The sequence below is a fragment of the Panicum virgatum genome, chromosome 1K (assembly GCF_016808335.1).
Source record: "Panicum virgatum strain AP13 chromosome 1K, P.virgatum_v5, whole genome shotgun sequence".
NCBI lineage: Eukaryota > Viridiplantae > Streptophyta > Magnoliopsida > Poales > Poaceae > Panicum > Panicum virgatum.
The window spans coordinates 47438946-47505624 of record NC_053136.1 but is presented as its reverse complement, the minus strand read 5'-3'; the positions used below and the strand labels follow the sequence as shown (position 1 = coordinate 47505624).

Genomic DNA, 66679 nt, shown 5'->3' with positions numbered 1-66679 from the left:
CTGCGCCCCTGCTCGAGTGCTGGCACTCCGCGACGATGGCTTCGCGACGAGCCGACGGCCGCCAGTGCCGCCCGTCCATAACTCCCCCTTCTGCCGAGCTCCCTCTCCCCGTTTCACTTCGCCACCTCGCGTTCCAGTTCCTCCCCTCTCCATTCCACCCCAAACCAGGCTCCCACTCGTAGAAAAATCGGAAAAATTCAAACTCAACTGTTCTGAGTTCCTTGTGACTAGATCTACGACTTTAGTTACATGCACTTTTTTATTTGCTCAATAGTTTTTGCTTTAATTAAAATACAAAGAAAATATACCTTTGGTTAGATCTCAAGTTACAAGCATGAGCTGTAAGCCATTTTTGGTTAGTGGGTTACATGTTAGATGAATAGCCTTGTGTAAAAGTTTCGTGGACAGTTGACATGTCTAGCTATCAGTTTATTTAAATCTTGATGTATGCCTAGGATAGATAGTTTTATTTATCCATGTTGTTATATTACGTTTCATGGGTTCAAACTTTTACATTACTTGTATTTTAGTTCCCAGAGTCTACAGAAAAAGTTTGAGAATTTTTAGTTAAGTCAATCTGGGCCAAATGATTTATGGAGAGGATAGATACATTAAATCATTAAAAATAGTTTATGTACATGAAAAATTCTGAAAATTTTTCTAGGGGTTAACTTTGAGTATGTAACCATGCTGGTAAAAGATGAGGCTCTGGAATTTGCTATAACAGTCTATAGAATTTAATTTTGATCCATGCAGATATGCATTGTACTATTTTTCATGCCATGTACAATGCTTTTTTAATTGTGAAAAATTTATGGCAAATTCATATTTAGGTAGAAGACACTCAGTTAAAATTTCATTACCAGTACTTGCATAGTTTGACCTGTAAAATTCATTTTTGTTTCTAGCAGTAGCTGTTTGTTTTATTTTTCATGGTTAATAGGCTGCATGAAGTGGGCCGAAAATTTCACAGTAGGCAAGTTACTCAGATATGTACCTTACATAAAAATTCCAAACCCAGAATCTCTGTGTAACTTTAATTATGATAAGGACATGCTTAACCTAGTCATAAATGAGAAGAATCATTTCTTTTGATGCATAGGGAGAAAAGGTAAAATCCACCCTAATTACTTTGTGAAGTCAGATATAATGATTATTACTCTATAAATGATTGCCCAAAATGATGTAACAGAATATTTTGCAAATCATCTTGAGTTGCGTTGGATTACAACTCTATAGTGAAGAATTGAATAAATCGTTATCACTAAAGTAACTCACGCATATACATTTCATATAGATTCGACTACTCTCCCAGACGGTACATACGAGCTGGTGCCAGAGCCCGAGAGTGAGCAGCGTGAAGCTCAAGTGAATCTAACTGAAGTCACTGAAGACCTGAACCAGAGTTCAGAAGAGCCCAAGGCTAGCTCCGCTCAGGAAGGCAAGCCCCGGAGCATGTCCTACCTATTTTTAATTTATGCAACTATTTATATTCCTATATATTTGTGCATTTAAGTTGCAGGAGTTGTTTGGAACCTTAGTTGCATGATCCTAGGTACCTATGCTTGAACACTAGTATGTGTAAGTCGCTAGTTGGCTATGCTAATGGTTCGGTAGAAGTCGAGTGATTTCCTGTCACTCGCGAGCCCATAGGAGTTGAATGCTTACTACACACTGCAATATCAGGTTTATGGGCGGGGTTGTTGTACTTGTGATACCCCGTATGTTTAGTGAAAATGGATAAGGTTGCGGTGTGTGGTAGTGGTGGTTAAGCGTTTGAACGTACTAACCACATGCCGAGAATATGTTAATCGGTAAGCTTAAGTACCTGATGGAACCAGCCGTGGAACATACTCCCCACTGTCTGGTCTATGGTCACGCACGGGTGCAGGGCACCCTAGGGCGGTGGGCCTGTTTCATGCCCGGGGAAAAAGGGGAAAAGTCGCGTGGGTGATTGCATTCCTCATGCGTGTGTTTAGGTCTGCCTGGCCAGGTTAACAAATTCGATTCGAATCGTCCGTCTCTCACAGATATTGAGACTGCTTAACCCTTTTGCCACATAGAGTAAGAAGTGGAACCATGATGATGAGAAATATGGTTGAATGATGAAAAATAATTGCTTTCCACCATGTATGCTTTAGGATAGATGCTAATGTAGAATAGTTAATCAAACTAGAACTTGCAAGCTAAAATCAAAAAATAAGGACTTACTCTTTATTGCTTTGCGGCAAAGACAAACCCCTCAAGCCAAAAGCCTTGCATGTCTAGTTAGAGGGCTAATTATATCCTAGTCGGGTAAGCCTGGCTGAGTATTAGTATACTCAGCCTTGCTTGTGGCTCCACTTTGTTTTCAGGTGATTCGTTTGAAGATCAGATAGCTAGTTTGACTTGGCCGTGTGTGTTACCTCCTGGTTGGTTGGTGGAGTGGGATACAACTCCGACTAACGATGGCAATGCCGAGTGATGTCATGTACGGGCTTTATCATGACATCTTATATCGTCGTTTAGTACTCGTTTTATTTCCGCTGCAGTGAACTCTGAACTACTTTCAAGTTGAACTTCAAGTACCTTTCGGAGATTTCGAACTTGGTTTGTAATAATTAAATTAAGACTCTATAATGTAATGTATCTGTGAATTGTTGTACTCTCTGGACTCACCTTCGCGTGGGTTACATGTAAGCTTTGGGTTCGAACGACGCTCAGGTGGATTCTTCGGGACTTTACCCGACAGCCATGCCGGATTACTCCGTTTGAAGTGCGTGTTAGCCGGGATTGCCTTTAAGGTGATGATTAGCGCACTTGAGCCGGATTAATTTGGGCGGTACTGCCACATATATACGGCGCAGTGGTGTTCGGTGGGCCCTGCTGGCCAGGGTCCTGCGTGCACCAACGGTAGCGGTAGCGGGGCGCGCGGCGGCCCCGGACCCCCTGGTCGGAGTGCGGGCGTGCACTCTAGGAGGTCCCGGGGACACGTGGAGGTCCCGGACCCCTCGAGGGGGGAGGTCCGGGACTCCGTCCGTGTGTGCTAAGCGCCCCTCTCTGGAGGGACACGTGACGTCGCCGGACCCCTTCCCAAGCGGGAGGTGGGTCCGGACGGTCGGTGTAGGCAGAATAGTAACGGGAGCAGTGCCGAGCCTGTCTTGTCCCGTGTCGCGGGTCCCACAGTGCTGCTACAGCATCCGGGATGGCGGAGTGGTGACCGGAGTCAGCGGATGGGACCCCGATCACATCCACTGTGGCAATGGCGGCCCGACGCCGCCTGTCCTGGGAGCCGTGGAGGAGTGGCTGGCCTTTAATGCCTTCGTACGACGGGCGGTAGAGCGGCAGGGCCGTTTGTCCCTTATGCCGAGAGGTGGCCTCGAGCAAGGCGGAGGTGAGTTACTCCCTCGAGGGTAGGTTTGCTACCCTCGAGCGAGGCGGAGATGTTTTGCCCACTCGAGGGTAGGTGCGCTACCCTCGAGCGAGTCGGAAATACGGGGCGCAGTCGAGGGGTCTCGATGGGAGCCCTCGAGCGAGGCGGAAACCACCCCGCAGTCCGAGAGGAGCGTGGATGGGCCGCACCACGTCAGTGGCCGCGTGTTGGGCTTCTTTGAGTCCTTTCCTTTCTTCCAGATTGGAAGGAGGCTGTGGGCCTTCGTGGGCTCAGTCGCTTAACATGTGTTTGCGTTTTTCAGAGTGATCTTAGTACCCCGATTGGGGTGTCCCTGGTCGTGGTACCCGACAGAGATACAATAATTCCATAATATTTTACATCACATAGATAAGGAGTATAATTACTTCAAAGTTTCGAAGCTAGCAAGACGAAGCTTTAGCTTTTGCAGTTTTATTCCGAAAGAAACTAGAGAAGTTTCACAGAAACAAACTATAAGAAAAGAGTTCTGCAGCGGAAAATAAAACACAACTATGTATAAACGTCGTAGGGTGATGTCATGGTAAGCCCGAACATGACATCATTCATCCGAACCATGGCTGGTGGATGGTTCCCATTCCATCGTCCAGCCAACAGGTAAAGCATTAGGCCAAGTTGAACTAGTGTTTTGGTCATCAGAAAGCATTTCTGAAAACATTATCAAAAGCAAGTATGAGTATACTAATACTCAGTAAGACTGACCCGTCTAAGGGTATAACATAGCCCTTTAATTAGACATGAAAGGTTTGTGAAGGCTCTGGAGTTTTTTTTGCTGAAAAGCAACAAAGAGTAAATCTTTAAGGTTAAATTTTAGCTTTCAGATTCTAGTTGTATTAACCATTCTAGGTATTCACCTATCTACACAAACATGGTAGAAGATATATTTGCATTCAACCATATTATGAATCATAAATATTCAACTTCTTACTCTATGTGGCAAAGGGATCAAGCAGTCTCAATTTCTGCAAGAAATGGACGATTCTAAATCGAATTTCCAATCCTTGCAAGGATAAACCTAACACACACGCTTGGAGCAATGTTGAGTCACTCCCAAGCAACCGTTTGCCTTTCATTCCGGTTCATGGACAGGGCCACTCTACCCGGTTACAGCGAGCCCGACCCTCTCTGTAGCCGTGGATTGTTGCAACATATAATATATAACTTCCTATCTCTACAAGAGAGTGAGGTAATGTCCACTTGCCGGGCCGATCAGTTACTAGGCTTGCCGCGTACCATATTTACGGCATGTGGCTAGTACTTTCAAACGCTTAACCACCGCTACCACACACTGCGGCCTTATCAAGTTCATCAACATAGACGGACTTCAACAAATCTGTCCATGATCCTTATAGTAATTGCAAGAAGGTAAACAATCAACTCCTATAAACTCGCGAGTGATAGGTAATCACTTGACTTTTACCGGTCCTATTAGCATAGCATCTAACTCGGACTCATAAACACTAGATATGAGTCCGAGTTAGATGCTATGCTAGATATTGACCCTACAGATACCTCTGCTGGCAAGCCCCGGTCCTAAGATTATGCAACTAGGGTTTTCAATCAACTCCAACAACTTAAATGCACAAGTAAATAATAACGATAAGTTGCATAATTTTGAAATAATAGGATTATGCTCCGGGGCTTGCCAGCAGAGGTATCTGTAGGGTCAATAATTTCTGGCTCTTCCGAACCAAAGTTCGAGGCTTCAGTTAAATCGACCACGTTGGCCTGAGCTTCAGAAGAAAAATCTCTGTCTGGCTCTTGGGTGAGCTCGTAGGTGCCGTCTGCTAGCGGGGTAACTTCTATATGAAATGCAAAAGTTGGAAATTAGTGAAGTGCTTGAGTATAGCTTTCCTTCACTAAAGAGTTGAAAACCAATAAAGTAAATATTAAGATAAATCTTAATAATTTTTATTTTACTGGGCAATTGTTTATAGAGTGGGAGTAAATATGGTGAAACTTCATAAAATAACATGGAAAAGGAATTTTTATTTCAATAAAATAATCCACAACAAATTATGTAAATAATTTCTTATAGACTCAAATTATAATATAGGAAGAAAATTTTGAAAGCATATGCTATAGCTCTCTCATGGGTTTAGAAATTTTTTTGGAAAGTTAGACATGCTTTGAGGAGCATATAGTTCAAAGCTCATAGGAAAAAAATATTTTGAACATTGGATACAATTCAAAAGGGCTATTAACTAATCCTATTTTTTTAGAATTAAATACACAAAGTTTCATCAAAACTTCATAACACCAAACTTGTAGATCTATTTACAAGGAACATAACAAAATTAATTTCATATTTTTCTGATTTTTCTATATTTTTCTAGGATTTATCAAAGCTCACTAGAAAAATAAATAAAAGGAACTGAGCTTTTTGCAGAAAGGACCTCGAAATGTTTTGAATGATTTGCAATCGGGTCCCTGGACCAAGAAAGAAGAAGCAGGGAAGGGGGCCGGCCAAATTTCGGCGAGGTGGCTCGCCGGCGGCGAGGGCCAGGGGGCCAGGGAGCTTCAGGAGGTCGTGGCGCACCTGCAGGATGACTTGGGTGTGACGCGGGGTGGCCGGAGGAGGTCGACGGCGATGAGCAGAATGCGGCGGCGGAGGCACACGACGGCGAAGGGGATCCGGTGACGGATTGGCAGAGGAAAGAGGCCGAGGAGCTCCACGGGGTGGAGGCAAAGCTTGCTAGAGGGTCGTGGAGGTTGGGGAAGGTCGGGAGCGGCGGGTTCGCGGTGGAGCAGAGCTCGCCGGGGAGGAAGATAGGTGGCGGCGGGTGTATGCCGGCGAGGGGGCTCATTTGGGCCTTTTATAGGTCTAATAGGGAGTGGATAAGCGAGAGGTGAAGCCTGGGAATGAACTTGGCAGGAGAGATGGGCGAAATCGGCCATGGCGGCGCTTACCCGCGGGCGGCCAGCGAGGTGTCGCGGGTGGGCGGCGTGGTGCGAGCGCGGATGGCCAGCAGGGGTGAGGGAAAAAGGCGGAGGGAGCTTGCTTGCGACGCGTGGAGGTAGCAAGGCGGTGCTTCGAGGCGGTGCGGCTACTCAGGGGCGGAAACAGCGGCGGCGCGCTTGTCGGAGATGAGAAACAGGGGCGGAGCTCGATAGCGCGGCGTGGCGAGGAAAGAGAGCGCCAGTAGAGGGATGGGGTGGGGCCAGGGAAGGCCGGGGAAGTCGGTTGTAAGCCAAACCGGCGGCGAGGGCGGCCGGTGGGCGGGGGATCCCGTGGCGGCGGCACCTGCACAGTTCCGGTAGGTCGGGAGGTTGAAGAAGAGTAGATAGGGACCATTTTGTAAATACAGAATAGTTCAAGGGTCTAACTGCAAACTAAAATTTTCCGTTGATTTAGGGCTCAAATGAAAAAGTGCCCAAAATGAAAGTTGTGCAGTTTTTCAAGATCTACAACTTTCATGTTGTGCAAATTTTCACTAGACCAAGGAATTTTGAAATATTTAGAAAAGTTTGGAAGAACTTGAATTAAATAAGGAAAATACCTTTTTGATAGCAAAATTCAATGAATTTAGGGCTTATTTGCAACAAAGCTGCCAAAGTAATGATTACTAGCATATTTGCAAGAAAGCCCTTCATAAATTTGAAAATACTTCCTATGTTAAAACTTTTTGTAAAAAGGGGCTAGTAATTTTGTATAATTACATATATGCCCTTAATTTGCATCGAAAATTTTTGACTATCACACAAGGGTAAGCACACAAAACTTAGGTTCTAATAGCTAGACACCTGAAGTGTCACAATCTGTACTGTCGATATTTACCTGCCACCCTTGTTCTTGCTGTTCTGTACTTGTGCTTATGCTTCAAATTCTGCGCATACTTTTTTCGCATGCCTATTGCTTGCACTGGCGTTCATTATTCCAACCACTGAAAATTATAACATCAAGGTCGGATCAGACTCGTGTACCCTCACGCCTCGTTGGCATGTTCATCACTTCATAGTTCATACGGCTTGCGTCCGGTATCGTCAGCCATTTCTCGTTGGCAAATGGCAATGCACCCCCCCCCCCCCCCCTCACTCCAGCTAAACTCTCCTGTAGACGGGGCAGCCAGTCAGTCAGCCATTGATGCTGTGACGCACACACCTTGTGATCCTCCGACGCAGCTCTTCCTGTAGCTGCTCAACCAATGGCGACGTGGGCAAGCGTCAGCCTCTTCCCTCGAGCTCCCTGTTGAACTGGAGGGGGAGAGAGAGAGAGAGAGAGAGAGAGAGAGAGAGAGAGAGCAACCGTTATTCGAGAAGTCGGCGATTTGGCCGGAACCCGTCGCCGTCTTATCGCGTTTAGTTGGGAGCCGCTGTTGCGTCCATGCATCACGGCGACCGGATCATGCAATGCAATAGTAGTCGAAAACGGGAGAACTGAAAAGCCTCCATCGAGGTAATCCTCTTGGCTGCTGTAGAACTGAAAACCGGATCATGCACGGGCGCCAACCGCCGCAGCAGACCGCGCAGCCGACTGTAGAAGAAAGCGACCACGGTATGGGTGGGACAGGGATGCGATGCTACTGCGAACTCATCTTCGTGACCCGCGACCAAAAATCCGCCTCCCAACCATGCATATTAATGTTGCAAAATCGCAGAGTAAAGCATGCATTTAGCGCACGGCCTCCTCATCAAAAGACATAGTATCCGGTTAAGTGGAGCTATAAACGCTTAATTGCTACTAATTGCACACGTGGGTAAGTAGCTGCGCTATTCTCATTACTCTGTAGCCGGAGATAGCATAGCAGTAGCACTGATTATACATGGCCGGCTATTTTATATTTTTGCACCACTTTAGAGCAAGTATTATAATATGCTATAAAAAAGCTACATACTAATATGGAGGAGAGAGTAGATGAGAGAGAAGAATTGAGCTGCAAACTTGCAGCCAGTTTCGACATAATAATCAAAAAAATCTTATGAGAGAGACAAATAAATTTTATATTAATGATGAAGGACTAACTACTATACGAATGAGCTGAGAGATAGACTGCAAAGATTTTTATAGCCAGCCGCTGAGTGTATTATTAACCTTGCTCCTATCTGCGTCTGTGGAATTCTTCTCCCTCGCACAGGCGTAAAGCGTGTCTGGAGAAAATACAGCAAGGAGGATCCGCGAAGCATACCCGGCCGGAAACTGCACCTCTGCACTGGCACCACGCCCCCATCTTTTTGCAGAAAAGGGTGCCGGCCGGTCGACCTGAATCGCGCGTCGTGGCCTCTCTCCGGGGAAGTTGGGCGGCGCGTCGCCGGAACCAGCGGGTGATCGTCGGCGAGCCCACCCCGGCCGGCACCACCTGTCCCAGCGTGCGAGCGGTGAGGCAGCGACCTGTGTCATCACGCTGCCTCACCAATCCCGTCGCCCAACGCCCCAACTGTATTTTCCTTCCGCATTCAATTTCTCCCTTCCCTTTTCTCCTCCGTGGCGTCCTCGACGTCCTCCATGGCCATCATGAAACTTTAGCGACCTCTGCCTTTGCTCTGCTGTCAAAATCAAACGGCAGAAGACCTTTTTCCGGCGTTGCCCTTCGTGCGAACATACCCCTAGTACGTAGTGTATATGCTACTGATGTGGTGCTCGTGTGTACAGTGTACTAGTAGTAGATTACTATAGGCTTTACGGTTCAGAACACCCTTGTCTACCTTCATAAACACTCAAGCTGAGGCTACACGTTTTGCTAATTCGACTCCTAATCTGAGTCTGAAGTTTGTAGGTTAGACCAACTGCACAGCTACTCCAATCGTATAAGGGGAATGAAACACGAGCACTACCACGGTCCACGGGTACAGTGGTGCACTGTGCATCCTTCATTGCGTATCTGTACATGTGCTTCCATCAATTTTCTGGTGTGTTTCTGAGCAGTGCCTGCAATCATTCGTTGACGACGATCAGCAACTTTGTTCTTTCTTTGTTTATATATTTATAAGAAAAAATGAAAGGGTGTAATAAGCTGTCAAAGTAAAGCGGCAGCAGTTATTTGACAAATATTATCCAATTATAGACTAATTAGACTTAAAAAATTCATCTCATATTAATCAGTTAGACTGTGTAATTAGTTATTTTTTAACTATATTTAATTCTCAATGTATATGTCCGAACATTCGATGTGACGGGTACTGTAAAAACCTTTTAGGAACTAAACAGGTTGTGCCCTGGACAATCAAAATTCAGCCAAATCCACTCCTACACCCACTTGTTGCCCACGCAGCCAAGCAGCCGTGGCCAGCAGACGCCCTGACCCTACCCGAGTCATACCTGTCGCCTCCTCCGATCGCCATTAACGAGTCGGTTGCTCTGCTCCACTAGAAATGCTGGCAAGTTCACCGCTCCAGCAGCCGACGGCCTGACTACCGCGGGCGAGCACGGCAGCTAAGCAGGCTAGCACGCACCAAACGAAGGCCCTTTCAAAATCTTTTAAAGCCCCACCAGCAGGCTCAGAGACCCGCCATCACTCCCGGACGCGAGGGCAGCGCGGCACAGTGGGGGACCCCTCCACGCCGCGATCTCCTGCCTGGTCGATCGAGCAGGGCGGGCGCGGCGCGGCCCGGGACGACGCGAGCATGAGCTCGCCGGCGAACGGCGCCGCCCAGGAGGGCGGCGGCGGCGGGAAGAAGAAGGAGGCGGAGGAGGCGGCCAAGGTGCCGTTCCTGAAGCTGTTCTCGTTCGCGGACCGGTGGGACTGCGTGCTGATGGCCGTGGGGTCGCTGGGCGCCTGCGCGCACGGCGCCTCCGTGCCCGTCTTCTTCATCTTCTTCGGCAAGCTCATCAACATCATCGGCCTCGCCTACCTCTTCCCCACCACCGTCTCCGGCCGCGTCGCCAAGGTAATCGACCGCGCTCTCGTCCAGGACGGCGCGCGCACGCGCATCTCCGGCCGTTCCGGAGATCTCAGCCTCAGCTCACACCGCCTCGGCGTCGTGTGCATGAGCACTAGCTAGCTAGTAGCTGGCAGCAACCAACAACGACGTGGGCTGATTTTTTTTTTGTTCTGTTTCGCGTGCACAGTACTCGCTGGACTTCGTCTACCTCGGCATCGTCATCCTCTTCTCGTCGTGGACCGGTGCGTGCAACGAGCCACCCCGCCCGCTGCTCCGCTCCCATGGCAATGCGACCACCAGCAGCAGAGCAAGCAGCTAAAGATAATGACACGCATGCGTCGTGTGGTGTTACATGCAGAGGTGGCGTGCTGGATGCACACGGGCGAGCGGCAGGCGGCGAAGATGCGGCTGGCCTACCTGCGCGCGATGCTGGACCAGGACATCGCCGTCTTCGACACCGAGGCGTCCACCGGCGAGGTCATCAACGCCATCACCAGCGACATCCTCGTCGTCCAGGACGCCATCTCCGAGAAGGTACGCGCCCTTTACCTTACCTTCGCGCGTTGCCATTCTCGCCGCGGCCGACCGGCGGCGCTCAGCTCAGGCGGAATTAACGGCCGGGCAGCGGGCGCCCGGCGCGCTGATCCGATCGGGGGGGGGGGGGGGGGGGGGGGGGCAGCCGAGGGGCCGGCGCGGAGTTACGAGGGAGGGTTTGGTGAGGGGCATTCATGGCGTGCGCGGGGGCAGCAGTACGCCGCAGGAAGCAGTTGCTGTTCTCGAGCTGTTTGAAATTCATTTCTGCGGGAACAGGACGATTTTACTGGCAGTTTAAAATCGAACCAGGTGGATTTCTTCACCCCGGTGGATCGAGTGTAGGTTTGGTACCTTGAATTCGTGGGTTCGTGTAGCACGTGAAAAATAACGTTTATTTAAGTTCGTTCACGCATATATTTGAATTGGTGTGCATGTTTTCTAATAAAAAGTAGTACAATTCAGTCACCGATAAATTGAGCTTTGTTTCGGGGCATATATATAGGTGTGGTTTCGTTTCAGGGACTTTTTTTAAGTCCCTGAAACTTTTTAGTATTTAGAAGTATTAAATAAAAGTTAATTATAAAACTAACTAGAGAACTCTGGGGCTAAATTGCGAGACGAATCTAATGAGTTATATTAATCTATAATTAGCGGATGGTTACTGTAGCATCACTGTAGCAAATTATGAATTAATTAGGCTCATTAGATTCGTCTCGCGAATTAGCACTCAGCTGTCAAAAAATATTTATAAACAGATTTTATTTAATACTATAAAATAGTAAGATTCCTTTTGATGTGATAGGGACTTTTGAAAAAAAGTTTGGAACCAAACAGGGCCATAGTTGCCTTATAGTGAATTATTTTTTTAAGAATACGAATGAGTTCCGACCTTTGATCACACACAAGCCATAGTGAATTATAATTCTTCTACTATGAAGTAGCCTTCTCCGTGATACTACTCCTATCCATACGACCATACCAACCATCGCGTCCATGTGCTCATTTTTCCGAAAAATCAACCGCCGGTGTTTAAAAACTTTTCCATTTTTAAGTAGCAAGCGAGCATTAATGACCGCATCTCCCCTCAAGATTGGCATAACGCACAATCAATGGCTATCATCATGATGCACCGTCTGTTTGGATGGATCGTGTGCACCGATCCTGTTGCACATTGTTCCCATACCATATATGTGGCTCAAGGAGTCAAGGGCCATCTATCCTAGCACAGCTCATATATGCCGATCATGAACATGTGGTACATTCCAACAGTCCTCCAAAACTCTTTTTTTTTTTCTCTGCGAAAGAACAGCCCTCCATAACATGGGTTATACCTATTACTTTCACAAGATTCTTGGTCCACCAAATTGAGTTTGAAGGGAGTCAGGGCTTGTTTAGGTAAAAATGTTATATGTAGATTGGAGTGGAATGAACTAAGGCCTCTACCAGCTAGTTCGATGTGTCTGTTTTTGGCTTATTTTGGATTAAGCCAGCTTATTCTCTCCCACATAATACTACTGAATCAGCCGAAATCGGACTACTGAAAATTATCTCGGCATAAATAAAATTAGTACATTCAGCAGTTTTTTTTGCCTTGTTGAAAATGCTTGCCCATCCTGCTTTTAAAATCGGTAACCGTTCTCAGCAGTGGCAGTACGGAAAGCTTCTAAACGTCTCGGCGCATGTCAAGGGTGGGTCCCAGGCTCCTAGCAAAGTCAGTCACCCTTTAATTTTTCACACGTGGAATCTGCCCCCTACTGGTTACACGACCAGCGGGCCTCTGTTTTACATGACCAGCGGCCCATAAATTCGGCGTACCCGGCTGCCCACCGTCAGATCTTGGTCGTTCGACTTCTTGGCATTGACTGTTGAGCTAGAGCCCTATTCGATCGGTTTGTTTCAGTGACCTCCAATTTACAAATGGGAGCCCCCTACATTGGAAACCACTAGGTGAACAGTAGCGTAATTCATGACACTAGCAGTCCATACTTTGTACGTACTAGTTTGTACACAAATCAGTGCGCTGCAAAAACTTCAGATAAACTTGTAGGCGTCACACCGCACACGTGCCCGGCTCTTCATTAGACTGACGGGCGCTGTCCCTTCCCATGCCGGTTAGGTGTCGACTTGCGATCCTCTTGCGTTACTTGGTTCTATCTTGCGTGCCTCCCAGTCCCAGCGTTCACGCCCAAGCCATGGCCCAATCTATATAAAGCAATGATTCTTCAGCTCCCAACTCCTTCAATTCGCAGACCTTTCATGGTTTTTTTTTTGCGATCAGAACTTTCATGATTTGACACCCTAACCCACATGTTAATGATGTAGATTGATCCTACGTGTTATTGCGGTACGGGTGTCAAATTATGAACGGCTCACGGATTTGGACACAAATTCCGAACCCTTTGATCTCGCTACTAGCTGCATCGTCAGTTATGGGCCGCCGCCCTAGGTGGTTGCCGATCGCCAATCCGGGATTCCTTCCCTTCCCAAATGGCCGGGGACAGCCTCGCTTTACTTGCTGCCGGCAGGGGTCACTCTGTTCTCCATTCCGGACGCGGATCGCGTGGCGTCCAGATCTGTGCCGCCGGCTGCGTCCCTTGCTCGGGTCGGGTACGCCCCCGCTCAAGTCAGCTGAGCAATTTTTTTTTTTTGAGCATCAGTCAGCTGAGCAATTGAGCATAACTGGTGGCAGCGACCGAGGTCTCGTGCCTCCACGGGGTTGGTTGCTCCAAATCGTAAAAGCTCTTCTGGTTCTGCCATGCTGGGTACTAGTAGTACAACAAAGGCAACCAACTGGTACGGCTATGGTTTTCACAACTTTGGAGTTGGAACTTGGAAGTTTTTACAGCTGTTTGGATAGAAAAAAAAAGATCAGCATGTACGCTTTCCAGTAAAATTTATTGTACCATGACTTTTTGTCGACGTCGAAATAAAGTTTTTTTTTCCTGTTGGAGGAAAACAAGCGGTTGATGTACAATTTCTACTCTGGCTTCAACGGGCCTCGCCTGGCCCATAGTTAACTTCAATCCGGCCCACATAACTTGAGCCCGCTATTTCGGCTAGTCAGTTTCTCGTCAAAGAAAGAACAAACGATTGCAGAGCGCCGCCGCGCCGGCGAGCTCACGCATGCCGTACCTGAGTTTAAGAGTACTCTGAGTTTAATTGTGTTCAAAAACTAATGGATGTTGTTGGCATGGTGGCATCGCGTCTCGCTGCAGGTGGGCAACTTCATGCACTACATCAGCCGGTTCGTGGCCGGCTTCGCCATCGGCTTCTCGCAGGTGTGGCAGATCAGCCTCGTGACGCTCGCCATCGTCCCGCTCATCGCCATCGCCGGCGGCACCTACGCCTACGTCACCATCGGCCTCATGGCCCGCGTCCGCAAGTCCTACGTAAAGGCCGGCGAGATCGCCGAGGAGGTGATCGGCAACGTGCGCACGGTGCAGGCGTTCGTCGGCGAGGAGAAGGCAGTGAGGTCCTACCGGGAGGCGCTGCTGCGGACGTACAAGTACGGCAAGAGGGGCGGCCTCGCCAAGGGCCTCGGCCTCGGCTCCATGCACTCTGTGCTCTTCCTCTCCTGGGCGCTGCTCATCTGGTTCACCAGCGTCGTCGTCCACAAGCGCATCTCCAACGGCGGCGAGTCCTTCACCACCATGCTTAACGTCGTCATCGCCGGCCTGTGAGCGCACGAATCTTGAGTCCATGTGTTCGTCGTGCCGGTCGCCGTCGGCAAGCAATTACTTAATTGGGAACTCGAATGATGCGCGTGCGTGCGAATGAATGGCAGGTCGCTCGGCCAGGCGGCGCCGAACATTTCGACGTTCCTGCGGGCGAGGACGGCGGCGTACCCCATCTTCCAGATGATCGAGAGGAGCTCCGTGAACAAGTCGAGCTCCAAGACCGGCCGCACTCTGCCGGCGGTCGACGGGCACATCCAGTTCCGCAACGTGCACTTCAGCTACCCGTCGCGGCCGGACGTCGTCATCCTCAACCGGTTCAGCCTGGACTTCCCGGCCGGCAAGATCGTCGCCCTCGTCGGCGGCAGCGGGTCCGGCAAGAGCACCGTGGTCTCGCTCATCGAGCGCTTCTACGAGCCGCTGTCCGGCTCGATCCTGCTGGACGGGCACGACATCAGGGAGCTCGACGTCAAGTGGCTGCGCCGGCAGGTCGGGCTGGTGAACCAGGAGCCGGCCCTGTTCGCGACGAGCATCCGGGAGAACATCCTCTACGGCAAGGAGGACGCCACCATGGAGGAGATCGACCACGCGGCGAGGCTGTCGGAGGCCATCACGTTCATCAACCACCTCCCCGGCCGGTACGAGACGCAGGTCGGCGAGCGCGGGATCCAGCTCTCCGGCGGGCAGAAGCAGCGCATCGCCATCTCGAGGGCCATCCTGAAGAACCCGTCGGTGCTGCTGCTCGACGAGGCGACCAGCGCGCTGGACGCCGAGTCCGAGAAGAGCGTCCAGGAGGCGCTGGACCGCGTCATGGTCGGCCGCACCACCGTGGTGATTGCGCACCGCCTGTCCACCATCCGGAACGCCGACACGATCGCCGTCGTGGACGGTGGCCGGATCGTCGAGACGGGCACGCACGAGCAGCTCATGGCGAACCCGTGCGGCGCCTACTCCTCGCTGATCCAGCTGCAGGAGGCTGCCCAGCTTCAGCAGAAGCCGTCTTTGTCTGACAGCGCAAGCATCACCAGGCCACTAAGGTATCACTCTGCTCTCCACTGGATGGATCGTCAAATGGCGAACACTGTCCAAGATTTCAAATGTGTCATTGTGATCTGATGAACTGAGCTTGTTTTTTCGTAGTTTCAAGTATTCGAGGGAGTTGTCCGGGAGGACGAGCATGGGTGCCAGCTTCCGTTCCGACAAGGACTCCATCAGCCGGTACGGCGCCGCCGAGGCGCACGAGGAAGCCCGGAAGGGGAAGCCCGTGTCCATGGCGAAGCTCTACTCCATGGTGCGGCCGGACTGGTTCTTCGGCGTGTCGGGCACCCTCAGCGCCTTCGTGGCGGGCTCCCAGATGCCGCTCTTCGCGCTAGGCGTCACGCAGGCGCTGGTGTCCTACTACATGGGGTGGGAGACCACCAAGCGGGAGGTCCGCAAGATCTCCGTGCTCTTCTGCTGCGGCGCTGTGCTCACGCTGGTGTTCCACGTCGTCGAGCACCTCAGCTTCGGCATCATGGGCGAGCGGCTCACGCTGCGGGTCCGGGAGAGGATGTTCTCGGCGATCCTGCGGAACGAGATCGCGTGGTTCGACGACACCAGCAGCACCAGCGCGATGCTGTCGTCGCGGCTCGAGGCGGACGCCACGCTCGTGCGCACCATCGTCGTCGACCGCTCCACCATCCTGCTGCAGAACGTCGGCATGATCGTGACCTCGCTCGTCATCGCCTTCATACTCAACTGGAGGATCACGCTGGTCGTGCTCGCAACCTACCCCCTCATGGTCAGCGGCCACATCAGCGAGGTGAATTAACAAAGCAACGTCTCCTGCTCACCCTGTTATCAGTAGCAAATTGACAAGTCGATCATTGTTTTTCTCCTCAAATTCACGATCTCCTGTTGTGCTTGTTCTGTTCTGAAACAGAAAATGTTCATGAAAGGTTACGGCGGAAACCTCGGCAAGTCGTATCTGAAGGCCAACATGCTCGCGGCGGAGGCGGTGAGCAACATCCGGACGGTGGCAGCCTTCTGCTCGGAGGAGAAGGTGATAAAGCTCTACGCGGACGAGTTGAAGGAGCCATCGAAGAGGTCCTTCCGGCGAGGCCAGGGCGCCGGCCTGTTCTATGGAGTTTCTCAGTTCTTCCTCTTCTCTTCATACGCACTGGCTTTATGGTAATTGCCACTTCTTATGCACACTGGATTCAATACTTTTACTACCTTTTAGTTGAAAAGTAAAATAAAATGTTACAAATTTCAGGTATGGTTCGCATCTGATGAGCAAGGAGCTGGCCACCTTCAAGTCCGTGATGAAGTCCTTCATGGTGCTCATAGTGACGGCGCTGGCCATGGGTGAGACGCTGGCGATGGCGCCGGACATCATCAAGGGGAACCAGATGGTGTCCTCGGTGTTCGATATCCTGGACCGCAAGACCGACGTCCAGATCGACGCCGGCGAGGACATCAAGAGGGTCGAGGGGCTGATCGAGCTGCGCGGCGTCGAGTTCCGGTACCCATCGAGGCCCGACGTGACCGTGTTCAAGGGCCTCGACCTCCTGATGAAGGCCGGCAGGAGCATGGCGCTCGTCGGAATGAGCGGCTCCGGCAAGAGCACCGTGCTGTCGCTCATCCTCCGGTTCTACGACCCGGTCGCCGGAAGAATCTTGATCGACGGTACCTCTTGCTCAAAGACGACAATAGCGCCAATTTTTTTTTTGTTCCAGATAAATTCTTCTACTAAGGGCAAATGTACGCTGATCCAATCAATTCGCAGGGAAGGACATCAGGAAGCTCAAGCTGAAGTCGCTGAGGAAGCACATCGGCCTGGTCCAGCAAGAGCCGGCGCTGTTCGCGACGACGATCTACGACAACATCCTGTACGGCAAGGACGGGGCGACGGAGGCCGAGGTGATCGAGGCGGCGACGCTGGCGAACGCGCACGCGTTCATCAGCTCGCTGCCGGAGGGGTACCAGACCAAGGTCGGGGAGCGCGGCGTGCAGCTGTCCGGCGGGCAGAAGCAGCGCATCGCGATCGCGCGCGCCATCGTCAAGGACCCGGCCATCCTGCTCCTGGACGAGGCGACGAGCGCGCTGGACGTGGAGTCGGAGCGCGTCGTGCAGCAGGCGCTGGACCGGGTGATGAGGAGCCGGACCACCGTCATGGTGGCGCACCGGCTGTCGACGATCAAGAACGCCGACGTCATCTCGGTGCTGCAGGACGGCAAGATCGTCGAGCAGGGGGCGCACCAGCAGCTGATCGAGAACAGGAACGGCGCCTACCACAAGCTCGTCAGCTTGCAGCAGCAGCAGCAAGAGGTGCAGAGGCAGCAGAGCTCATGAGAAATTTGAATAAAATCGTGCGCCCGTGCTGTATCTTGATGTGGCTGTGTGTTCTTGGTCTGCTGCAAGAGATTTGTGCTGGTAATCTTTTATCTGAAAACGAGTGTTCAGAATTACATACAGGATAAAGTATTGTCGATTTGTTATTCCTTTGTACTAAATTATAACTGAACTTCAGGGGTTGGGTTCGTTTGTATCGGACTCCATGATAAACATGTACATATTCTTGCAATGTGCCTCATGGATGCTTTGATGCTTCATGTACATATGCTTGATGGACATAATATACATGTAAAAATAAGACAATGTATGTAGGGCATCATTTTCTTCCATGAGTGTGCCTGAACATAAAACACACCAAAATAAGAATACATCTTCTTGCATACTGACACTTCTATTTGGTCTCGTAATATACATTAGACTAACGAATGCACATTTTTTGAACATTACGAGTGTGTTTAGTTGGTGAAAAAAGTTTGGGTTTTGGTACTGTGGCATATTTTGTTGTTACTTGATAAATAATGTCCAATTATGAATTAATTAAGTTTAAAAGATTCATCTCATACTAATCAGTTAGACTGAGTAATTGATTATTTTTTCAATTATATTTAATGCTCCATGCATGTGTCCGAAGATTCGATATGACGGGTACTGTAGGAAATTTTTTGAGAACTAAACATGGCCTATGATATTCAGGGCACTAATTTAAGAAATGGAATTAAACTATAACATTATGAAGCTTTTTTCTTAGAATTAGTAATTGAATCATAAGCATATACTTTCTTTATATAATGATGAAAAAGAGCAATATAAAAGGCTCGACGTGTTTCTACCAATTCATCATCACATCATGCATGACTCTACACATCATCATAGGATATAAACCCCGATCTGGCTCAATCTCACCGTCGCCACATACCTTGCCTTGGCATATCCTGCCTCCATTTCAGGTGTCAGGTGTGAGTGTGAGGGTGACAGATATCCTACGCAGCCCTGAGAGCCTGTCGCGCAGAACAGGAAGCGAGCCGCACCTGACATGGGTTGATGGAATTCCAAAACCCAACCAAAACCTGACAGGAAGCGGGCCACACCGGCCTTTCCCTTGTCCAGTAGTAGTGGCGAAGAAAAAGAACTCAAAAACATGTTGCCAAATCCGCAGAGGACGGATGGACCTCAGGCCAACGTGTCATGGTCCAATACTGCGGGTCCACCCACGCCCGTTGCAGAGGATGCTCTTTTTTCTTGCAGCCTTACTGATGAGAATTGAGTGAGATCGTGGCATCAGGTTCGGTTAAAACTCTCTCTTTTGCAACGGGTGGTGAAGCCATGAAGGCCTTTGTCTTTGACCAATGAAAAATGGAGTTTCCTTCTATCTGTGACGTGTGCAGTGTGCTCAGCGTTGCCTCGTTTAGGTCTGAAAAAACGTGGGACTTGACGGATCATCATCGATCGAGGAATCCTCCTATTTCGAGCGCATGACATTTGTTGCCTGCAGCTTTGGTTGGCCCCGGAGCACCGAAAGAACTACCTATCTGCGTGTCCACGAAACAACTTTGGTATCCCGTATCAGCATTTTCGTTGTGACCCACCCAACATGGTAGCTGTGGCCTGTGGGCACAAGAAAGACCCACGCAAGCATATCCAGGCCGCAGATCGTAACCAGCCGGCAGCATCAGCATACGCAGAGCAGTGGTTTAGGCGCCATCCCAGCACTGAAGCACTCAACAAAAAGTCTGCCTTTCTTTGACAACTCACCTGCTGGACCTCATTTTGGGTGGCCTTTTACCAAGCACTTAGGCCACTAATCTAAGGACACGCTCAAGCTCCCAAGGGAAAAACACTTCGAGCTTTGGAACCTGCCTCTAGGGAATCAGTATTTGTATTTGTACTAGGTGAGAGAAGAAAATGAGATTTGGCTCAGTTACCTAAAAAGAAAATTCGACTAACCTATGACCATGTGACATTGCAAATAAAAAGAAATAGACTCATAATAAATTCAACAATCCAAACAAAAAAAACTAGGTAGTGGAGTACACATCCACAACTCCCACCTTGAGCTTTGAGACGGGGAATTCTCCCTTTTAAAACCTTAATAAACTACAAATGTATCGAATCTATATCTATATCTATATCTATTATTAAAAGCAAGTGATAGTTTCTTGGTCCATCAGTCGGAATCCTAATCGGAGTACGGACAATCATACGAATCCTGATCGGAACCCGGATAAATTAATTGGAATCCCAGTCGGAATATGGACAATCAATATCTCGCACAATCACAATGTGTCATGTACATAAAGTGAATGAATAAAGCTGATGGTTTTATGTTGGTCATTATATTACCCGCAACAACGCACATACACTATGCTATAAGATATTCAAAAAAGAAAATGTAAAAAAAAAACAGGCTAAGCTACAAGGATGAGCTTCAATTCAAAATAAAACGGAATAGTTAAGACCCAAAAATAAATTTAGTTCCAAAAGGAGAAAAAATACTGAAACATAGCCGCATAGCAGTACCTGATTCTGCCAAAATACAAGAAACTCTGTCTAAAAAATCATAAAAACAGGAGGAGAGAATATTCCAACATCTCTCCGTTTCCTAAAAGCGACCAGACAGGAAAGAGGAGAAGCGTAACCGAAGTCCAATAGAAGGCTACGGCGCTCTCCATTGTCGCCCGTCTTCCTTTTCCTCTCCTCCTCTAGTCTCTCGTTCCCCGCACGAGTCACGACCTCGCCCAAACGGCCAACCCGCCGAAGAGTTTGCTGGTGGAAGAGGGGAGGAGGAAGAGGACGAGATGGCGAGGGAGGACAGGTTCCCGGTGTGGGAGGCGGCGCTGCTCGCCGCCGTGGCCGCCGTCTTCGCCGCGGCGCTGGCCGGCGTCTACATCTCCATGCCCCACTCTGACTACAGCTTCCTCAAGCTGCCCCGCAACCTTCAAGAGCTCCAAGTCCTCACGTAATCCAATCCTCTCCGTCTCCACTTGTTCTAATTTCGTGCTCCAACCTCCAAGCCAATCTTTTTCCTCTTTTTTTTTAAAAAAACATTTTTTTCTTGTTGTTTTTATAGTTGGCAGGTAAACAGGGTGATAAATCTCGGTTGTCTGGTTCTAACTAAAGCTCTAGTTCACTGTTTTTTTCATTAAATATCATACCTGCCTTTGTTTTTTCATAAAAGTAATTTTGAAGCTGTTCTCTTGTTGTTAGATTTGGGTCAAAATTACTTACTTCTGCTTCTGATATGGTCCTTCTTGTGTTCTGCGGTTGCTTATGTGAATTTCTGCGGACATGGAGATGATATTTCCTTGATGGGAAGAGGATCTCAGTGGTTCTGTTGAACGAATTTCCTTTGTGTTGTGGCAAAAATAATCCTCGTTTGCAGGTGGGCGATGAAGCAACGATCTACAGATATTTGATTTAAAATTAGCCAAGCTCGGAACTTGCAGGAGTATTTCAATTGTACTTTTATGCCCCTGGATTTTTGTCATGTTTGATATAGTCAATTAAATATTTAGCAATGCAGTATGCAGAACATGAACATGTGTAACATGGTTATCCAAATCCAAGGAAGTTAGGTTCATGCACTTTCTGCGTGTGGTCCCTAAATTCATTGAGAAAAGTAATTAATCCCGTAGTTTTCGGAGTCGGTGGAGTATATAATCCCTTCTTTTCGATGTTACCTTTCTGACCAGCTGTAACTGTCGTACGTTTTGGACCTGGGAGCTCAGAGCGTGTTTTGTGAGATGTGCCTTTTGTTCAGTTTTTATACTATTAGATTAGACAGATAAAAGATTCGCTGTAAACTTTTTTTTGGGGGGGGGGGGGAGAAGATTCGCTGTAACCTTGTGTACACACGTGAGTACTGGTTCAGCGTCCTCATTTGTAAGTTAACAAATACTGAATTGCAGATATTTGTAAGCTGAGCAGTAAATTTATAGTACAGCTTTGTTCTGTTTTTGGAAGTTCTGCAGTAAATTTACTGTACAACTTTTATTCAAGAAGATATCATCTGCAACTTAGTATAGCGTTCGTTATTCAGTTTGACTTCAGTTGCCACTATGTTATTGTAGGATGGATGGATGTTCAATTACAATATTTCTAACTGTGGAATGCCTAACTTGCAGCAACCATTTGGAGGGCTACACCAGTGACTACACCATCCAGGTGTTGGTGGGCTACTGCGCTGTGTACATCTTCATGCAGACGTTCATGATCCCAGGGACTATTTTCATGTCCCTGCTTGCCGGAGCCCTCTTCGGGCAGCTCGGTGGTCTGGCCCTGGTGATCTTTGCTGCCACTGCCGGCGCTTCTTCCTGCTACTTCCTGTCCAAGCTGGTCGGCAAACCACTGGTCTTCTCGTTGTGGCCGGACAAGCTCATGTTCTTCCAAAAGCAGGTAACAGTAGGATCTGCATTGTTTGTTGACATTCAGTTATGAGCTTATGATAATGCTCAGACATTCCATGCTGTCTCATGCTCAATTTACTGCCAATGTGCCAATAGCAGTGCTACTTCTTTTACTAGGGGTCTGTTGTCACTCCATGTTATAGGGATATTAAGTCACTGCAGAAGTTACAATGTTAATGCACACAACTGGAGGGAGTAACTGATGTTATTTACTTCTTTTCAGGTTGCAAAAAGGAGAAAGAAGTTGCTGAATTACATGCTGTTCCTGAGAGTCACTCCAACACTTCCGAATACTTTCATCAATTTTGCTTCACCTATAGTGGGTGTGCCCTACCATATCTTCTTCTTAGCGACGGCCATTGGCCTTATCCCAGCTGCCTTTGTGACTGTCAGGGTACAGCATTTCCTCATTTACATGTCGAAAGAATTACTGTACTAGTGCCCTCAAGTGCAATCTTGACATGCGCTAACTGGTTATCCTAACCTTCTTTATTTTCTGAATTTCAGGCAGGAATTGCTTTGAGTGACCTGAGATCGCTGAACGACCTATACGATCCGAAGTCGATTGCGGTGCTGTTCCTGATCGGGCTTGTTTCGGTGACGCCAACATTGCTGGGCAAGGACGAGACGCAAAGCAAAGCACCAGCAGACATTGCAGCTTGCACCAACTGATCGCTTGCACGCCACCCCAGCGTCCTCCTTCCCTGTACATACTGAAGCTCAGCGCCTGGTGGTGGCTCCATGACTTCGGACCAAATGGAACCTGTCGCCTGCCACGAACATGGCGAGGGTCCCAGCCTGTCTCCACTTGTTGGAAAACTTTTGTGCTGATATTGTGAAAGGGATGCACCATATCATGGTCGCCTCATGCTGAATCTTGCAAGCGAAACGGACATCGGAGCAGACTGCTTTCGATTCTTGTGTTTAACTGATTCACTGATTATTGTATCTTTGCACAACGTTAACCAGATTCAATCAATACAGCTGATTCAGTGATTCGTGAACATCTACCGTGTTTATCCGGTGCGTTGCGTGTGGTCTGTGGAGATGTTGCGTTTGTTCTTGTTCGGACGCGCCAGGAGATGCAAATGGGCTGTCATTCTCCATCTTTGCTTTTATTTCAGACATACGTGATCATTCATAGCTATTCGGGGGGAAGCATTAGTTTTGTGTTGACGATAGTGCTTTTGGTTGGTAATGCATATGAATGTGCCAGCTTTTCTCTTTGTTGGGTCCTCTTCAGCCGTGCGATGGAACCACACACATCCCCGGCAACTTGTTGCTGGCGCTGCAAAGGTGCTGACGAGGCGTCCATGTTAGTGTCCTCGCAGTGGAGGTTGGTTTGGTGGCTGAGCGCCGCTTGTCGCCGTGCTCAGGTGAGCACGGCCACAGGGTGTATGTATCAAGGGTTGATGTTACTTTTTTTTAAAAAAAATCAAGGGTTGATGTCAGGGTCTGGTCCACGATTTTGCACGTTGACGTGTCGGCTAGCTCCTGTCGAGTGAACTTTTGAGCTTTCCTCACGAATAGCGCATCAGCAAGCACCTCCACCCGGTTTCCGCCCACGGAGGCCCAACAGAGTGCTTGGGCCCGTCAAGTACTAGTCGACTTGCGCCGACATCCTCCACAAGAAAAAAAAACAGTGGGCTGTTGCTTTAACGGGCCCCAAGTCTTTATTTGGTCGGGCCCATGAACTGTCGCACGTCCGCAACACACGGCCTGCACCGCACCGCGCGCAACAGTGCGGCCCGTTTCTGCAACAGAACGAAAACCCAACGGATAACCGCCGTCAATCCTATATATCTTACGGAAGATTTTTTCTTTTCCACCTTCCAGTATTTGAAATTCGTGCAATCATCTACCGCCATTGAATCAACACACTCAACCCTAACCCTCACCCCTCTCTCTCACCCGTGATCCCTCTCGTGCCCATGTCGCCACCCATGCGGACAAGCGCCGCCGCTGCGGGGGGGCACCACGCCGGCCCTTCCCTGTCCCGCCGCCGCCTCCACCACTGCTGCTCGTCGCGCGCCGCCCCTGTGCCTCTGTGACCGTGGCCCTGCGCGGCCACCGCTCCGGGCGCCCGCCCCTGCCCCCGCGCCGCCGGCCGCCGTGGTCTGCCGGTGCCGCACAGCCGCCGCTCAGCTGCGCCAGCCTACCCGCGCGGGAGCTCCGCCGCCGGCGTCGAAGAGGAAGGGGGTGCTCGCTCAAAAAAAATATTGAAATGTTGAAGTATGTTTGATAAATGTTTAATCTGTTATGTCAAAATATTGAAATAGTTTGTAAAAAATGTTGAATCCATTATGTCAAAATATTGAAATATTTTTTTAAAAATATTAAATCTAATTTGGGTCTGGTGGGCTTTATAGATACATAGGTTATTTATCTTCCACAAGTTATAGCTATATAGAGATCCCCGATAACCGTCACCTCCCCGCCGCGGCGCACGCGGCCTCGCCGTCCGCCGCGGAGGCGGGAAGGAATCGCGGTGCGGAGGTCTCCCCCGGCCACGATCCCCACGCAGGGGCGCCAAGTTTCTGCGCAGAACCACCAATCCACCGTGCTGGTGGCGGCTTTCTCCTGCAGCGCCGTGCGGGGATTCCGCCGGGACGTGGAGCTGCCGTCCGTCCGGCCGCGCGCGCCGCACCTCGCGTCGGTGCCCGAGCCGAGCTGTCTCGCCACCTGCCGCTTCCTTGCGGGGACGGCGATTCCCCTCCCAGGAGGTCACGGCATGTATGGGAGGGTCCTCGCGTATCCTTGTGATCGAGCAGATGAGTATTGGAGCGGTCGCTTGGCCTGGCGAATTCTTTACTCCCCACACGTGCGTACGCGATGGCTGTTCTTGGCTTCACGGCCTTGTCGTCCGTCGTTGCCAGGAGTACCTCTATCCCTGCGCAGTGCTGATTCGCTGTCACATTAGCTATCTCTGCACGACTGCGCATTCAGCTGGAAGAACGTCGTGGCCTGGCCCCGGATTTCCTGGTAAGACCCAAAAGCAAGTAACCCTATTTGTCGAGGCATTTTTAACAGCGTCCCAGATCTCCAATTTCTGTGGGCAGTGCAGTGTTCTTCCCCCCTGGCATTGACTAGAGTCTCGAGGGGTGATCGTCTCTTCAGGGAGAGCGATCATGTCGCAACCAGGGTTAACCCGGTCAAACCGGTCCGGTCCGGTTCCGGTTTGGGCCGGTACCAAACCGGTCCAAATTCAAAATTCAAATTTGAATTAAAAAAAAACGAAAATTTTCAAAAAATTCCTAAAAATACTTTAAGGTGTGACGAATCTAATGGTGTCAAATTTTCTCAAAAATTCATTCGTTTAACATGCTTTTCGGGCATTTAAAGTTAAAACAAAAAAGAAAAGGAAAAAAATGAGACGGCCCATTAAGGCCCACTTGGTAAACAGGTAAAACCGGTCGGTAAACCGGTCTAACCGGCCGGTATACCGGTCCAAACCGGTTACACATGCGATTTTAAATTTGGATTCGAATACAAACCGGTCAAACCGGCCGGTAAACCAGTCGGTATACCAGTACGAACCGATTGAACTGAGTTTTTTTAATTCAAATTTGAATTTAACCGGTCAAACCGGAACCGGTGGGCGCCGGTTTGGGTAAACCGGTCGGGGAAAAAAAACCTTGGTCGCAACACACGTCGTGGGTAATGGGGACGAGGATCAGATTGTTTTCTGAAGATGCCGGGCCCTCCAAGAACGCTGGTCCGAGACATGCCACGCAGAGCTTCTTTCTCCGGTGCAGAGCTGTGAGAGACCCACATGTTCCCACTGAAAATAAAACCCCACCCGCACATGTTCCCACCAGGGTTTCACTTCCCGTCTGGTATCTGCCGGAAACCGGAAAAATTTCCCGTTCCCGGAACTATCCGGGATTGGAAACCGCCAGAATTTCCCGGAAAATTTCGCCCAAATTTAAATTTTTTAAAAAAATTTGTATGAACGGTAACCGCTACATCCCGAGCGGGAATCGTCGTTTCCCTGCCGGTTTCCGTTGATTTTGACCGGGAAATGCCGTCGGGCGATGGGAAAATTAAAAATTTTGGCAACATTTCCCCGTAATTTTGTAAATAGCATTGCACAAAATATATATCAAGCATTTATGTATCATTGACAGGGAGATAAACATATAAATAGAAGTTCATATACATATAAATGTTGTGTTCGCATGAGTAGTCCATAAATCACAACAATAGTCCATCCAAACTTCATATCCATAGTCCATACAAATCATCAAATACACATCATGTTATTTGTATGTATCATGCGGAATAATGTGTACTATGGAGCATGGACTTTGGTTATGTATTTGATGATTTGTATGAACTAGTGTATATGAACTTCTATTTATATACATTATCTCTGTGTCAATGATATACAATTGCTCGATGTATATATGTGTGTGACATGTATATATGTATCTTATATATGTTTGTGCCATGTCATGTATTCAATTTGCACTGAAATGCTGCCAAAATTTTCATTGTTCGTACTAACTATGCAATGCTATGTCCATTATATACATTAAAACATTATATATGTCTTCAAAATATCTTACGACATGTCAATTGTTCAAATGGAGTCATTTCTTTGTAAAATTTGGCTTCACTGCACCTGTTTTTCTTGAATTCCCGGTCGTTGTGATCGGTTTCCCGGTCAGAAAACACCGGTTCCCGGTCGGGAAAACCGGTTTCCCAATTTTTGAATTTGAAGTGCCATCCCGTCCGGTTTCTAGCGGTTTTCACCGGGAACCGGCCGGTTTCCCGTTCCCGGACTCAGGCGGGAAAGCACTTCCCGACGGAAAGGTAAACCCTGGTTCCCACTCTCTTGGCCGTGTTGCTCGTCCCCTGCATGTGCCAAGCGCCATCTAGTTGGGCATGTCGACATTCAGACAGTGAGACAGTTCTTATTTTCGAAAAAAAAATATACTCAGAGTTCTTGAGGCCCAGACCAACTGGAATGAAGTTCTTATTTTCGGAAAAAATATATTCAGAGTTCTTGAGGCACAAACCAACTGAAATTCAGAAGCCAGCAATGCGGCTTAGGACGAGTAAAACAGCGTGTGAATTTCATTGCATGATTAGAGATGGCAGCGGATCGGGTTCGGTGCGGGTATCCGCGGGTTTCGGTTTTTCGGGTTTCGGGTTTGGTGTTGGTTTTTCGCCCATGGTTTTCAGGTTCGGGTTTGGGTTTGGTTTCGGATTCGGTTTTGGGTTTTGGTTTCCACCCATGGATATCCAATGGATATCCGAAATAAATTATTTAGAATTAAAACTCATGTTTTATAATATGTTAATGATAATTTGTTTACTTAGACTATTAAATTTATTGAAAGTTGAGTCATGAAAATATTTATTATTTGTTGCCTCTTGTTTATACATGTGAATATGTGTATATTTATCTGCGGGTTTCGGGTATCCGCGGGTTTGGTTTTAGTGATGGATTTCCATCCGAATCGGTTTCAGGTTTCGGGTTCGGGTGCACGGAGACTCCACCCGATCCGAACCCGACCCGTTGCCATTCTTATGCATGATACTACAGGTCAACATCTGAGGTCCTTGATTGGCAATTATGCATATGCAGTGGATGCCGGATTGCCGGTTGTACTGACCTTCCATTCAGGAGGTCGAAGAGATACGCGGGCACAATAACTACATCTCGAGTACATTGGCGTCCACTATGCGCAGATGTTCACACTGGACTCAGTCATCAAGAACAGCAATCTTGGTTCTGCTTCAGTCTTCAGATACTTTACACTCACAAATACTGTGAAGTGTGTTGGAGAACAAATGAATCGAAACCTCACATTTTTACATTAACATTACCCCAGCAGACCAAGAAATACATGAACTAGAGTATGACGAATGCTCCTCAAACATACACAATACAAGGAATTAGACAGAAAAAGGGAAGCAAATACAGCACCCTTCTGTTCTCTTCTGAGACTTCTTATACTATTATCTTTACTTCCAACTCTGCAGGACCAAAGTGAATGTGAAGCTAGAGAAATAGTCATCCATAGTGTACATCGATATTTTTTCTTCGAAATAGCTCAATTTGTTCTAATGCTGGCTTTTCTTCTTCAACAAACCACCAAATTTTTTCATCAAAGGCCTTTTGGGTTGCTGCTGCTTGATTGCCAGCTTGGTGTTGCTGTTCATCCTGGTGTCTGTGGACAACCTGTGGCAGTCAGAGGCAGCATCTCCCCTGTTAGACTCCAGATCAAGTTCTGATTCGTCATCTTTCTCCTTCTCGGTAGACAAGTTATAGTCGGTGACCTTGCTGTTCTCCCACATCTTAGCAACTACCATCACAGGATCGTCGTCCTTGGTATTTGCCATTTCGTTCTCATCTTTCAAACCTGTGCCATTTAGCATTCTACCTTTTGCATTGCCAAGCATGGAAGATATCTCCTTGAGTTTCTCGGAGGCGGTCGATTCTTTAACCTGTAGCTCATCATTCTCCTGTTTTATGTTCTGCAGCTCATTTTCTTTGTCCAATAGCTTCTCTTTCCAGCCTAGTGCTTCAGCTTTTGCTTCATCCTTGGCTCTGTTAGCTTCCTCCACCTGAGCTTCCAGCTCCTTCAGCCTCTCCTCCAATTCAGCATTTCTGTTCTCCCAGTCTCTCGCTGTTTCTGTTACCTTATCCATCTCAACTCTCATTGCACTAATTTCTTCTTCAGACTTTTTAATGGAGCTTACAAAGCTGGCCTCCTTGGATTGCCAATCCTCAGATGTGTTCTTCGCTTCTGCTTCCATTCGCTCCACCGTCTTCTTCAAGCAGACTCTCTCGTAGTTTGCTTCATCGAGCATAACCTCATAGTTCTCCTGGGTGTTCTTGAGATTCATGTTGAGCTCCTCTATCTGTGCTTTGGCACGCTCAATCTCTTCTTGTTTGTTGAGGTACCTTTCCCGTGCCTCTCTCGCTTCACCGGACATTTCATGCAATGCTGAAGCTAGATCTTCCATAGCCTTCTTAACTTTCTCATATTCATCTTTGCTAGCTTCTAGTTCCTGAGCCAGCTTCTCCTTCTCTTCATATATTGAATCAATTTGTGAGCTTGCATTGTTCTCGTTGTTGATAGCATCCATCTTCTCCTCTTCAAGTGCTTGGAGCTTCGACTGGAGATCATTGATCTCTTCCCTCAATTCAGTTGCTTCTTTCTCTGCAACATCAAGACGCTCATTTGACACAATAATATCTTCATTCTGCCTAGCTACCTCATCTTCTAAGGCTTGCAGCTTGTTCTGAAGGTCAGAAAGTTCAGATTCTTTCTCAGCGAGCAAGGTGCTTGCTGCATCTAATTCTTTCATTACTGAATTCAAGGAATCAACCTTCGACATGTAAGACTGGTTGGCTGCCTCCAATTTAATTTCCAGTATTTCAGCCTTTTGTTTCCATTCATCAGCCAGCTCCTCTGCCTCAGTTGTGGCCTTTGTAGCATTGGCGACATCAACTCTAAGCTCTTCGATAACATCTCCTAATTCAGCTACCTTCTCTTCAGCCTCCTTTGCTTTCTGGAGCTCAATCTTCAGTGTGGAGACCTCTGCCTCGAGCCTCATGATTCGCTCAGCACCTTCTTTCTCTTTGCTCTCCAGCTCAGTGTCAAGCAAATCTTTCAGGCGAGCAACCTCTGCACTGAGGAGCTCCACCTTGTGAGCATTCACTTCACTAAGCCGGGCCGCATCATCCACCTGGTTGAGCGCCAAGTTCTTGGCGTCGATTGCGTCAGCCAGCTCATACCTCGCCTTCTCGAGCTGCTCCACAGTCGACCGCAGGGCAGCCGCATCAGACTCCTGCTGGCTCCGCATGCTCTCCAGCTTCCTCTGCAGCTCCTCCTCCTTCTTCTGCATCGACTCGATGCTCGTCTGCTCCAGCTCGACTGCCCGAAACATCTCGGTCTCGGAGGCCTCCTCCGCCTTCTTCCGCGCGGCAAGCGCGACCATCAGGTTGGCATTGGCCTCATCGGCCAGCCGTTTGGCATCCTCTAGTTCCTCAAGGACCTTGCCTTTCTCCTTCTCCTTCTCCACCAGCTGCTCCTTGGCCTTCACGAGCTCCTCCTGGACCGCGGCGAGCTGCGCCTGCAGCTCCTGGGACAGCTTCACGGCGCTGCTTTGCTTCTGCAGCCATTCGAACGAAAATCACTCACAAGTCACAATCCAATACCTCAGAAGCATACCAAGATCACAGGACACTGGAGAATCAAAGAACGCGTACCTCGGCCGGGGGCGTGCTAAGCCGGTCGAAGACCTTGGGCGTGCGTCGGTCGCCCGACAGCGGCTTGTCCGCCGACCTGGGGGACCTGTCGGCTGTGCGCGGCGCTTGCGGCGGGGTGCCATTGGCCGGCTTGGCGGAGGCCGGCTTGCTCGCCCTGCTCCCCTTGGGCGTCGGCGGCGTGACCTTGCCGCTCTTGCCTTCGGCCGCCGCAGATCTGCGCCCAAAGAATCGAAATTTCTGCTGAGATTAAGAACCGAACCGCGCGACCTTCCAGGATCTGCAGCCAAAACAAAGAATTCTCGCGTGGAACCAGAGAGATCGATGCTTACTTCGGCCTGGCTCCCAGCATTGCTACGCTTGCCTCGGCCGCTCTCTGTGACTCCAAACGGGGATGGTGGGCGGCGTCGGCGTAAGATTGGGAGGGAAGAAGAAGCAGTCGGTGCGTCGGTGTTGGTCGCTGTGAGCAACAGCAGAGCACAGGGCGGCCGTGGTGGTAGCTAGGGGGAAGGGGAATAGAATCTGATCGCCAGCATTGGCGTCATGAACAGCTAAGCCGGGTGTATATGGGGTGATTTCGTGTAGGGTTCTCACATTATTTGGCTGGAGAGAGAGAGATTGAGGGGTGAAGTGTAAAGCCAGGAGAAAAGGCAGGGCTTGGAGCCAGTTGAAGCACTAGATTAATACCAGCACCAGTGCTTTACCAGAGAGAGAATAACATCACACTGTGCGGCATGGTTAACGAGCACGCTTTGCTTGAGCTTGCAGCTGTTGCCCCCTCTAACCACCGCTGGCCGAGCGAGCAGACAGAGGGCGACCGTGGAAAAAGACACCACCTGCTTGCTTCTTTTCCACTCTTTCTTTCTCCATCCCCCTTGCTCGCTTTTACAGAGTTGTACGCCGGTGTCTCTTGTGAATTGGGAATAGCGGCAAGTGAAAAGGGCCAGGTGATTTCGCAAGAAAACCCCCAGCCTTTTGCCATCCACTCCCCCGGCTGCCTGGTAACCATTTTTAGCTCCCGCTGCTGCATCAAGGTTCCAGACTTCAGAGAACTGAACTTTTTTCCTCCCCTTAACTGACGCGAATTTCAGAGCAACCACTGTCGATTCGGTAAAAGATTCAGTAATTTTCACTTGTGAATTTTGTGTCGGGAAGGAAGCCAGGCTTCAGCACTCAGCAGCAAGACCGCGGAAGCTTCCACGGCAGAGCAGAGCAGGTACTGTGTTCGATTGGGATACTGTATTTAAGGCATGTTTAGTTCTCACCCATAAACCCGTAAACACAAAAAAAACGTCACATCGAATGTTTCGACACATACATGTAATACTAAATGAAGTCTATTTACAAAACTTTTTGCATGGATGGACTGTAAACCGCGAGACGAATCTAATGAACCTATTTAATCTATGATTTGCAACAGTGATACTATAATAACCATCTGCTAATTATGACTTAATTAACATCGTTAGATTCGTCTCGTGATTTACAACCCATCTGTGTAAAAAGTTTTGTAAATAGACTTCATTTAGTACTTCAAATTAGCAAGATTCTTTCGAATTTTTTTTTTGCGTTTCAACTGTTTAGGGCCTAAGCATCGAACATGGCCGCATAAAACACTGTCGTTTTCATCTGGGCAACGTGCTCCTCCGGCCATAACATGCGCCGGTGCCGTCCACCTCTGTCCCCCCGGGAACCAGCTCTGCACGCCGGACGAGCCCGGCATTCGTGGCTAATCCTGATTAACTAGCACACTATTTGCATTACTATAATCCATCGATTCATCCTGGAAACTGCATTAACTAGTTGCCACTTGCCCAAGAGGACACAAAAGCCAGCCAGCCAGGAGGAGGAGGCAGCAGGAGCTGGAGAAGAACGTGACCGGGAGGTAGGCCGTATGGTATCGCGGTGAAAGCCCGAGGAGGGTACGGTACCGGGGGCAGGGATGCTGTCCAGGCGACCAGAAACCCAAGTGGCCAAGAGAAGAGTAGACATGCGAGTCAAATGTCAATGTTGTCCTGGCGCGAGGTGAGTGTGTCGTCCTGGAGCCACGTTAACAACTCTTTGGAGTTGCTATTGGCGCCGACAGGGGGATAGTAGAGTGTGGCCAGCGTGCACGCACTGGAGCAGAGGCAGAGCAGCCCCGGAGGAGAAAAATAATGCCCCTACGAAAGAGCCGATACTGCTGCTCCATTATGGGTTTTTTATAGGACGGTACTCAATTATCTAATAAGTAGAAGGAAAAGGCTCGCTTATCTTTTCAATGCCTGATTGGTACTGGTACAGTACTGACAGATACCCGTGTTTTTAGTTTTTACTGCGTATACAGTATGTGGTTAAGAAATAACAACTCACTTTCTTGCCTCCGGTTTTCTGAAAGAAGGTTTTCCTGTACTATTTTATTGGTTTGATTTGACTGGACATGATTCAGCGCATCTCAGCTCCTTTTGCCTTCTCAGGAAAAATGAAAATGTTTGACATGCTGTGAAACACTCAAACTGCTCTCCTGGTTGGCATTGCTATGCCTGTATTCTGGTATCAGCAAAACCCTGTTCAGGTGAAATTCCCCGTCGGTAGCAAAGAAAGCATGAGACCGAAACATGCCCCGCCATTATTATACGCAAAGGAAGCTTTTCTGGCGGCGACACTACTTAAGGTATGCCCAGTAAACTGTGAATTACTCCTGCGATATTTTTTTACAAAAGGTTTTTTTTCTACAAATAGAACAATTAACTTCATCCAATTAACCATCCAAGAAAACTTTGACTCATTTACTACCTAAACTGGTTGAATCTATCATATAATGAATTTTGCCTCTTTGTTTCTCCTCATAGATGATAGAGCTTGCATTTTGGGGCTCAACTTTTGTAGGGCAATCATTGACGTCATGACAAATAATTATGGAAACCGTCAAATAAAATATGTAAATTCTTAAGGTACTTTACTAGGTTATTATTTGATTTAGCAATAACCCACTAAATAATTGACTTAAGACTCAATTTACATTAGTGACACAAAACAGGTAAATTTCATGAGAGGGTGGATTCAGCTAGCTGGATATAGTAATAACTAGATACGGAAGCAAAACGAGCCAAATTTGACAGATAAAGTCAAGTGAAAACAAAAGGTAAATTATTCAAAGCAACAAAGTAGATTCCTTTAAAATATCCCCCGACGCACAATAGAAGCCCACCTGCCATTTCACTATCGTAGACGGTCGCTGAGCTGAACCGACTTCTTTCCTCGTGGCATTTTTATCGGTGTGCCGCGGCTGGCCAGAAGATGAGACGTCAGTGTACGCGCAAATTCCTCTCACCGACGCGGAAAAAATACGTCCCGAAAAGACGGCGGCACTCCACTACAAAAGAGTCACCTTACTGCACATAAAAAAAACAGTTTTCTACAAAACGTGCCTATCAATTCGCTAAGCACAAATCAGACCCTACAAAACTCTTAAAATCAACCAAAAATCAAAACGAAAGCATGCGGAGAAACCCAAGTGCGGGAACAAACACACGCGCGTCAGTACAAATCGCAGCTCCAAAATTCAGGACGCATCTGCTCAAAAGAAAAAGGGAGTTAGAGTCACTGATTACGGCGGCGGGTCCTACTGGGACATACTACTACAATATTCCTCTCCGGATCAACATGATCCACGCCAACGCCGTGAGCGACCGATCATCCATCGGCCTCGATCTCTCGTGTCCTCGTAAAGAAAAAAAAAACAGAACTCCCGTATCCGCGACCCAAACAGTCCCCGCCACCGGCGAGGGGATCCTTTTGGTGGTTTCTCCCGGCGCATGAACTGGATCTCAGTTGGCAGGAGGAAGCCACGCACGGGCAGAGGCCAGCGGCCCATGGGGAATTATTTGGGGGCTGCCGCTACAGGCCGGACACGATCGGTGCCGGTGGCCATGCCACTGACCCATCGATCAAACGGCGCGAGGCACTCCTTCCCAGTGGGCAGGCAGTCCCCACGCCGGTGGGCGGTGATCATTGCGCTGTGCTCGCTCGTATGGAGTACAGGACGGAGCCCAATCAGAGCACTGCCGCCTGCCTGCCTGTGATCGTGCCGGGGTATGGGTCGGAGTCGCGAGGGTCTCGCATGATCACGGAGCCTCACCGGCCGGCGACCGTCCGCTCGATGTGATGCGTTGCCCGGCGCGCGGTGAGGAGTCCGGTGTCCGGCGGCATCCCGCGCCTCGCTAAGCGGTCTCCGTCGGTGGTGTTGTGCGGTTGTGCACGGAGCTACTGGCTCTTAGCTGGGCACAAGTGAGACGGGGCCGGAAGGAGCACCGTGTCGTGACGCGGGAGGAGAGAGGGAAGGGTGAACGGCTCCAAGATGTCCGTGGAGGACGGCTGGCTTACATGTGTTGGGTGATGAGGGCAGAGAAGATGTCATCAGCAAGAAAAAAAAGAACAGAATGGGACGAAGGGGAAAAAAAGTTGGGGTGAGAGAGGCTCGAACTCTCGACCTCAGGATAACTCAATTTAGCTATGAGACCTACGCGCTAGCCAACTGCGCCACCACCCCTTTGGTGAGCCAGCTCTCTAACAAACTTATAAAACCACTTTGCGACCTCAAAACCCACAATGAAGTTCAGATATATGCACCTCTTGGGCTTCTTGATAAGATCCTTCATCACCGGTTGTAGCAGGTTTTCGGTAGCATGAGAACTAGGTCAAACTAGGCCCGATAATTGAGCGACTAGCCGCGCGCCCGCCCATGGCACTACTGATGGTGCTCGTCAGGGGAATGAGCTCGCGCGATGCATCTTCCCGTACTCCTCCCGTCTGTGAACTCCCAGCTTCGCCGTGTTTAGGGTGACAGGGGCGGTCTCATCGTGCCGTCATCATCTGGATGCCTCACCTCCCATTCACTCTTACGAACACTTGCTCAGTTACTACCACCACCACCACCCTTAAGCTACGGTGCCTTTGAGCATAGGGCCATCGGGAGTTCAAAGACATGGCAGTTTCAGAGATACCTTGCAAGTGTCGACAGCGTCAGCGTGACATGGTAGTCCGGAACTTCCGAACCAAAAGCACAAATAAAAAATCCTGGAACTCAATTGTGAACTGTCATTCTGTCAATGTGCTATACACTGTACCTGATATCCCGTATCCATATCCTTGCCGACAGTAATGTATTTAGAGGAACAGGTGTATCGTGTCACGCAAGCAAATGGTTAGTGATACTCAGGAGAATGAAGTTTTCCTCTTCCTGAATACTTACTCTCGTGTGCATCAGTTCAGAACATAAAATGGAAGACTGACCCGTCCCAGTTACTCAGGAAAATGCATCATCACCTTCTCTGTCTATGCATGGATCAATGTTTGCGTTCTCTTCATGACTTCATGGATATAACTAGAACAGGCCGGCCGTATGACTTCTCATCTTCCAACTCCTTGTGTACGCACAACCCCTTCAGCTGTTTGCATATATGCATCCGCAGACAGAATGCTTGTAATTTGTTGCCCTGTGTCAACTGGTAGAGGGCAGAGTAGGTTGACTGAAGCCGAGGCCGGAAACCCTGTCCAAGGAACCGCCTCATATGCAAAGGAGCCTGAGTGCCTGACCACCGGCCAGGAAGGGGAAAGTGCTGCTACAAATACTGGTGGTATCACAAACCACAGTGATGTTCTTGCGTGCTCCCCAAAAGGGACATAGTGGAGGTACCTATCAGAAACCACAGTGATGTGCTTGTGCGCACTCTAGTAATAGCCACATTGATTCGCCTGCTGTTGCCCAGAAACCCTACGGTTCCCAGTGGATTCGACCGAACCTATTATTGATACAAAGATACATATAGATCAGTGGAAGTGCGCTGCAGTTTCAAGGTGTTTGAAACGGAAAACCGAAATGATTCGTCATAAGCATCAGCACAGCCACTGCGAATCACATTCTTACTCGTATGGTTTAGGATAGGAATCAGAAAAAGAGCAGACATTCTAATATGCTTACCATTGATATGATCACTGCCTCTGCCTCTCTCCCCTGAAAGTAATATGTGATTGAAATCTCAACAGCAGAAAGCTCTGATATTCTTCTAGCTTCTTCCTTAACAATTGCACTTGAGCGACGTAGGGTGACTGAACAGCAATTGCAGTTGGAGACACTCCGGCAATCATGTTTTAAGGGGCTCGTCATTTCAATGATCAAAACATAAAAAAGCAGGGACAAGTGGGATCCGCTGATCGATACTGAATGGTAACTGATAATTCTTATTGTCGGTACCCTGTACCAGGGATACCCACTCTTCCTGCAGCTAGGCAGGACCTGCGTAGTTATCCGTAACTGCACGGGAGGGACGGAGTAGCCAGGTCCCACAGGCCAGGCTTTTCCCTCACCAGGCCAACGGCCCTGGACCGTACCCCGCCTAAGGATGGGTCCGGTGACGCCACGTGACTCTAAGGAAGGGAAGCTCCGAGCTGACCGCCGAGGCCTCGGACCCCCAGAGGGGTCCGGGACCTCCTACGCCCGTCCGGACTCCCCTCACCATGTAGGGGTCCGAAGCCGCCACGTGTCCCAGAGGCGCGGGATCGTGTGCGAGTCTTCCGCAGGAAGACTCGCCCACCCACCGCATTTAATGCGATGGACAAGGCGTGCTCTGCCGCCGCGGTACACGAGACAGTCTTTGTCAGGCCCCGCTGCGCGCCGCATATTACCAAGGAGCACAGTGGAGCCGCCTGCGCCGCACCCGCGCAGAGCCCGCCTGCAGCATTAAATGGATACGACAGCACGGCGCTTTTCCATCATGCCGCCTACGCCGCAAGCTACACCGCCCGCTTAAGCAACGTGGCGGGCGATGCCACTAGCTACGTCAGGCTCCGTCTCGACAAGACAGCACCAGGACATGATGGACGAAGGGCTCCGGGAGCAGGCGAGAGAATCCAAGAGAGATCTCCTTTGCCTGCGACGCCATAATATATGAACAGTACGTTATGCTGCATCGTTGGACCCACCTGTCGGGGACCCAACGGCTGTGTACGCGCCCCCTTGAGATATAAAAGGGAGGCGCTCGCTGCGCACAGGACAATCCAGACAGACTCAAGCTCTTGCAACCTTCTCACTCTCGTGGGAAGGCAATACAACACACAGTAGACGTAGGGTATTACGCTCCGGCGGCCCGAACCACTCTAAATCCTGCTGTGTTCATCGTGTTCTTGAGTGAGATCGATCTAAGACCAGCTAACCCCCGAGTACACACCCTCAGGGCTAGGGCGGGTACCATCCGCCACCCGGCTGTGGTTTGCAGCACCACGACATTTGGCGCGCCAGGTAGGGGCACTTTAGCTGGTCGCAGTTCATCTCTTCTTCGTCCCCATGGTTCGCGTGGACAACGTGGAGATGACGGAGGGTGTGGCGTACTCCACGCCACATGCCTCTCGTGTTCCTGCTCCAGGGGCAACTGTGCCTGCGGAGCAGCCACCGTCGGCGGCAGCGCGCGCTGCTCGCCGGCAAGAGTCAGGGCGCCCATCAAGGGCCCCCTCACAAGCTGCGAGCGGCGGAGCGCTGGCAGCGGCTAGGGAGTTGCTTCGCAACCCCCCGGCTGAGGCAGCCTCGCCAGACGCCCTGAAGCAGTGACGGGACGACGTTGACCGTCTCCTCCACCTGGTTCAGGCCTCCCCCAGTTCTGCAAGGACTGGGCAACGATCTCCGCCCGGCAACGCGGTGGTACCTTACCACCAGCGTCAGGGCGGTGCGTCAGCGTCCGTGCGCTCCCCTACTGTGAGGGGTGCACGAACAGAAGACCTGCGGGCGGAGCTCAACCGCCGGCGCGCGGGAGAGGATGCCCGCGTCTCCGTTGAGAGGGCGCGAGAGCGCCATCTTAACATTGAGGGCTGTAACCTCAACGCCGACTTGAACGTAGTGGCACCCAAGCCCCCGGTGAACGCCCGGATACAGCCAGGCGCACCAGTTGCTGGGGTGGGCTGCGCTGCGCTGGCGGACCACCTCCGAGCAGTGGCATGGCCATCCAAGTTCCGCCCCCACCTGCCGGAAAAGTACGACGGTACCACTAACCCGTCGGAGTTCCTGCAGGTGTACGATACTGCCATCACAGCGGCTGGTGGTAACGCAGCCGTCATGGCAAGCTACTTTCATGTAGCCTTGTCTGAGCCAGCCCGGACCTGGCTCATGAACCTCACACCTGGGACGATCCAGTCCTGGGAAGAGCTCTGTGTAAGGTTCACAGCGAACTTCGCCAGTGCGTACCAGCAGCATGGTGTGGAGGCACACCTCCACGCCGTGAGGCAAAAACCCGGAGAAACGCTCCGGGCCTTCATCTCGCGCTTCACCAAGGTACGGGGTACCATTCCTCGTATCTCAGATGCATCTATTATCACTGCTTTCCGCCAGGGGGTACGTGACGAGAAGATGCTCGAGAAGCTGGCGACGCACGAGGTGGAAAGCGTCACTACGCTTTTCTCCCTGGCAGACAAGTGTGCCAGGGCCGCTGAGGGTCGTGCATGGCACTCAGCCCCCCAAAGCGGAGACGCCAAGGCTGGCGGCTCCAGTGCTACCGCTCAGGGCGGTGGCAAGAAGAAGAAGAACAAGAACCGGAATCGCGGAGAACTGCAATCTGGTGGACCAGTCGTTGCAGCGGCTGCACCAGCGGCGGCGCCGGCTGCGGCAGCAGCGGCTGGGGGCCAAAATGCACATGGCAAACGCCCTCGCCCGCAAGGTGGGAGCGGAGGTTCATGCCCAGTGCATCCCACCGCACGCCACAGCGCCGCTGACTGCCGCGAGATCCAGAAGCTCGCGAAGCGGGTCAGTGGGCGGCGGGAGCAGTCCTCCAAAGACGGCTCACCTCCTCCTCGCCAGCGGGCCGGCAAGGAGAAGGCCTCCGACAGCGGGGCCGCCGCCGGGGAGAAGGAGCTGGGGTACCAATCCCCCGCTCGAGAGCTGAAGGGCGTCTACCACGGCGACGACTCCGATTCCGACAACGGTGACCGCCGCAAGAAGCTGTACGTAATGTACGGCGGAAGCTGGGAGCTTGTCTCCCGACGGGACGTGAAGACCCTTCGCCGGGAGGTCCTCTCGGTGAAGCCGGGGGTCCCGAAGGCGGCACCGCACCAGAGGTGGATGAACACCACCATCTCTTTCGGGCCATCCGACTGCCCAGAGAATATGGCCGGAGCTGGTGTACTACCTCTAGTCACCGCTCCCGTCATATCTAACGTAAGGCTCTATCACGTGCTGATTGACGGTGGGGCAGGCCTCAATGTCATCAGCTATGCAGCGTTCAAGCAGCTGCAGATTCCGGAGTCCAAGCTGACTCCCTCTCGCCCATTCTCTGGAGTGGGCCCACACCCGGTGTTCCCTCTGGGGAGCATCACATTGCTGGTCACGTTCGGGATCGAGGAGAACTTCCGCACAGAGAGCGTTCTGTTCGATGTGGCGGAAGTAAACCTGCCGTTCAACGCCATCATTGGCCGGCCGGCGCTCTACCGCTTCATGGCCATTGCTCATTATGGGTATTTGGTCTTGAAGATGCCTTCCCCTGCCGGAGTCCTCACCGTGCAGGGCAACCGCACCGCTGCCATCGCTGCAGTTGAGAGACTGCATGCTCTGGCGGCAGAGGCTGCACGTTCCGAGGAGGATCCGTCCACCTCGCAACCTAAGGCGCTTGCAAAGGTTCCCAAGGTCCAACCGTCCGATCCGGACCATGTTCCCGTGAAGACGGTGCAGATTGGAGTGGACTCCACCAGGACCACCCGCATCGCGGGGAACCTGGAGGAGAAATAGGAAGACGCGCTCATCGCTTTCCTCCGGGCAAATGTCGACGTGTTTGCCTGGGAACCGTTACAGATGCCCGGGATCCCCAGGGAAGTGATCGAGCACAATCTGAGGATCTACCCCGACGCCACGCCGGTGCGCCAGAAGCCTCGGAAGCAGTCCGTGGAGCGACAAAACTTCATCCGCGAAGAAGTCCACAAGCTCCTACATGCCGGCTTCATCGAGGAGGTCCACCACCCCGAGTGGTTGGCCAATCCGGTCGTCGTCCCAAAGGCCAACGGGAAGCTTCGGATGTGCATCGACTACACCAGCCTCAACAAGGCATGTCCTAGAGACCCCTACCCTCTTCCGCGTATCGATCAGATCGTGGACTCCACCTCCGGGTGTGACCTTTTGTCTTTCCTAGATGCATACTCTGGTTTCCACCAGATTCAGATGTCTAGAGAGGATAGGAAGCATACTGCCTTTGTAACAATAGATGGGCTTTATTGCTACATTGTCATGCCGTATGGTCTAAGGAATGCCTTACCCACGTTTGTACGAGCCATGAACAAAACCTTCTATAATATAATTAGAGATGTTGTTGAGGTTTATGTCGATGACATTGTGGTCAAGACTAAGGTAGGGTCAACGCTAGTGGAGGACCTGTCCCTCGTCTTCGACCGGCTCCGCGCCACACGCACGAAGCTGAATCCCGAGAAGTGCATCTTCGGCGTCTCAGCAGGGAAGCTGCTGGGTTTCCTGGTCTCACATCGAGGCATCGAGGCAAACCCAGCCAAGATCAAGGCGATCGAAGCGATGAGGCCTCCTGGCCGCATCAAGGATGTCCAGAAGCTCACTGGATCTCTCGCAGCTCTTAGTCGCTTCATATCGAGGCTAGCTGAGAGGGCCCTCCCCTTCTTCAAACTATTGAGGAGGTCCGGTCCATTTTCTTGGACCGAAGAGGCTGAACAGGCCTTCCAGGAGTTGAAGCAGCACCTCACCTCGCTGCCAGTATTGGTGGCTCCAGAGCCCGGTGAGCCGTTGTTTCTGTATCTTGCTGCGTCTGCGGAGGTAGTCAGCATGGTGCTGGTCGCCGAAAGGACGGAGCAAGCTCGCCAGGGGGACACCAGGGTCTTCCCGGCCAAAGATGGTGAGCCGGACCCCGGACACGGGGGCCCGTCAGCCTCACCTCTGCCTGAAGCCCCGGACCCCGTACAAAGGGGTCCGGACGAGCCTTGTGCCAGTTGGAACCCAGAGTCACTGGGGGCCCAAGGATCTGATGTGGTGAATAAGGGCGACCCGGACCTGGTAACCAGGGTCCGGACCGTCCAAAAACCAGTTTACTACGTCAGTGAAGTCCTCCACGAGGCGAAGGCCAGGTATCTTGAGACGCATAAGCTTATCTATGCGATACTTATTGCATCCAGGAAACTGCGCCACTACTTTCAGGCACACCGAGTTGTCGTAGTGACCTCTTACCCGTTAAGAGCGATCATGCACAACTCCAACGCCACAGGCAATATCGCCAAGTGGGCGGCAGAGCTGGCCGAGTTCCAACTGGAATTCCAGCCACGCCATGCAGTCAAGAGCCAGATCCTGGCTGATTTCATAGCAGAGTGGACTCCTTCCCCAAGCAATCCTGGGGGTCCGGTCGTCAACGCTGGACCCCCGGAGCCGAAAATCAGGGCACCAGTCTTCACCGAGCCCCACTGGACACTCTTCTTCGACGGGTCCGCCCGCGAAAAGTGGGCCGGAGCTGGTGTGGTCCTCATCGACCCAAACGGAGATCAGCTGAAGTACATGGTGCACCTTGAGTTCAAGGCCACCAATAACATGGCGGAGTACGAAGCTTTGATCTTTGGCCTGACACAAACCCTCTCATTGGGGGTCCGGCAGCTCCTGGTGAAGGGGGACTCCCAGCTAATCATCAAGCAGGTCCGAGGGGATTGCAACTGCAACAATCCCCAGCTCGCGGCATACCTCATACACGTGAGGAAGCTCGAGAAGGACTTCGACGCCTTGGAACTACAACATGTTCCCCGCGAGCACAACTCAGCAGCAGATGATCTCTCTGCGAGAGCATCTACCTGGGCACCCGTGCCCGAGGGTGTCTTCGAAAGACGGCTGCTGAGACCTACCGCCCAGCCTGCCGACCTGGGTGAAGGGGATCAAGCTAGCACCTCAAAGCCAGCGGTCCCGGCAACACTCCTCCTGTGGTGCCCAACCTGGGCCGTGTGCCCTGTTGAGGATCCTGGTGACCTCGCAGGGCCACACCCACCTACTCAGGGAGCTCCCGATGCATGGATCTCCGAGATCCGGGACTACCTGAAGGATAACATCCTCCCTGATGACGATGTGTCCGCTGAGCGCATAGTCCGATTGGCTAAACGCTACGCGGTGGTAGAAGGGGATCTCTACCACCGTGGCGCCAACGGTGTCCTCATGCGGTGCATTTCCCAGGAAGAGGGCCGCGAGTTGCTCGTGGAGATCCATGGAGGTGAGTGCGGAAGTCATTCCTCCTCTCGCACGCTTGTTGGCAAGGCCTTTCGGCATGGTTTCTACTGGTCGACAGCACTCCAGGATGCGGCTGAGCTGGTGAGGTCCTGCAAAGCATGCCAATTCCATGCAAAGCAAATACACACCCCGGCTCAAGCTCTGCAGATGATTCCGCCCTCATGGCCATTCGCTGTGTGGGGTGTGGATATCCTGGGACCATTCCCCCGGGCTGTTGGCGGGTACCGGTTCCTCTATGTCGCCATCGACAAGTTCACCAAGTGGCCGAAAGTTACTCCTGTGGTGAATATCACTAAGAAATCGGCAGTCGCATTCCTCAGGTCCATTGTGTGCAGATTTGGCGTCCCAAACCGCATTATCGCGGACAACGGGACCCAATTCAAAAGCAGGCTCTTCCAAGAGTACTGTGAGGACATTGGCATCCAGCTATGCTTCGCGTCCGTAGCACATCCTCGCAGCAATGGACAAGTTGAGAGAGCGAATGCAGAGATCCTCAGGGGACTCAAGACCCGCACCTACAACTGCTTGAAGAAGCATGGTGCCAAATGGGTTGACGAGCTTCCATGCGTGCTATGGGGCAACCGGACCACACCCAGCCGAGCCACCGGGGAGACTCCGTTCTTCCTGGTCTACAGGGCTGAAGCATGCCTTCCCCCAGAAATTCACCTGGGCTCACCACGAGTCCAGGCCTTTGACGAATCCATGCAGGAGCAGCTGCGGTGCGACGACGTGGACCTCGTTGACGAGCGAAGGTGGCGAGCAGCAATCCGAAACGCACGCTACAAACAGGCGCTCCGGCGCTATCATCAACGGTTCGTGCACAGCAGGGAGCTCCGGGCTGGCGACCTCGTCCTCAGACGGATCCTGAGCCGAGCAGGGCTCCACAAACTCTCCCCCAGCTGGGAGGGGCCCTTCAGGGTTACAGAGGTATGCCGGCCCGGATGCGTTCGCCTCGCCACAGAAGATGGAGTGCCGCTGCCCAACCCATGGAATATAGAGCATCTGCGTAAGTTTTACACCTAGGCAGAGCAGGGAAATAAACCTTTCCTTTGTAATAAGATAGAGTTAGCGTGCGGCCCAGAGCGGTTGGGGGCCACCCTCGTAAACCCGACCTCTGGCATCCATCGCACCACCGGCTAACGCGCGGCTCAGAGCGGTAGAGGTCCGACCTCGTAAACCCGGCCTCTGGCATCCATCGCGCAAGCCATGTACATCAAGATTGCAAAGGAAAGATTTTCTCCTAGTTCTGTCTTTGTGTCAAAGTTAAATTACGCATTTCGATTCTCGGAGTTCTCACCTTTCTAACCCCCGCGGGAACCTCTACTCTTGTTGCTACAACTAAGATCTGCATTGAGCTGCTGGACTGCCGTACAGATCTGGACCCTCTTGCTGCTGGAGGGGGGTCCGGACCCCTAGGGACCTACTCTGGGGAGCGGGTACTTGTTTCCAGGGTTGGTCCGGAGCCTGTGTAGCCGCTTAGCTGGTTCCGTACCCAAAAGCCTACACACTCCACCACCGTGTAACGAGCGCTCTAGTACCTGGAGCCGGGTAATTGGGGGCCCGGACCTCATTCCAGCTCAAGAGTTGGCTTCCTAAGTCCAACACGGCATGTCCAGCTCTATATCTCAAAGGATCGAGTACAACAAAGCGACCTCACCCACTGCTTCGGAGGGTCTGGGACGCTGAAGCCAGGTCCGGAAGGATCGTGCTGTTTCCTGGAGTGGTCCGGAGCCCTGTGTAGTGCCTTAGCCTAGTTCCGTACCATAAGCCTACGCACTCCACCACTCTGAAGCAAGCACTGAACTACTTGGGCCTGTGCATCTAGAGCCCTGGACCTGGTACCAGCCTGGGATTGGTCAGGAATGAGCCCCACGGGTCTGCTACTAAGCTATAACTTTGAAGTGATACACAGGTTAGCGGTAGTCAGTCTCAAACCATTGAGCCTATCTGCCATTGGGTCCGGGTATCCGCTTCAAAGCTTTCATGCAGGATAAGAGCCAGTCTCGATGGTAGACAGACTCATAGCAACTGAGTCTCTCTCCCAGGGGGCCCGGGGCATCCGCTTTGTCCCAGACATCATGGATGAATTCTGCATGTGTCAAATAGCTAAGATGCAGTATCGTTGCTACTATCTAAGCTAACTTGATTCTTCTATCTGTACTCCTGTATACTACACAGGGAACAAGGCGCTTGCTCGTCTTACAGGCTATGCAGCCCTATGCCAAGGAGGTCCGGAGTATCTTCTACGACTCAGTTGGCAGACAGGTCCAAGCAACTGAACCTATCTGCCAGGGGGCTAGGGCACCGGGGTGCTACCAGGGTGCTGCATACTGCAAATCAACAACTAACAAACAGCTAAGTTGAAGTTTTTTCTACTTCAAAAAATTTCAGCTAGTACAAAGTTTGTTACATAATGCAATAGGAAAAAGATACAATGCCCAGCTCAAGGGTCTGCAGGCTCTCGCTTGAACTAGGAGGCGACGAAGTCAACGACCTCCTGCACGCTGTCCCGAGCGGCGGCCTCTGTCTCCGCTACAGGGCCATCGACCACGGGCGCCAACGAGATGGTCGGGTCGTGGCTCCGGAGGCAGGTCAGGATGTGCTCCGTCACCATCCGGATCAGCTCGCGGCCCTCGGTTTCGAGCTGTCCAGCAAGGACCGGCCCCAGGCGCTGGAGCCTATCCGAAGCAGAGCTCAGCACTGGGAGCGCGTCAGCTATCGAAGCTGGCGGCTCCGCCACCTGGATTGGGCTCATCCCAAATGGCACCAGTGCGAGGCTCGCTTCGGCCGCCCAGTCAGCGATCCGCTGGGCTCCTGCGCGCTGGTCCTCCTGGTGCTTCCGGACCGCCTCCAGGACCGCCTCTTGCACCCGGGTGTCCAGGGCCGCCTTCGCCACCTCCACCTCGCGGGACCTCTCCTCAAGCACGCGGGACCTCTCCTCGAGCTTGTCCTCCCTCTGCTCCACCCACACCTTCAGCTTCTTGAGCGAGTCTCGCTGACGCCCAAGTTCCTTCTCTATGCCGGTGGCGTGAGCCTCCCGCTTGGCGAGGGACTTCCGGCCCTCCTCCAAATCCGCCTCGTCGGCAGTTAGCAGGCGGGCTCTCTCCTGCAGTTGTTCACGCCATCCCTGCAGAGTCGCAGAGAAGACATCGAGCTCCTGCCTCCGGACCTCGAGGTCCTCGCTGCGAGTCTCCAGCTCGGACTGTTGGGCTGCGAGGTGAGCCTCGAGGTCGGACCGCTGAGCAGTGAAGCCAACAACCTCCAGGGTGAAGTCCCACTCCCGCTGCGCCAAGGATTTCTCTCGGTTTGACACCGCAAACTCTTGGTCAAACACCTTCCTAAGGTTGGCTCGGTAGGCCTCTTGGTCCGCCTTGAGCTTTGACCGAGTTTCCGCGGCACGGGAGGCTTCAGCCTTCGTGTGCGCTTCCAGGCGGGTGTGCCAGTCGGAGAGGCGCTGACGCTCGCTCTCCAGAGCAGACCACTCCCGCCGGAAGGCCACCTCGGCGGAGGAGGTTGCCTCCTCGATCGACCGCCGAACTCGCAACAGCACCTGAGGAAGCGGAGTCGCATCCTCCTCCGGGAGTTGAAGCTGCAGGAGCTGCCTGCCAAAGACCACCTCCAACTCCTCCTCTGCAACAGGACCGGAGCTGGAGGTAGGGGCTTCCGCTGCGGCACTTGTCTCCGGCGCCCCTACTGCCACCGCGTCGGGTGCGGCTGAGCCCAGCTCCGGCGCCCCCGCTGCCGCCGAGTCGGGCGCGGCCGAGCCCAGCTCCGGCGCCCCCGCTGCCGCCGTGGCAGACGCGGCCGCGTCGGGTGCGGTTGCGGCCGCCTCGTCGGGCGCGGCTGTGCCTAGTACCGGCGCCCCCGCCACCGATACGTCAGGTGCGGCTGCGCCCTGCACCGGCACCTCCACCACCGTGTCGGGTAGACCTGGGCATGGGTCACCCGACCCGAACAACCCGACCCAACCCGCCCGAAAAAAAACCCGACCCGACCCGACCCGAGCTACGTGGCGGGTGGGCGCGGGCCGTATTTTTTGACCCGCAACAATCAACGGGCCGGGCACGGGCCGTGATTTTTGACCAAAAACCCGACCCAACCCGAAAAACCCGACCCAAAGGCCAAAAAACCCGACCCAACCCGAAAAAAACCCGACCCGACACGCCCGCGCAGGGTGCACGGGCCAACCCGACCCGACCCGGTGATAGGTACGGGTCGGGCGCGGGCCGTCCTATGCGACCCGTGACCCGACTTTGACCCGACCCGACCCGACGTTTGCCCAGGTCTAGTGTCGGGTGTGGCTGCGCCCAGCACTGGTGCCTCAGCCGCTGCAGCGTCGGGGGCCGCGGCGCCCAGAGCCGGCATTTCAGCCGCCACGGCATCGGGTGCGACTGCACCCAGCACCGGCGTTTCCGCCGCCGTTGTGTCGGGTGCGGCTGCGTTCAGTATCGGCGCCTCCACCGTCGCCGCGTCGGCGCGGCTGCACCCAGCGCCGCCGCCGCCGCGCTGAGCACTGCAGAGTCTAAAAATGACACGCCAGTCAGCATCACGTCGCGCACCACGGGGCTAGCACAGGTCGCCGTACCTGAGGGTCCCGCACTTGCTGTCGCCGTCGCTGTCGACGCCAAGGCCGCCGCCGCCTGGGCACCTGCCGATGTGCCAGCGATGGTAGAAGAACCGCTGGGGCGGGGAGCCCTGGTAGCAAAGCAGAAAAGCCATTAAAAAAAAGAGAGCACCGACGCAAGGGAGGAGAGCAGGATGACACTAACCCAGAAGTACCGGGTACCCAGCGTCCCCGGAGCCCGAGCCTCTTCTGTTGCGGCTGCTGCTGTTGTCGCTGCTGCCCTTGCAGCTGCGATGCAGGCGCAACCCGGGCTTGCTCCCGCTGCTGCTATCCCTGTGGCTGCGGCATGGGCGCAACCCGGGGTCGCACCTGTTGCTGCTGTTGCCGCCCGTGTGCCTGCTGCTGCTGCTCTTGCTGCCGGCGGGAGGAATTCCTCGGCGGCGATGGTGGTGGTCCAGTCGCCCCAGAGGGCCCATGGGGGCCGGCAGCCCGGGAGCTACCCTGGCCTGCGCCCTCAGAAGACCTCTGGCGCTTCGCGGCGGGCTCCGAGACCAGGGTCCCGTCGCCCCGGAGTAGCCTGCGCCGGCCTGCGTCACCCGACGATGTACCGGAGCTGCCCTGTGCACGGCTGGAGCTGGCTGCGGCCGCGCTGCTAGCCGCGGCCTGCTTCCCCTTCGTGGTGGCGCCGGACCCCGCAGCGCTCAGCGTAGCCTGATCCCCGGATGCGCCAGGGATCCGGAGCCCACGGTTCGCGTCGCCTCCGGTCTGGCGTGGGGCCAGTCCCCCGTCGTCCAGAGTTGGCAGGGTTGCCAGCACCGCCACCCTCGCGGGGTCCTCGCAGAGGGGGACTATGCTCTGCGGGAGGATCAGGTTCTCTGGGATGAAGGTGTCTCCCGTCACGTTCCGCACCAGGACCTCCAAGGCCTCCTGGGTCAGGTCGCTTCCGTCCCCGCGGTGGGTCCTGCTGCAATCGTTGAGGCCGGTGAAGCTCCACGCCGGTCGCGGCCGCTGCTTCAGGGGGGCGATCCGGCGCTTCACGAAGTCCCCGAGCACGTGCCACGAGGTGAGGCCGCTCTCCGCCAGCGACCTGATCTTATCCAGCACGGAGTCGAACTCCGGCTGCAGCGACGGCTTGGCCCTCCAGGATGCTTTGTCGGAGGCGGGCCCCTCGGTCGGTAGGGCAAGGCGCTCGTTGGCTTCGGTGGTGGCAATCACCCAATCCCTGCGCCACTCCTCCCACCTTCCACCAGCAAGACCGGGAATGTAAGGAGTCGGCAGGTCGCTCCTTATCTGGAAGTAGTATCCCCCCACTTCGTCCTTGCTCCTTCCGGACCTCACCAGAATGAAGAAGTAGCGGAAGAGGATGACGCAGGGGCGCACTCCCACGAACATCTCGCATAAGTGCACGAAGATGGACGCCAGGAGGAGGGAGTGGGGCGTCAGATGCTGAAGTTGGAGGCCGAAGTCTTCCAGGAGCAGTAGCAGGAATGAAGAAATCGGCAGTCCCATGCCGGCGGAGATGTGCGAGGTGAATAACACAAACTCCCCGGCGCGAAGGTTGCCAAGAGGAACCGAGCCTGCTCGAACCCCCCAGCCGGTCTCCTGTGCACTCCACCCGAGTAGGCGGCGCACTGTGTTCAACTCTCCCTCGGTCTGGAAGCGGCGGGGATGAACAAGGGATGCCATTGCTTAGTGGAGGTGAGAGGAAGCCGGCGCAGGGGAGCAGGGAGCAAGAGGCAAGGAAAGCTCGAAGGCAAAGGGGCGCAAGAGATGGAAGGAAGAAGGCGAAAGTGGGAAAGAAACCATGGAATGTGGCTCACCCCAATATAAAGCCTGACTCATCCGGCGCGCCCCGGAACCGTCGCTGGAACCCAAGCGACGCCCGCACCTAGGGTTAACCGCCCGGTCCATGGCAAGGGGGGCCAGGCCCACCTGTCAGGGAGAGCGGGTAACCAACAAAGGTGTGAAAAGGCGGGATCCGAACCGTCGCCCGCGCGCGTGAAGCAAGGCGGAAGCTGAGCTGACGTGCGCGTATTAATCGCAGGCGTGGCCGAGCTTTTCGGGAGCTGCGCCGGTGGTAAATGATCCGTTTACTCCGGCCGCAACAATGCCGAACGTCGCGCGCGTGACTAGGTGAACCACTGTTCGTGGGGACCATAGTCAGGAAGCCGTTGCGATGTGATGAGGCAGCAACCAACCCGAGGGGTAGTCAAAACCGGTCAAGACCCCCGCAGAAAGGGGCTTCAAGCTAAACAGAGCCAAATCGCAGAAGTGGCCCCACCTGTGGGCTCGTACCTCCCCCAAGGTGGGCCCGGGGGCCACTGTCGGTACCCTGTAGCAGGGATACCCACTCTTCCTGCAGCTAGGCAGGACCTGCGTAGTTATCCGTAACTGCACGGGAGGGACGGAGTAGCCAGGTCCCACAGGCCAGGCTTTTCCCTCACCAGGCCAACGGCCCCGGACCGTACCCCGCCTGAGGATGGGTCCGGTGACGCCACGTGACTCTAAGGAAGGGAAGCTCCGAGCTGGCCGCCGAGGCCTCGGACCCCCAGAGGGGTCCGGGACCTCCTACGCCCGTCCGGACTCCCCTCACCATGTAGGGGTCCGGAGCCGCCACGTGTCCCAGAGGCGCGGGATCGTGTGCGAGTCTTCCGCAGGAAGACTCGCCCACCCACCGCATTTAATGCGATGGACAAGGCGTGCTCTGCCGCCGCGGTACACGAGACAGCCTTTGTCAGGCCCCGCTGCGCGCCGCATATTACCAAGGAGCACAGTGGAGCCGCCTGCGCCGCACCCGCGCAGAGCCCGCCTGCAGCATTAAATGGATACGACAGCACGGCGCTTTTCCATCATGCCGCCTACGCCGCAAGCTACACCGCCCGCTTAAGCAACGTGGCGGGCGATGCCACTAGCTACGTCAGGCTCCGTCTCGACAAGACAGCACCAGGACATGATGGACGAAGGGCTCCGGGAGCAGGCGAGAGAATCCAAGAGAGATCTCCTTTGCCTGCGACGCCATAATATATGAACAGTACGTTATGCTGCATCGTTGGACCCACCTGTCGGGGACCCAACGGCTGTGTACGCGCCCCCTTGAGATATAAAAGGGAGGCGCTCGCTGCGCACAGGACAATCCAGACAGACTCAAGCTCTTGCAACCTTCTCACTCTCGTGGGAAGGCAATACAACACACAGTGGACGTAGGGTATTACGCTCCGGCGGCCCGAACCATTCTAAATCCTGCTGTGTTCATCGTGTTCTTGAGTGAGATCGATCTAAGACCAGCTAACCTCCGAGTACACACCCTCAGGGCTAGGGCGGGTGCCATCCGCCACCCGGCTGTGGTTTGCAGCACCACGACACTAGCAACAAGACTGAAACAAGGACAGCAAAGAAAAGCATGATAAAGAAGTCGTACATTTTTCAAGCAAAGATAACTAGCTGAATGCTGTAGATTGCCCATGTCGCCCGCACACCTGATGGAGTAACATGGACAGTGAGGAGCACGATCGAGAAATCCAAGGGTGAAAGATAACCCGATTTCCAAAACGGCAGTAAATAACTTGGGTTGTACCTGTGCATTGTGTTAGAAATTTAGGCATATTCATGTTAAATTTAATCCATATTAATCAAGAAAATAGCAGCAAATATGTGATGACAGTTTTCGCATTTTTTACGTTACCAGTTAACATCGCAAGAAAACCGGTAAATAGAAATAGGATCAGAATGTACCCTGCGGAGGGACCAGTGCCGAAGGCACCGGCGGCTCCATTCGCACTAGTTGCCATGGTACGTTGTTTGAAGTAGTCGTACAAATTCGGTGCAGGACGAGGTTCGCAGTGCAGTCCCTCGTACAAATGCACAACCGATGCAAGAATGCGTGCAGCCGATGCAGGAGGAACGCGCAGCCGATTGCTGTCGCAGATCAGGCGCGCAAAGAGGAGTCGATGAAGATCGCGATCGCCGGGAAAGAGCGAGCAGTCGCGCCGCGATACGCTTCCCAAAAACCTGATCGCCCGACACACCCGAGCAGGTGTCGCAGGCACGGGCGTGGTTCCGGAGGCCTGCTCTCCCGATCCTCTGTGCGCACAGAGGTCCGGGACGGGAAGAACTCCGAAGGCAATTCAGCAGGGAAGGTTGAGATGCATTCGTACTCGTGTATATGGCTGAAAAAGGACTCCTTATAGCCGATGGAAGGTGAAGTGTAGAGAATGAACCTGGACCACATAAGTGTCCATTATTCACTAGTAACCTCTGCCTTTAGCATGGGGGTTACTGGTAACCGCAACCATAATGTAACCGTTACTAGTCCAGTCATCAAATACATTCAGACCACTATTTTATTGCACCTAGCAATTTATATAGCCTTTGAATTTATATGATTTACTGGTGAATGGAGTAGTAATAGTTCACTTTCACTAGGGGGTTTTCTAAAATTAGGCCAATGGGGAAGCTCCCGCACAGATCATGTCCGTCCAGTGCCGATCCGATGGCTGTGGTTCGCTCATGGCATGGCCGCACCTAAATGTGCCGTAACACTGGATTTGCAAGGGCCTCCAAACCCTAGCTCCCTCAATCCCCATCTCCACCCCCACCGAGATCCGATCTCTCTTGCCGCCGCCGTCGCCGCCATGGCCTCCGGCGGCAACCCCAACCCCACCGGCGCCCCGCCCCAATCGCGTCCCCCGCATCCCCAGCAGCAGCAGCCGCCGGGCGGCTCCCCGGCGACGCCCATGACCCACCTCCGCCCACCCTCCCTCGCCGGCTCCCCGTTCCAGGGCGTCTTCCACACGCCGCCGTCCCACAACCCCGCCTTCCAGATCCACATGGGCGCCTCCTCGCCCCAGACCCCGCTCATGGCGGCCGCCGCCGCTGTCGCGGCGCAATCGGCCAAGCGCCCCCCGCAGAAGCCCCCCATGCGCCCCCCGGCTCCCGGGTCTACCTCGGCCGCTGCGGCGGCTTCGGCAGCTGCCGCGTACAAGGCTGCTGCGGCGGCGGCGGCCGTGGCGAACTCCGGAGGTGTCGACCTCACCCCCGCCGCGCGACGCAACAAGAAACGGAAGCTTCCGGAGAAGCAGCTGCCGGACCGCGTCGCCGCGCTGTTCCCGGAGTCGGCGCTCTACACGCAGCTGCTCGAGTTCGAGGCCCGCGTGGACGCGGCGCTGGCGCGGAAGATGGGGGACATCCAGGAGGCCCTCAAGACGCCGCCCTCGCTCCAGCGCACGCTCCGCATCTATGTCTTCAACACCTTCGCCAACCAGGGCCCGCGCACCATCCCGCCGCCCAAGAACGCCGACCCGCCCACCTGGTCGCTCAAGATCATCGGCCGGGTGCTCGAGGATGGCGCCGAGCTGGACCCTGCCAGCGTCGTGCCCAAGCACAACCCGGTGTACCCGAAGTTCTCCCAGTTCTTCAAGAGGGTGACCATTGCGCTGGACCCACAGCTGTACCCTGAAAACCCATTGATCATCTGGGAAAATGCGCGTTCTGCCGCCCAGCAGGAAGGGTTCGAGGTGAAGAGGAAAGGGGATAAGGAGTTTGTTGCGAACATCCGCCTGGAGATGAACTACAACCCTGAGAAGTTTAAGCTGTCACAGCCGATGATGGAGGTGCTTGGGGTTGAGGTGGACACTCGCGCGCGGGTGATTGCTGCCCTGTGGCAGTACATCAAGGCGAAGAAGCTTCAGAACCCAAACGACCCTTCCTTCTTCATGTGCGACCCTCAATTGAAGAAGGTGTTTGGGGAGGATAAGCTTAAGTTTGCGATGCTGTCACAGAAGATATCGCAGCATCTGACTGCCCCACCGCCAATCAACTTGGAACACAAGATTAAGCTATCAGGCAATGGAGCTTCTGGAAGTGCTTGCTATGATGTGCTGGTGGATGTGCCCTTCCCCCTGCAGAAGGAGATGATGGCATTCCTTGCCAACACGGAGAAGCACAAGGACATTGAGGCCTGCGATGATGTGATATCCGCCTCGATCAAGAAGATCCATGAGCACCGCAGGAGGAGGGCTTTCTTCCTGGGTTTCAGTCAGTCCCCAGTGGAGTTCATCAACGCCCTGATAGCTTCTCAGAGCAAAGATTTGAAGCTGGTCGCTGGCGAAGCGAATAGGAACATTGATAAGGAAAGACGTGCAGACTTCTACAACCAACCATGGTAAGTTACTAAGTTCATGTTACGATTTACCCTGTTTTTCTTGAACATCATGTATCTATGTGCTGATAACTTGATTTTGGTTCCGCAATGAAATAGGGTTGAGGATGCTGTTATAAGATACCTGAATCGCAAGCCAGCTAATGAGGGCCCAGGTGGTGGTGCTGGTGGTTCTTGAGGATAGGATTTCCTCTAGTGCCCTTCTCGTGTAGAAACAAATTATCTTTTATGTATTAGTAGTAAAATCCAGTGGTGTTAGCGAGGAGATTTGTTCAATGTTGTGAAAGAATGTTCGGGCTAGTCACTGTATGTTGTGTTCTATATTGCCTAACTATTGTGGAAGTATAAAGCCAAGCGATCAACTGAGACTATGATGTTGTGAGGACCCATGTTACCAATTCTTTTTGTCTTTCGTGATCTTATCTGGAGAATTAAGATGTTGAATTGGGTAAAAAGAGATGTCCTGTTAGCTTCTCATCCATGTTGCTTTGTTTGCATAAAAATGAATGTGTATGTTGGTTGGCATGCGCCATTTTGTACGTGTTGTGCCGGTGCTGTCACGTGGAAATGTACAAAGACGTAGGTTTCATTCCGAATTCCGATACTAGTCAACTTTTTGCATGCCCTGTCCAACTTCTGTTTCTTTCTTGGACACGCTCTTCTGTTAGCAATCAGGTGATGCTAGCCTGGACAGCTCCACCACTCTAAGGCTTTCTCCAACCATTCCCCCCATCCAACTCCCCCAAACGTACTATTTATTATATTTTACTACCTCCCTTCAAAAGATTCCTTCCCCTATAACTCCTTCTCTCCAACCATCCCCCATATCTATTCCCCCTATATACTATCACTCATTAACTAACTATTTATTTAACATTTTTGAATTTAAAAAAAATCATACAGTATTTGTACTGTCATAATACGCATTATCATCATGTTACGGGGCTCAAACGGGATTAATATCGCGAAGAAACGGTGTGATTAGAGATATAGGGGGAGTTGGAACTCACCCCATACGTAGGGGGAGTTTCAACTCCCCCGTATATAGGGGGAGCTGTGGGGGGAGCCGTTGGAGCGCTCCCTCCCCCAAAGCCCCCCCACGTAGGGTGGGGGGCGCTGTCCAGGGCGCCGTTGGAGGAAGCCTAAAGTCCAAACAACTTGGTAGTGTCAACTTGACTAGGCCAGCTCTCCAAAATAAAGTGAATATGATTTCATGACTTATTTTTTCGAGGGGAACACCGGGGGGGACGAACAGTCCCAACCTGAATCAACTTCCATAGATGCCAGCTAGCCGGTGACGGAAAGTTTTTAAAGTTTACGAGGCATCGAAACAAGGCAGGTTGTAAAGCTGCCGAACTGTCCCCACCAGAATCAACTTCTATAGATGCCGGCTAGCTGGTGACGGATTGAAACAAAGCAGGTTGTAAAGCTGCCGGAAACAAAAGCAGAGGAGCTGGACGAGCCTATTACATGAGAAAGAGATTGCTCCAATAATCAACTTAATCAACTTCACAACGAAGTTTAGGTCTTGTTTAGATGCGTAAATTTTTGGGTGTAAAGTATTGTAGCACTTTCTGTCGGTACCCTGCAATTGGGGTACCCACTCCTACTGTGCCAAGACTCGCATAGTTATCCGTAACTACGCCCTAAGGAGCTGAGCAGCCGGACCCCTGGGGTCTGACTCCATCTCACCGGACCAACGGTCCCGGACCCGCTTCCCGCTCGGGGACGGGTCCGGTGTCACCACGTGTCCCAGAGGTGGAAATACTCAGCACCTGTGGCCGCGGACCCGGACCCCCGCAAGTGGGTCCGGGACCTCCACGTGCCTATCCGGACCCCCGTGAACTCTCGGCTCAGCTAGCTGCTCGGGAGGGGTCCGGAGCCGCCACAAGTCACGCAGACGCAGGGGCGGGCACAAGCCTTCCGCTGGAAGCTCCCTCACCCACCGCATTCAATGCGGGTGGTTGAGGCGTGCTCTGCCGCCGCGGCACGCGGGGCAGCTTTTGTCAGGCCTCACTGTAGACCGCATCGTCGTTCACTTCTTCTGGTGCATAGCGAGCCAGCTCCATAAACTGGTGAGTATACTCTTCTACCGTCATACTCCCCTGCTGAAGTGCGCGGAATTCATCTGCCTTGCGCTTCATGGTGGCCAAGGGGATGTGATTACGGCGGAACTCCCTCACGAATTCATTCCAAGTGATGGTGGAGGCATCTCTGGCAGCAGCGCAGTAATTCTCCCACCATGCTAAGGCGGTCCCGGTGAGTTGATGTGCTGCCAGAAGGACTTTATCTCGATCCTGGCACCCAAATGGCTCGAGCTTCCTCTGGATCACGCGGAGCCAATCATCTGCATCCAAGGGGTTGCTGGATCCGGCAAAAGTGGGTGGTTTGGCCCTCAGAAAAGCTGTCAGCTTGTCATTAAAGGTCTGCTCTCGTGGCTGCCTGTTTACTAGAGCACTGGCCAGTGTCTCCAGTATGAGAGTCTGGTTATGGATTATTTGTGCCAGGTCCGTGAAGGGTGGTGGTGGTGGTGGTAGCTGTGCATCATGATTTTCTCCTCTGCCCTGACTCACTTCTTGTTCTTCCTGGGGATGGTTTTGCCCGTTAGGACGTACTCCTGCATCAGCGGCTGCAGGGTCCCTGACGCGGGAGGCCCTCGTAACGCTTCGGGAAACCATCTGTAGAACAAGTGGGTTGGGGTTAAGATTAGGTGATGTTTAAGTTGTTTACTTCGTGTAATCAAGGCAGAATCAACCTTCTGCCGATAAGCACACAACAACAAACACGCAATTATGGCAAACAAGCACACGCAGCTTTTTTAAAACAAGGTAGGGGTACAACGCGGGGACACGACTAGTACGCATACTACACGTCCGGGTACAGATTCATACTTAGGGATACAACTTAAACCGAAAGGGCTAGAAGAGTACAACAATAGGGTAGGGTCGGACATTCTACTTGCGGGGCGAGCCTTCTTCTGGGGCGGAGTTTGTGAGCAATCCTTGCTCGCCGTTCTCTAAGTTCCCGTTCTCCTGAGGCTGCGTAGCAGCTTCTCCTTCACCGACGGCAGTAGACCCTTCGGGGTTCTCGGGTGGGGCTTGCGAGGTTATCACGAGTGGTCCCCATCCTATGACGGGTGTCCCGAGTAGAATTTGGTCTTCTCCGATGGCCGGAACTGGGGTTCCACTTCTGGTCCATTCTTGCATGCGCCGATCTCGGGCTTGTCTGAGGCTCTCCTGGGCAACTGCTTCACTGCTGACCGCGGCTGCGGCTCTTGCCTCGGCTTGGCCTGCTCGGACCTGTTGGAGCCTCACCGCGAGTTCAGCTTGCTCAGCACGATGGGTCTGCTCCCTCAGCAGGTGGGCTTGTTCATCGAAGAGCTGATCCAAAGCGGCTAGGTAGGTAGCCACTTGGTACAAAGGGTCCACTTCATGGCGGCGCCGTTCCAGACTTCTCATGCGTGCTTCCCAAACTGGGGTTCTGATGGCCGGCGGAAAGAACCTCATTGGCGTGGGGGGTTAGGTGTTCTTCGAAAATCCAGCACAGGTAGCGGAGTGTCTTTCTGATGGCCAAGGGATAGGTGTCTTGGTGCCTAAATCCCGTAGCGGTCACTCGCCATGACTGGATGTCGGGGTAGCGGTCACTTCTGGCGATGACTATGATTACCCTGCAGCGGAGGGTACCATTGTGCTCGTACTCTCTGCTGTAGTACCTTGGGCGTTCCATGACGCCAAGGTTTTCCAGGGCGTTGATCAACAGGCTGGGAAAGCCAAGTGCAGCTTGGCAGTCGCCCTGGGTCCATCCTTCCTCAGCCATCTGAAAACAAAGATAGGGTGAAAAGCTTGCACAATTATTTGGGGTACACTAAAGGGAGTAGGTGATATTTATTATTACGACATGGTGGGGTACAAACTTCATGGTTACATGATTATTAGGGCAAAGGTTCCAGCTTGGGGTGCTACTCCTATCATGGGAACCCCCTCTCGATCCTAAGAGGGCGCTTCTTCAGTGGAAGGTACTGACCCATCATGTATTCTTCAGTCTGAGTTACTTTATCCCAGTGGGTTTCTTCGGGTTCTTCTTCCTCGGTCTGAGTACCTACATCCCAATGGGTTTCCATGGGTTCTTCTTCTTCTTTTCTTCATCTTCTTCTTCTTCTATCCATCCACCTATTCCTCTGCGAGCCTCGTATTCTCGCATTCGAGCTTGGAGAGCGGCCAGGGAATTCTCGGCGCGTGTGGCTCTTGCCTGTTGCTCTTCCAGTTCCGCCTCTTTTTCTTCCATTTGGACTTGGAGGGCGGCTAGAGAATATTCGGCGTGTACGGTTCTCTTCCGTTGTTCATCCAGCTCCTGGGTTGCCTTTTCTGCTCTGTGGACTTGTTGCTTCAGTTGTGCTGCTTGCTCGCGGTAGAGCTCATCCAGGCCGGTGAGATAGATGGATAGGTGGGATACTGTGTCTTCCAGGTCTTCTTCTTCCCTTCCGAGTCCTCTCATCCGGGCAATCCAGGTGCGTCCTCTTCCTTCAGTTGGTGGGAAGAATCCCATAGGAGTCCGCTGAAGGTGGTGCCTGTAGATCACGCGTAGGCATCGCAGGGATTTACGGGCGGCTTTTCGATAGGTGTCCGGAAAGCGAAAACCAGTGGTGGAGATGAACCAAGGGTCCACATCAGGGTAGCGGGTGCTTCTTGCTATGAAGATCATCAGGTCACAACGAAGAGTGCCCTTAGAGTCGTACTCCCAATAGAGAAACTCTGGTGGGTCCACAACTCCGATTCGTTCCAGGCTGAGTATCAACAACTTTGGAAGGCCGGGCTCTGCATGACAGATTCTGCCAATCCATCCATTGTCAGCCATCTGGAACAGGGCAAGAACCAAAGGTAAGTGTTTGTGTCAAGAAAGGGTTATGGATAGAAAAGTCCTAAGGTAAAGGGTCTGAAAACGGGTTTCGCTCCTAGGGTCACGTACTACGGCCAACCTACGGCTCAGATACCACCTGAAGCGTCCCCTCATAAGAGAAGACTTAAATGTGATACAAAACACCAGTCCCAGGAGGCTGATGCCACATTTATTACATCAGATGGTTCATAACCGTACAAACCTTGGAGGACACTCGATACAGATACTGATAATAAGTAACCAGGCTACAACATAACACCAGACCGCAACCCACATGGGGTCTAGCTCGGGCTCAGAGTACTGCGCCAGCGAAAACATCTCGAACAGGGCCGGTTCCACAGGCAAGGTTGGGTGTAGAACGATAACCCTACTCGGCGTCGTCTGGTACGAAGTCTGGGTCTTCTTCTGTAAAAAGTAAGGATGGGGTGAGTACAAACGTACTCAGCAAGTCCAACCACACCCACGGAGGGGGTTATATCAGAATAACATGCACGGGTAAAACAAGGATAAGGTTATGGCTTAATTTGCAGAAAGCTCAATTTTATGCAGGGGTTCATTTAGCAGAAAACATTTCTAAAACCAGTTTTTTGTAATGGATAACACGGAGTTTAAGTTTTAAATCTGCTACCGGACTCCCCGTCCGTCGTAGCACACGGCACAACTGCCGGACACAATTCCAAAACAACTCACGCTAGCCCATCCCAATAAAACACTAGTTATGTGACCACACCGTAACTCGCCCAGTACCGTGGGCACGGCTATTCGAATAGATTTTAATCTCTGCAGAGGTGTGCAACTTTACCCACAAGCGGGTACCACAACACGAGCACCGAAGTGTCGGTGTAGATCCCGACATAGCCATTACCCACCTTAGCTAAACCTGACTAGCCATCATGGGATGCACCAAGGGGTCATCGACTGTTCATTTAGGTATAACCAGGTATAAGTCACTCGGGGCTTATCCCTTCTCTTTAGTCACCCGTTACTCTCAGCTCTCCTGATGGCTATCAAATTAACCAGTGGGATTTATGCTAAGCCGTTGCCCATTCAACGGTCGAGTGGTTTGCATGATAGTGGAGTTAGGTGAGATGACACACCAACTCGGTCCTTAGACACGACAAGATGGATATCTCCCTTCCTTGCCCTGCCACACTGGCACGAGCACACCAAATGGCAAATCCGTAGAAATGCCATCCATTCCGTCTGAACTTTCTTTACAAAAACACCACATTTATCCCATCCCACACGCACACATTTTCTTTATAAAATAAATCATATTAAGTGTAAAGTCCTAAGCGTTCTAATATTGATTAACGTCCAAGCAAAATCAGACATTAATCTAGGTGGTCAAGGAATGGTCATCACAAATCAAGGGGTGGCTATCCAACCGTGTTTTCGTGCAAGCAAAACATATGCAATTTTATAAAACAGGCCAATGGGTTGTATTTATAAAACTAGGACAAAAGTATGCATCAAAGGATGGGATTGAACTTGCCGTCTTCATAGCCTTCGGGGAGGTCCTGCCCTTCGGGCTCGGGGTCGTGGAACTGGTCCTCGTTCCCTTGCTCGCAGTACTGCTCGCTAGCGGGCTCTCCTTCGTTCACACCGCGGACTACGACGCAAACAAACAAGCACACAATCAAGACACAGGAATTAAAGATTTATCCTTGAGCTCGAATCGGAAACACATAAAATACGGAGTAAAGTTTTCGAGTGGATTCCTAATGGCATGGCCGAAACTGAGTTAAGAGATACTTGGTAAAGTTTTGGGTTGACCAGAGATCGTTTGATACATGAAATAATAGGTCGTGTAAAGGTTTGGGGGTCGGATAAGGGGTCAGGGGCCTAGTCGTAATTTTTGGAAATATCTAGGTTGTCCTGGAAAGGTCTGGGATATAATTAGAATTTTGTTTACATGTGAAAAGGGTTTATTTTGAAATAGAATAAAGGGCAGGGTTTCTTTCATAAGATGGCAAAAAGGGTGCGAGGTTTCTTTACTAAAATGGGAGGAGAGGGGGGGCCTAAACGCAAAACGGCCACTCATCCCCTTCCTCCCGACGCCGAACAGAGGAGGCGGCCTAGGGGCGTCGGCGGCGGTCAATCCGGCAGCCTGGGCGACGGCGGCGACCGGGGAGAGAGGGGAAAGGGAGGAGATCCGATCCCCCTACCTAACTCGGGCTATGGTGGAGTGAGGCGGCGGGTTCACGTGGGCAGGCGGCGGCGGCGCTAGGCGGCGTGCGGCGGCGGCGCTGAGAGCTGCAAGGGGGAGTGGGCTTCAGTGGTCGGGGATGGGGGAACTCGAGAGCACGCCGGGGCCTTTTTATAGCTCGCTTATGGCGGTGGAGCGGGCGAGGTGGGTGGCCGGTGAGTGGGGTTCGCGGGCAGCCATTAATGGCGCTCCGGCCATGCTTGCGCGTCGCGGGGCGGCGAGTGCGTCGAGGGCGAGCCGATGCGACGGCTCGGCAGCGGCACAGGGCAGGGGGGACGTGCGCACGTGGAGGGGCCCGGTGCTTTGGCTTGGCGTCGCGTTGCGAAGCCCGAGTGGCGGGGTGGCGGTGCTGCTGCGCGTGCGCGCGGCCGGCGGCGAGCGCAGCACAGGGAGGCGGCAGCGGCGGACCTTGGGGGCGCGTGGAACGCGTGCTCGCGGGCGGGCCGAGGCATGTGCGCGGACAGGGCGAGGAGCAGCGGTGCGCGTCGCGTGTGGCCGTGCCGGAGCGGTGGCGTGGCGAGCTTGGCGTCAGGCACGGCGAGGGTGCACAGAGAGGCAACAGCGGTGCGGGGGGCGCGCGTCGCGGTGTGGGCAGGCGCGCACGTGGCCGAGCTGGAGAGCGGGCGTACGGGCGGCGTCGGCAGAATAGTGAGCTCGCGCGCGGCGGCGGCCTTTGCGGTGAGGCAGAGGGTGGCAAGCGGCGGTGCACGCGCGTGCGTGCGCGGGCTGTGCGTGGGCTGGCTGGGGCGTGTGTGCAGGGCAGGTGAGCTAGGGGCGTCGGGGTGAGTGCGTGCGGGAGAGGCAGGCCGGGGCGGGGAGCGGCTCAGGCACGCGACGGGGAAGAAAGGAGGAGAGGAGAAGGAAGAAAGGAAAAGAAAGAAAAGAAGAGGGGTGAAGGAAAAAAGAAAAATAGGAAAAAGGAATGAAGAAAAAAAGAAAATGGGGAAAAGGGGAAAGAGGGAAAGGAAAAGGAGGGGGGCGGTGCGCGCCAGCGGCGACCGCGGCCGCGGTCGGCCACGCGTGGCGTCGTCACGCGAGTGCGGGCCAACAGAGATGGGGCACGCGGCCAGGAGGGGAGGGAGGAAAAAGGAGAGAGGGAAAAAGAGGGGGCGAGATTCGCGGCGACCGGACGCGACGCGTCGCGCTGGATGGGAAAAAGATGGGACGTGAATTGAAATCGTGTATCGTGTTGTTCAGGAGAAATTCTGGGGACTCGGGTTCAGGGTTTAAGGGGGAGTCGAGCTCAACGATAAAGAAAACAGTTTTAGCGCACGATTTAATTTAGTGAATTTTCGGGATGTTACAAACCTACCCCACTTAAAATGAATCTCGTCCTCGAGATTCGGCTGGCTCCTAAACAGGTGGGGAAACTCCTTTAGAGCGTCTTCGCGTTCCCAGGTAGCTTTTTGCACTCCGTGTCTGCTCCACTGAACTATGCATATCCGTACTTCGGAGTTTCTGGTCCTCCTAGTGACAGTGTCTAGAATCTTGACCGGTACTTCCTGATATCGTAGGTCTGGCTGGAGATCTATCGTTTCTACTGGCACATGTTCCGCTTCGGGTACCCTCAAACATCTTCTTAGCTGCGAGACATGGAATACTGGATGTATATCTGACATTTCTTCTAGTAGCTCCAAACGGTATGCTACTGCTCCAACTTTCTTCAGAACTCGGTATGGTCCAATGCACCGAGAGGCCAATTTTCCTTGTACCTGAAATCTTCGGGTTCCTCGAATGGGTGATACCTTGAGATACACGAAATCCCCCGGGTTGAAACAAATTTCCCGTCTTTTCTTGTCCGCGTAGCTCTTCTGTCGGGACTGGGCTGCTTTCAGCTTCTCTCTAATCTCGGCTACTCTTTCTTCTGCCTCTTTTATGAGTGCGGGCCCGACTAGGGCACGTTCTCCAACTTCTGACCACATCAGAGGGGTTTTGCATTTCGTTCCGTAGAGAGCCTCGAACAGCGACATGCCCAAGCTCGCTTGGTACCCGTTGTTGTATGAGAACTCGGCGTAGGGTAGACTCTGCTCCCAATCCTTGCCGTAAGTGAGGACACATGCTCTCAACATATCTTCCATAATCTGATTCACCCTTTCTGTCTGACCATCTGTCTGTGGGTGATAAGCGGAGCTAAAGTCTAGCTTGGTGCCCATGGCTTTATGCAAACTCTTCCAAAATCTAGAGGTGAACTGGGTCCCTCTATCTGAAACAATTCGACTGGGCACACCATGCAACTTCACTATATTTTCCACATAGAGCTTGGCTAGCTTCTCTCCGCCATAGTTGGTCCGTACGGGTATGAAGTGACCGCTTTAGTGAGTCGGTCCACTATTACCCATATGGAATCATGTCCTTTCTGGGTTCTGGGCAAACCTACCACAAAATCCATCCCTATTTAATCCCATTTCCAAACCGGGATGGGTAGGGGTTGCAACAATCCTGCCGGCTTCTGATGTTCAGCCTTGATTCTTTGGCAGGTATCACAATGGGCGACAAATCGTGCAATATCTGCCTTCATTCCATTCCACCAATATTTCTGTCTTAAGTCCATATACATTTTGGTGGATCCTTGGTGAATGGAGTAGGCTGAGTTGTGGGCTTCATCCATGATTATTTGCCTGAAATCTCCCTTCTGGGGCACACAAATTCTATCTTTATACCATAATGTTCCCCTATTATCCACTCTAAAGTCTGGGGCCTTATTTTCTCCGGTCTGCCTCCGGATTTCCATCAGTCCCTTGTCCGATCTTTGGGCTTTCCTGATTCCTTCTTCTAGAGTGGACTGAACATTCAGTACTTGGCTGGAGCCTCGAGGGACAATGTGCACGTTTAATCGTGCCATTTCCTCTCGTAGATGCTCATCTTTGGGCCCGTAGGATTTCCGACTTAGGGCATCAGCTACTACATTTGCTTTACCAGGGTGATAATGGATTTCCAAATTATAATCTTTGACCAATTCCAGCCATCTTCTCTGCCTTAAGTTCAAATCAGGCTGGGTGAAAATGTACTTCAGGATCTTGTGGTCGGTATAGATTTCGCACTTATTTCCAATCAAATAATGCCTCCAAATTTTGAGAGCATGCACTACAGCTGCAAGTTCCAAATCATGGGTCGGATAGTTCTGCTCATGAGATCTGAGCTGGCGGGAAGCATATGCAACAACTTTCCCGTCTTGCATCAGCACACAACCCAACCCTTGTCGGGATGCATCACAGTAGATGACAAAATCCCGATGAATATCCGACAGGGTTAGTACTGGGGATGTCGTCAATCTTCGCTTCAACTCCTGGAAGCTCCTTTCACACGACTCCGTCCAGGTGAACTTCTTCTCTTTCTTGAATAGCTCTGTCATGGGCCGGGCTATCTTAGAAAATCCCTCAATGAATCTCCGATAATACCCAGCTAATCCGAGAAAACTCCTGATCTCACTGACATTGGTTGGTTGCTGCCATTTGGAGACTGCTTCGACCTTCTCGTGATCCACTGCTACTCCTTCCGCGGTCAGAATATGACCAAGGAAAGCCACTTTCTCCAACCAGAACTCACACTTGCTGAATTTGGCGTATAGCCTATGCACTCTCAGCTTCTCCAGAACTACCCTCAGGTGCTGCTCGTGCTCCTGAATACTCTTCGAGTAAACAAGTGTGTCGTCGATGAAGACTACGACAAACTTATCTAACTCGTCCATAAACACTTTGTTCATGAGGTTCATGAAATAGGCAGGTGCATTTGTCAGTCCAAAAGACATCACCGTGAACTCAAACTGCCCATATCGGGTGACAAAGACTGTCTTCGGGATGTCGCTCTCCCTAATCTTGAGCTGAAAGTATCCGGACCTCAGGTCAATCTTGGAAAAGTACTTGGCCCCTCAGCAGGTGGGCTTGTTCATCGAAGAGCTGATCCAAAGCGGCTAGGTAGGTAGCCACTTGGTACAAAGGGTCCACTTCATGGCGGCGCCGTTCCAGACTTCTCATGCGTGCTTCCCAAACTGGGGTTCTGATGGCCGGCGGAAAGAACCTCATTGGCGTGGGGGGTTAGGTGTTCTTCGAAAATCCAGCACAGGTAGCGGAGTGTCTTTCTGATGGCCAAGGGATAGGTGTCTTGGTGCCTAAATCCCGTAGCGGTCACTCGCCATGACTGGATGTCGGGGTAGCGGTCACTTCTGGCGATGACTATGATTACCCTGCAGCGGAGGGTACCATTGTGCTCGTACTCTCTGCTGTAGTACCTTGGGCGTTCCGTGACGCCAAGGTTTTCCAGGGCGTTGATCAACAGGCTGGGAAAGCCAAGTGCAGCTTGGCAGTCGCCCTGGGTCCATCCTTCCTCAGCCATCTGAAAACAAAGATAGGGTGAAAAGCTTGCACAATTATTTGGGGTACACTAAAGGGAGTAGGTGATATTTATTATTACGACATGGTGGGGTACAAACTTCATGGTTACATGATTATTAGGGCAAAGGTTCCAGCTTGGGGTGCTACTCCTATCATGGGAACCCCCTCTCGATCCTAAGAGGGCGCTTCTTCAGTGGAAGGTACTGACCCATCATGTATTCTTCAGTCTGAGTTACTTTATCCCAGTGGGTTTCTTCGGGTTCTTCTTCCTCGGTCTGAGTACCTACATCCCAATGGGTTTCCATGGGTTCTTCTTCTTCTTTTCTTCATCTTCTTCTTCTTCTATCCATCCACCTATTCCTCTGCGAGCCTCGTATTCTCGCATTCGAGCTTGGAGAGCGGCCAGGGAATTCTCGGCGCGTGTGGCTCTTGCCTGTTGCTCTTCCAGTTCCGCCTCTTTTTCTTCCATTTGGACTTGGAGGGCGGCTAGAGAATATTCGGCGTGTACGGTTCTCTTCCGTTGTTCATCCAGCTCCTGGGTTGCCTTTTCTGCTCTGTGGACTTGTTGCTTCAGTTGTGCTGCTTGCTCGCGGTAGAGCTCATCCAGGCCGGTGAGATAGATGGATAGGTGGGATACTGTGTCTTCCAGGTCTTCTTCTTCCCTTCCGAGTCCTCTCATCCGGGCAATCCAGGTGCGTCCTCTTCCTTCAGTTGGTGGGAAGAATCCCATAGGAGTCCGCTGAAGGTGGTGCCTGTAGATCACGCGTAGGCATCGCAGGGATTTACGGGCGGCTTTTCGATAGGTGTCCGGAAAGCGAAAACCAGTGGTGGAGATGAACCAAGGGTCCACATCAGGGTAGCGGGTGCTTCTTGCTATGAAGATCATCAGGTCACAACGAAGAGTGCCCTTAGAGTCGTACTCCCAATAGAGAAACTCTGGTGGGTCCACAACTCCGATTCGTTCCAGGCTGAGTATCAACAACTTTGGAAGGCCGGGCTCTGCATGACAGATTCTGCCAATCCATCCATTGTCAGCCATCTGGAACAGGGCAAGAACCAAAGGTAAGTGTTTGTGTCAAGAAAGGGTTATGGATAGAAAAGTCCTAAGGTAAAGGGTCTGAAAACGGGTTTCGCTCCTAGGGTCACGTACTACGGCCAACCTACGGCTCAGATACCACCTGAAGCGTCCCCTCATAAGAGAAGACTTAAATGTGATACAAAACACCAGTCCCAGGAGGCTGATGCCACATTTATTACATCAGATGGTTCATAACCGTACAAACCTTGGAGGACACTCGATACAGATACTGATAATAAGTAACCAGGCTACAACATAACACCAGACCGCAACCCACATGGGGTCTAGCTCGGGCTCAGAGTACTGCGCCAGCGAAAACATCTCGAACAGGGCCGGTTCCACAGGCAAGGTTGGGTGTAGAACGATAACCCTACTCGGCGTCGTCTGGTACGAAGTCTGGGTCTTCTTCTGTAAAAAGTAAGGATGGGGTGAGTACAAACGTACTCAGCAAGTCCAACCACACCCACGGAGGGGGTTATATCAGAATAACATGCACGGGTAAAACAAGGATAAGGTTACGGCTTAATTTGCAGAAAGCTCAATTTTATGCAGGGGTTCATTTAGCAGAAAACATTTCTAAAACCAGTTTTTTGTAATGGATAACACGGAGTTTAAGTTTTAAATCTGCTACCGGACTCCCCGTCCGTCGTAGCACATGGCACAACTGCCGGACACAATTCCAAAACAACTCACGCTAGCCCATCCCAATAAAACACTAGTTATGTGACCACACCGTAACTCGCCCAGTACCGTGGGCACGGCTATTCGAATAGATTTTAATCTCTGCAGAGGTGTGCAACTTTACCCACA

The 66679-nt window shown here is 52.1% G+C and overlaps 4 protein-coding genes, 1 long non-coding RNA gene and 1 other non-coding gene across 6 annotated transcripts; 4 read left to right on the top strand and 2 right to left on the bottom strand.

The window, feature by feature from the left end:
- Nucleotides 1–9719: 9719 nt before the first annotated feature.
- Nucleotides 9720–18067, top strand: LOC120713909 (ABC transporter B family member 2-like). Its single transcript, XM_039999874.1, has 9 exons — nt 9720–10234; nt 10416–10470; nt 10587–10762; nt 13978–14438; nt 14547–15473; nt 15577–16237; nt 16358–16605; nt 16691–17103; nt 17204–18067. The coding sequence occupies exons 1-9, from the start codon at nt 9971–9973 to the stop codon at nt 17767–17769; spliced, it is 3771 nt and encodes a 1256-aa protein (XP_039855808.1). The 5' UTR covers nt 9720–9970; the 3' UTR covers nt 17770–18067.
- On the top strand, nt 10956–13825 carry LOC120713921. Its single transcript, XR_005691322.1, has 2 exons — nt 10956–11264; nt 11605–13825. It is a non-coding gene; the product is annotated as an uncharacterized LOC120713921 (long non-coding RNA).
- Nucleotides 18068–20406: 2339 nt separating the features above from the next.
- On the top strand, nt 20407–23181 carry LOC120713898 (uncharacterized membrane protein At4g09580-like). Its single transcript, XM_039999866.1, has 4 exons — nt 20407–20728; nt 21894–22164; nt 22399–22569; nt 22683–23181. Exons 1-4 carry the CDS (start codon nt 20568–20570, stop codon nt 22845–22847), a joined length of 768 nt encoding a protein of 255 aa, XP_039855800.1. The 5' UTR covers nt 20407–20567; the 3' UTR covers nt 22848–23181.
- Nucleotides 23182–27894: 4713 nt separating this feature from the next.
- On the bottom strand, nt 27895–31143 carry LOC120713888 (WEB family protein At3g02930, chloroplastic-like). The gene is made up of 3 exons (XM_039999855.1): nt 30732–31143; nt 30403–30616; nt 27895–30305 (listed from the first exon to the last, which is right to left on the bottom strand). The coding sequence occupies exons 1-3, from the start codon at nt 30749–30751 to the stop codon at nt 28248–28250; spliced, it is 2292 nt and encodes a 763-aa protein (XP_039855789.1). The 5' UTR covers nt 30752–31143; the 3' UTR covers nt 27895–28247.
- Nucleotides 31144–34843: 3700 nt separating this feature from the next.
- Nucleotides 34844–34930, bottom strand: TRNAM-CAU. The gene is given in 2 exon segments: nt 34844–34879; nt 34893–34930. It is a non-coding gene; the product is annotated as a tRNA-Met (tRNA).
- Nucleotides 34931–51748: 16818 nt separating this feature from the next.
- LOC120713877 (SWI/SNF complex component SNF12 homolog) lies at nt 51749–53810 on the top strand. The gene is made up of 2 exons (XM_039999849.1): nt 51749–53358; nt 53455–53810. The coding sequence occupies exons 1-2, from the start codon at nt 51830–51832 to the stop codon at nt 53531–53533; spliced, it is 1608 nt and encodes a 535-aa protein (XP_039855783.1). The 5' UTR covers nt 51749–51829; the 3' UTR covers nt 53534–53810.
- The last annotated feature ends 12869 nt before the right edge of the window (nt 53811–66679 follow it).

Bases quoted from the DNA above. Each gene is read 5' to 3' on its own strand.
- LOC120713888 (XM_039999855.1), bottom strand. From the start codon at position 30,751: ATGCTGGGAGCCAGGCCGAA. The intron at 30,617-30,731 runs GTAAGCATCGAT...CTTTGGGCGCAG, and splicing joins ATGCTGGGAGCCAGGCCGAA to ATCTGCGGCGGCCGAAGGCA. The intron at 30,306-30,402 runs GTACGCGTTCTT...GAATGGCTGCAG, and splicing joins TTAGCACGCCCCCGGCCGAG to AAGCAAAGCAGCGCCGTGAA.
- LOC120713909 (XM_039999874.1), top strand. From the start codon at position 9,971: ATGAGCTCGCCGGCGAACGGCGCCGCCCAGGAGGGCGGCGGCGGCGGG. The intron at 16,606-16,690 runs GTAATTGCCACT...TACAAATTTCAG, and splicing joins TCATACGCACTGGCTTTATG to GTATGGTTCGCATCTGATGA. The intron at 17,104-17,203 runs GTACCTCTTGCT...ATCAATTCGCAG, and splicing joins CGGAAGAATCTTGATCGACG to GGAAGGACATCAGGAAGCTC.
- LOC120713898 (XM_039999866.1), top strand. From the start codon at position 20,568: ATGGCGAGGGAGGACAGGTTCCCGGTGTGGGAGGCGGCGCTGCTCGCC. The intron at 20,729-21,893 runs GTAATCCAATCC...CCTAACTTGCAG, and splicing joins CAAGAGCTCCAAGTCCTCAC to CAACCATTTGGAGGGCTACA. The intron at 22,165-22,398 runs GTAACAGTAGGA...ACTTCTTTTCAG, and splicing joins TCATGTTCTTCCAAAAGCAG to GTTGCAAAAAGGAGAAAGAA.
- LOC120713877 (XM_039999849.1), top strand. From the start codon at position 51,830: ATGGCCTCCGGCGGCAACCCCAACCCCACCGGCGCCCCGCCCCAATCG. The intron at 53,359-53,454 runs GTAAGTTACTAA...GCAATGAAATAG, and splicing joins GACTTCTACAACCAACCATG to GGTTGAGGATGCTGTTATAA.